This window comes from Abrus precatorius, unplaced genomic scaffold (genome assembly GCF_003935025.1).
Source record: "Abrus precatorius isolate BTA unplaced genomic scaffold, Abrus_2018 Scaffold3, whole genome shotgun sequence".
NCBI classification, from domain to species: Eukaryota; Viridiplantae; Streptophyta; class Magnoliopsida; order Fabales; family Fabaceae; genus Abrus; species Abrus precatorius.
Genome location: NW_020874373.1, coordinates 27,406,515 through 27,469,940, shown reverse-complemented (window position 1 = coordinate 27,469,940; position 63,426 = coordinate 27,406,515). Strand labels below are relative to the sequence as shown.

The 63,426-nt window shown below is 29.3% G+C and overlaps 4 protein-coding genes across 14 annotated transcripts; all 4 read right to left on the bottom strand.

Annotated features, from left to right (window-relative positions):
• Nucleotides 1–15,508: 15,508 nt before the first annotated feature.
• Nucleotides 15,509–17,938, bottom strand: LOC113861608 (tropinone reductase homolog). Its single transcript, XM_027494542.1, has 5 exons — nucleotides 17,455–17,938; nucleotides 17,167–17,374; nucleotides 16,283–16,499; nucleotides 16,075–16,187; nucleotides 15,509–16,002 (listed from the first exon to the last, which is right to left on the bottom strand). Exons 1-5 carry the CDS (start codon nucleotides 17,544–17,546, stop codon nucleotides 15,835–15,837), a joined length of 798 nt encoding a protein of 265 aa, XP_027350343.1. The 5' UTR covers nucleotides 17,547–17,938; the 3' UTR covers nucleotides 15,509–15,834.
• Nucleotides 17,939–27,031: 9,093 nt separating this feature from the next.
• Nucleotides 27,032–32,276, bottom strand: LOC113861606 (tropinone reductase homolog At5g06060-like). 3 transcript variants are annotated; one of them, XM_027494539.1, is made up of 5 exons: nucleotides 31,818–32,276; nucleotides 31,530–31,737; nucleotides 28,113–28,329; nucleotides 27,900–28,015; nucleotides 27,032–27,418 (listed from the first exon to the last, which is right to left on the bottom strand). In XM_027494539.1, exons 1-5 carry the CDS (start codon nucleotides 31,907–31,909, stop codon nucleotides 27,251–27,253), a joined length of 801 nt encoding a protein of 266 aa, XP_027350340.1. In that variant the 5' UTR covers nucleotides 31,910–32,276; the 3' UTR covers nucleotides 27,032–27,250. The 3 variants fall into 3 exon arrangements, with proteins under 3 accessions (XP_027350340.1, XP_027350342.1, XP_027350341.1); XM_027494541.1 differs by having other exon boundaries at nucleotides 27,041–27,306; nucleotides 31,818–32,069; XM_027494540.1 differs by having other exon boundaries at nucleotides 27,041–27,418; nucleotides 31,837–32,069.
• A 5,219-nt stretch (nucleotides 32,277–37,495) lies between these two features.
• Nucleotides 37,496–39,494, bottom strand: LOC113861609 (tropinone reductase homolog). 4 transcript variants are annotated; one of them, XM_027494544.1, is made up of 5 exons: nucleotides 39,297–39,405; nucleotides 38,996–39,189; nucleotides 38,511–38,727; nucleotides 38,284–38,396; nucleotides 37,497–37,757 (listed from the first exon to the last, which is right to left on the bottom strand). In XM_027494544.1, the coding sequence occupies exons 2-5, from the start codon at nucleotides 39,038–39,040 to the stop codon at nucleotides 37,590–37,592; spliced, it is 543 nt and encodes a 180-aa protein (XP_027350345.1). In that variant the 5' UTR covers nucleotides 39,041–39,189; nucleotides 39,297–39,405; the 3' UTR covers nucleotides 37,497–37,589. The 4 variants fall into 4 exon arrangements, with proteins under 4 accessions (XP_027350347.1, XP_027350345.1, XP_027350346.1 ...); XM_027494543.1 differs by having other exon boundaries at nucleotides 37,505–37,757; nucleotides 38,996–39,203; nucleotides 39,297–39,494; XM_027494546.1 differs by lacking the exon at nucleotides 39,297–39,405 and having other exon boundaries at nucleotides 37,496–37,757; nucleotides 38,511–38,576; nucleotides 38,996–39,116.
• An 11,273-nt stretch (nucleotides 39,495–50,767) lies between these two features.
• LOC113861610 (tropinone reductase homolog) lies at nucleotides 50,768–59,244 on the bottom strand. 6 transcript variants are annotated; one of them, XM_027494547.1, is made up of 5 exons: nucleotides 59,156–59,244; nucleotides 58,836–59,043; nucleotides 51,578–51,794; nucleotides 51,366–51,487; nucleotides 50,768–50,935 (listed from the first exon to the last, which is right to left on the bottom strand). In XM_027494547.1, the coding sequence occupies exons 1-5, from the start codon at nucleotides 59,242–59,244 to the stop codon at nucleotides 50,768–50,770; spliced, it is 804 nt and encodes a 267-aa protein (XP_027350348.1). The 6 variants fall into 6 exon arrangements, with proteins under 6 accessions (XP_027350348.1, XP_027350351.1, XP_027350350.1 ...); XM_027494550.1 differs by having other exon boundaries at nucleotides 50,768–50,914; XM_027494549.1 differs by having other exon boundaries at nucleotides 50,768–50,922; nucleotides 51,371–51,487.
• Between the last annotated feature and the right edge of the window lie 4,182 nt (nucleotides 59,245–63,426).

Here is a 63,426-nt window from a genome sequence, read left to right as displayed (position 1 = left end):
AATGATTCCTTCGATTAATGCACATTGCACATTTAGGAATGTTCCAGAAGTTATTTGAAATTTGAAACATGAGAAAAGAAAAATAGGTGCGAGTGCGTGGCACAAGCATATCCTTTCAAATTTAGTTGGACCTAATGCATGGACAAGAAGCTGGCACGACTATATGGCATGTGCATGTGGGGGTTTTTTTTTTTTTTTCTTTAATCTATTTATTTAAAAAAATTCTTAAAATATCACATGTCAGAAACTTTTGTGAAGACTGAAATTTTTTCTTTTACAAATGAACAATTACTTTTGCAAAAAATATTAAGTACCTTGACAGTTACTTTTCATGTTTTAAAATATTAATATAAAATTAATAAATAGGTCAATAAAAATATAGGTCAATTTTTATTAATTTAATCTTAACTCATATATATTAAGAATTAAAAAATTACAAAGCTTAAATTTTAATTTTTTTTATTTAAAAAATAAAATACTAATGTAGATTTGTAACATAAAAATTTAAAGATAAAGTGAAAAGAAAATATTTGAGTGATGTTGTAAATTGTGAGTTACGTCACTGTTTAACTGACGAAAGTTAAGTATGAAATTGAAAAAAAATAGTTAAGTATTAAAATGAAAAGTAATTTAAAATAAACATTATTTAGAAGTAGTTAAAATATATTTAAGCTATAAAAAATAGGTTAACTCTTACTAATTTAATCTTGACTCATGCATTGAGACTTAAAAAGTTACAAAGCTAAATAAGACTTAGTCTAAAAAGTTCATATGATTAAAAGACCTATTATAGAATTTAATGGGTTAAAGCTAGATCATGACTAAATTTATATTTAAAACATATCAAATGTAATATAAGATTTTAAGTTAACTTTTACAACGTGTTTTTGGAAAAGATGTGTGGCATACTATTCAATAAAAATTTGTATCAAATTTAAAACATTTAAAAAGAATAGAAACTTAACTCAAGACGATGATGAAAAATAAAAAAAAAACTCATATCTTAATGATAAAATAGGATTACAAGACATCATTATAAAATTTTAAAATATATAACATATAATAATCCTTTTAACAATATTTATAAGAGTTGCTCAACATGAAACTCAAAAGAATATAAAGTCAAAAACAAATGTTTACCTTCCATAACCAAATTTGTACTAAATAATCTAAACTCAGAGCTAAAACCTATACTAACAAAAGTAACGTTACATATTTCAAAAATGTCAAACTTGAGTCCCTCATTAGATAGGCCCTCCAGTATGGGAAGTAGACACACTACTTGTCACATTCACTCATGTACCACTCTACGGTCATCACAACATACACGCCAATACACAACAAACAGCCATAGTCATGATATTGATATAATTATATTATATATAGCTTAATACATTAAAATGCTTAGCAAAGCAATGGAACAATTCAGCCCATTCCCAGCTAATTTACTACAAATGCAACAGCTTAGTTCCAACTGGTTTCACAGCTCAAATAATCCAGAAGGAACTTACAATTTTTCTCATTTGAGAACGACTCATCCCAGTATCTGGATCTAAACACAGCACAGCACAACTCGACATTTTTTCTATCGTTACACGTCTAATCACCTAACATATAACATGATATAAAACAACTATATATATATATATATAACAAGAAAGAGAGAGAGAGAGTCGAGTCCAGCAATATAACAATTTTCTCATTTTTTACAACTTGTGTAGAATTACAACATTTATCAGCTAGTCTCATCATAATAGATTTACAATATATATTAAGCATTTAAGCATATTATGTCACAATATTTCAAACATTTGTTCCAGATACAACTCAGTTTCATATCATTCACAGAACAACAGAAGATCCCATCACACATACTTTGTGTTCTATCCTAGTCTTCATCCATACATCAGCCCATTCTCAGCTAACACAATATATATATATATATATATATATATATATATATATATATATTTGAGGCAGGATCTTTTTATACTAGTGTAAGTCTAAAAACTCTTACACCTAATCTGAGTCTTTCATTTAACTTAAATCTAACGGGTTATAATTTATTACTTTACTGACTGTTAGATTTAAGTTAAATGAAAGGCTCAGATTAGGTGTAAGATTTTTTAGACTTACACCGGTATAAGAAGATCCTTCCTCTCTCTCTCTCTTTATATATATATATATATATATACACAGTATTTGAGTGAATAATAAAGGCCATCTAGGGTAACCTTCCTTTACCTAGAAATGAGTTTTTCTAGATCGTAGTTCTCGTGAGTCCCAAAGAGAAAGATACAATGTCCAGATATGAAATACGATCCGAAGGACTTATATATCCTTAGAATGACAAAGTAGAGATCTCTAGAGAAGGATAAAACAAAGAATAAAGAGTAAATGTGGAGAACTAAGCTCCAGAGTTCACCCTCAATTGAGAAGAGGTTCGGACTTTGGGAGGTTTTCTCTGAGAGGATAATGTGAAAGAATAGAGAGAAAACAAGCGGAAAAAGCTATTTGGTGAGAAATGAAAGATTTCAGGGTTAAGTTTCCTTAAATGCCCATCTAAACCCGTGCATTCTCACTTGAGCGAGTCCTACTCTCGCCTGGACGAGAAAACTAGATAGTGGTACTACTTAGTTTTTTGCTATTATCGCTTGAGTAAGAAGTATTTTCGCCTGAGCGAGTAGGCATTTTCGCCTGAGTGAGAATAGGTCTAGAGAGTTTTCCATTTTTAATGTGACTTTTCGCTTGAGCGAACTCATCTTGCCTAAGTAAGATCCTTTTTATCTAGGCAAAAGGAAAGTTAGGGTAGTTTTATCCCATCTCTCCCAAAATAAAGGCAATACAAATCCTCTTCTATATTCCTTACACTAATAAACACAAAATACTTAATAACGATCACAAACCCTCATCGCTAACTATATCAAAATAAGCAACCAATTAGGACCGCAAACACACAGTTTTCATCCAGTAACTATATAGCTCACACATTTTATTTTTTAATATATAAAAATTTATATAATTCAAGCAATTACAACACAATTTAAAAGAAATAATACATAATATACATATATAAATATATAGGCTTGACATGAACAACTTAGAAAGAAGATAAAAAGAGCATCTTTTTAGAAAAAATCTGAAAGAGTATTTAGAAAGGAACAATTTTTAGAAACGACAGATTTATTTAGAAGTTTTTCTTTGAGAGATCCAAAAAAGGAAAAGAAAATAGATCTTTAGAATAAAATATAGAAAGAAAGGAGAACACTAAAGGAGAAGAAGAGCTCAAAAGGAAGACATTACCGAAAGGAAGAACAAAGAAAAAGTTTCATCACTCTGTCTCTTGCTTGAATCTTAAACGTTCCATTATCGGCATTTTTCTTCACATGCTCTACTCTCGTAACATAGATAGCATGATGTGTGGCTAAATAATGAAAGATTAGATTATAGGCTTCCTGACATAAAGTTTTGTCCTTTTTTATATATTTTAATATCTTAGTTATATATGGCATTTGATGAAGATAATCAAAACTATTCTTAGAGACTCGTCGAAATAAAGCTCTAATCTTTTTTTTTTAACATTTTAATATTTTAATAATATATTGCATTTGATTTGAAATAAGCCATAATATCCCTGAACGTTTTGCATGGTTACTATGCCAGCACTTTTTCGAATCTTAGTTTCGACACTTTTTTAAATTATTATTATTCTGATTATGCTTTTTTTTTCCTCTTCTTTTTTTCTTTTTTGGGCTTAGGTAGCGCATTGTTTAAACGAAAGGATAGTTTAAGTTTTAAATTTTTTTAGTTTAAAAAAATATAAAATAATAAATATTTACTTATTTATTTCTTTTTTTCAGCTTTTACCCATTTATTTATTTATCCACTTTTAAATTATAAAATCACCTCATTTTTTATTTTCCTCTTTATCTTTAAATTATTTTTTGTATTCTATTTTAAATTATGATGTTAACATCTATTTGTATTATTATGTTATATTTGCTTCTAATTTTTAATTACAGATTTACCCTTTTCACTAAAAGTAATAAGAGATAAACAGAATAAGAAAATTTTTATAATAATTATTTTTTTTTTGCTTATGTCTAATGAATTAATTTATTCTTGGGTTGTTTATTCTTAGTATTTTTTTATTTTTATTTTTTGTAAATTCAGAATATTGAAATAATTTGATTTTATACTCGTATTATGTTTTTATTTATTTTATTTTATGATCAAGTAATAAAAAATATAATTGCATCAATTTATAACATTAACGTGTAGCTTCTCTACCGTCTTATGTTATAAATTGATAAAGTCTACGTGTATCTACGTTACCAAAACTTTAGGCAATATTAATTTATCATATGTTATCTTTAATTAATTAGAAAATTGTCTTAATGATTAATCAAAGTGTATTCCCTATAATTATTATTTTACTAAATCAATCAATTTAACTAGAAATTATTTTATTATAAGGCTAATGTGTAACTACTGTACCTTTATGCGTTATAAATTATTAGAACCTATATGTGCCAACGTTACCTCGGGTTTTATACAACATAAATTTTCCAAATGAAGTTTTCACTTTTTTAAATAAGTATATTTTTAATCAATTCAAATATATTTACTTCTTTTATTAAAACAAAATTAATCTTATATCTTAAATTTTCTTTAGTCATATTTCTATTTTTGATCAATTAAATAACTAAACCTCTATTTACTTATTTATAAAAATTTTACACCATCGATGTGTAATTTACATTGCCTTCGATTATTTAATAATTTATAAGAAATTTATGTATAACTTATGATATCTTAAATTCTCTTTCAACGTTAATTATAATCAAAATTAAAATTAAAATACTTCATTTACGAATAAAATATTTTTAACGATTTACAATATAGTTGTGTGATCTTCCTTCACCTTCTATATTGTTTCTCGTAGGGTACATGTATAATCTCGTAATCTTGTATCTTAAACATTATAATTTTATGAAAATAATTATAATTTCAAAATAAATTTTCTTTTATCAAACTTAATTTTAATCAACCAACTTTGCAATTTTCAAATAGAACTACGTGACTTTGAGTTATTCATTGCACCTGGAGATACGTAGGAGCGGGAACCATACCCATCAAGTCAAAATAATTTTCAAAATAACCCAAATAATATTTCTTCTTCTAAAATAAAAATAATTAATGTTTAGGGATTAAATAAATATTTTTCAGAATTTAAATAAATTTGCATAATTAATTTTAGGTAACTGTTTTAAATGGTTGTTGTGGGGTGCTAACACCTTCCCCACACGTAAATGACTCCCGAACTCATTTTTGGTTTCAAAGATCATATTATTTTAAAAAGTTTTTCCAAGGTTTTCTTAAAATAAACTTTGATGGTGACTCCTCTGCTATTTTGAAAATGTTTTTTGTTGTACCGTTGCAACCGTCCATTGCGACAGGTGAGAATTTTGAAAATTCTCAATAGGGCTGTGTACTTCCATGTGACATCGCTTTTATTCTCAGTTGATTCAGTTTTTATTTAAATAAAGGGTTGTTAAACCAATAAGATAATCTTTCAATTATGATTATTGAAAATATGGTTCGAAGCAAAGTAAATTTTGTGTCTAACATTTGTAACACACAAGATCATAATGATTATGATGAATATATAAGTAATTAAATAAATAGTCAAAAGACTCAACATGAATCATGCATGTAACATAATAATACTTAAAGTTAAAATTGAAAGTAACATAGAAATGAACTAATATTAATTAAAAATATTTTCAATGACATAATAATGAGCTTAATTCTCATATAAGTTCCTATCTTTGGTCCCCTGGGAGTTCCTGGCCATAAGAGTCCTGGGTAATAGCCTGCTTATCAGGATCGAGCTCGTTCCTATATAGGATTTGTCAGGTTTACTTTCCCCAATACTCCTACCGACTTATCCCCCTTAACTTTTTATCCAAGGCTGGCCCAAGTGATATAAGACTTTCTTATAACTTTCAATCATCTTAGACTTTCATAACTTTCATATTATACCTCATATATCTCTTTTGAAATTTTACAATTTATTAATAACTCTTACAAAATTTGTGCAACATAACGAATCATATTTGCTTTCCAATGAATAGTGCTAACTAACAAACAAACATTCACATATCATAGCAAATAAATAAACAAAACCTTTAAATTCATAATTCTTTCTTTAAAGGGATAAATTTTGCCTTGTTTATTTTTACTACATTTATTGCTATATGACTTAAATAGACTTGAATTTTTTATATGTTGAAACTCTATTTGTCTATTTTCTAACCTAATTGGTCCCATTCAGTTTTGGCAACTATAGCTTAAGATTTTTGCTTTCTACTATGACTTGTCCTGTGATTAGGCAGAACAGCACTCAAAAATGTTAAAATCTACCAAAATTTGAATTCCAAGTATATGACTACTAAATCAATGTTATTTTAATATCCAAAAAGTTTCATTTCATTTGGTTAAATAGAACTCAAGTTATAAGGTTCTAAAGTTGGTTGTTATAGGTTGCTCTGTTTCTAACTCAACAGCACTGGAGGTAACTTTGGAAAAATTCTAGGAACTGCTCAAATTGATTTGGACTTTTGAAATTTTTATGGTATAAACTAATAGACCTTAGCTATTTAAAAATTTTTATTTCACCTCAATCAAAGTTATGTGGGATGAGTTATGTCTTACGCAAATCTAAAACTTAGGGCAAACTTCAAAAATTCATAACTAATTCTATACTAATCCAATTGCTTAATAATTTATATGTATGGAAATATCTGGATGTCTAGTTTAAGTTAAAAATATTTTCATAATATTTAAAGAGTAAAATAATTTTGTCGGCATAGTGTATTTATACAAAAATCCTATAGAATTCTATTTTCAAACTTGCTGTTTTCTTTCTTTTCTTTGTTTTCCTACTTGATCTACCTTCAAGTCACCCAACCCACCATTAATATAGCTATACATCATGAAAACACCACATAAATCATGGATTAAGAGATTTAAAACATAAGCTAGACAGGCACACATATCCACATAAGCACAACAACAAAGGTAGAACCCTACGTCCTTTGAGCACCAAATTGATTTTAAAGATGTTCTAATTTACAAGTGTGGGTGAGCTTGAGAGAAAAGTTTATGGAAGTAAGAAAAGGAGAAAGATGGATAAGAGAATGAAGGAGAGAAGTGATGATTTTTATAAAGAGACGAGGGAGAGCAAAATATCTAAGTGGTTATAATGAATGAATTTACTTGGCTAATTTTGATTGGTTCCTAAATCTTGTGGTCTCAAATGAGCCACAAGATTGATTATGAGCCATTGGATCAATGTGTGGTGGATAGCTTCCCCATGTTGGATCTAGGACAAATAATTTATTCTGATAATCTAAATTACTGAAAATATATTGGTTTTTCTCCTAACAGGAAATTTTACTATAAATTTTTAATTCTAATCTACCTAATCAACATATATTTGATTTCTACTAAATATTAAATTAGTCTCTTATTAACCTTATTCATGTAAATTAATTGAGAAAATTAATTAATAGCATAAAACAAACAGTTAAAATTTTGAACGTTACACACTTCCTACGCGATGCTGAAGTGGCTTAACCCGTTATCTAATCACAGGTGAATTTTTTATTTAAAAATAATTAAAAAAATACAACTCTCCCACTTTTCTTTCATCTTCTCGTAGTTTCCCACAATCCTTCTCCCAGCTTTTTCTCTTCTTTCTCATAGCTTTACTACCTTTTCCTTTCCTTTCACATTAGTCTTCAGGTGTTATTTGGTCATTTTACTTGTTTGATCACTATAGACGGTGAGATCTAACTTGCTTTAGGATGGAAATCCCTGCCATTAGTTAAAGAATGTTGTGAGGAAAGATGACATACAATGTTTTTCCATCAATTGTGCCATACGAATACTAGTTTAACATAGGAACTAAGGATAAAAACACTTGAACTTATTTGAAGATGGCAAATCATGCAAGGATTTACACTAGCAATCATCTCTCTTGCAAATTCTTCATCGGTCATCCATGCAAATTTACTAACTACTCCAAATATTGAGAAAAGAAATTATCAAATTGGATTAATTCAACAAATACATAACTTTTGTAATACCTTACTATATTCAGTTTATGCTTAAGTCATAAATGTTAAATCCAGTAGTAGCATTACAATATTAAAAATAGATTCATTTATTTCATTACATTTTTATGTGATTAATTTATTTCACACTGATTTAGTAGTAATCATCAGGTGTGTAAAAGAGCAAGATGTTACAAAAATAAAAATAAAAGCAAATTGAATATGGAATAACCTGGATAAATGTAATAATTAATTTAACTCATACAGTTTACAGAAAGATAACTAGATACATACACACACACACACACACATATATAGTACAACATCTTATTTTCATACAGTCAGGAATGCATTTGAGGACCATTACATACAAAAAAAATCGGTGGCTCATGTTGTCAAAGTGTAGTCCTAACAAGTCCTTACATGACAATTTTGGACTAAGGTTAGTGTCCTACAACTACTATCATGGCCTAGTAAACTATTCTACCAAAAGAGGGTCACTCTGTACAAAGCCATTGGCCATAACAGGCCTAGCAGGAGTATAGTTATCAGGTACAAAGGAGGATGATGATGAGTCTGTAGCTTCTGATGGGTTACTCTTGAATTCGAGCGAATCTCTGGGAATCACCCGCAGAGGTGAAGTGAATATGAGTTCTGCATAATCTGCAAGTGTAGGATGTGTTGCATACAGCGGAAATGTGAAATATAGAGTAGTAGGGTCGAAGGTAGAATGAAAAAGAGGTATAGAAAAGTTCCTATTACTAAAAAAATTAAACTCCAAAATGACACGAGTCAACTATATATAGGGAGTCAAAGGTCGGATCACAGTGTAGTTGCATATCCGAGAACTTAATATAGATCACAGTTGTTGCATCCATCGTGCAAATTTGAGAATAAAACAGAAATTAAGTAGGGTGAGAATTTTGAAAATTCTCAGTAGGACTGTGTACTTCCATGTTGACATCGCTTTCATTCTCAGTTGCTTCGATTTTTACTTAAATAAAAGGTTGTTAAACCAATAAGGTAATCTTTCAATTATGATTATTGAAAACATGGTCCGAAATAAAGTAAATTTTATGTTTAACATTAGTAATATACAAGATCATAATGATTATGATACACATATATAAGTAATTAAATAAATAGTCAAAAGACTCAACATAAATCACATAAATGAACTACTATTAATTAAAATACTTTAAATAACATAACAATGTGCTTAATTCTCATACAAGTTCCTATCCTTGGTCTCCTGGGAGTTCTTAGCCATAAGACTCTTAGGTAATAGCCTACATATCAGGACTGAGCTCGTTCTTATACGCGATTGTCAGGGTTTACTTTTCCCAATGATCCCAAAGACTTATTCTCCTTAACTTTTTATCCGAAGCTGGCCCAAGTGATATATGACTTTCTTATAACTTTCAACTTTCTTAGACTTTCATAACTTTTATATTGTACCTCACATATCTCTTTGAAATTTACAAACTATTCATAGCTCTTGTAAAATTTAGGCAGCATAATAGATCATGTTTGCTTCCCCATGAATAGTTCCAGCAACAACATTATAAATAATTCAACAATTTTCATAGCAAACAAACATTCATATATATATATATATATATATATATATATATATATATATATATATCTTAGCCAATAAAATAAAATAAAATAAAACCCTTAAATTGATGATTCTATCCTCAAAGGGATCAATTTTACCTTGTTTTATTTTTACTATGTTTATTGCTATATGACTTCAGAAGACCTGAATTTTTTTATATGTTGAAGCCCTATTTGTCTAGTTTCTAACCTATTTAGTCCTATTTAATTTTGACAACTACAGCTCAAGATTTTAGTTTTTTACTATGACCTGTCCTGTGATTATTTAGAATAACACTAAAAAATGTTAAAATCCACTAAAATTTGAATTCTATGTGTATGATTACCAAAAATCCATGTCATTTTAAAGTTAAGGGATGAAATTTTAGTATCCAAAAATTTTCATTTCATTTGGTTAAATAAAACTTAAGTTATAAGGTTTTAAAGTTGGTTGTTATAGATTGCTCTATTTCTGACTCAACAACATTAGGAGTAACTTTGGAAAAATTCTGGGAACTGCTCAAATTGAATTGGACTCTGAAATTTTTATGGTATAAACTAATACATATTATATTTTTAACAAATTTTGTTTCACCTTAATCCAAGTTATGTGGGATGAGTTATATCTTACGCAAACTTACCTACCCAAAATCAAAATTTAAAAGTTAGGGCAAACTTAAAAAATTCATAACTAATTCTATACTAATTCAATGGCTTAATAATTTATATTTATGGAAACCTCTGGATGTCTATTTTAAAATAAAAATATTTTCATAATATCTAAATGATGAAATATTCAGTCTACATAGTATATTCATACGGAATCCCTAGAGAATTTTGTTTTCAGACTTGCTATTTTCTCCTTTTTTTTTCTTGGTTTTTCACTTGATCTACCTTCAATTCACCCAACCCACTATTAATCCAATTATACATCATAAAAAAACACCACATATATCATGGATTAAAAGATTTAAAACATAAACTAGACAGCCACAGAAATCTACATAAACATATCAACAAAGATAGAACTTACCTCTTTTTAGTACCAAATTGACTCCAAAAGATGTTTCTAACTTGCAAGTGTGGGTGAGCTTAAGAGAAAATTTAATGGAGGTAAGAAAAGGAGAAAAATGGAGAAGAGAATGAGTGAGAGAAGTGACAAATTTATAAGGGAATAAGCGAGAATAAATATCCAAGTGGCCATGGTGAATGGAGTTACTTGGCTAGTTTTGATTGGTTCATAAATCTTGTGGTCTCAAATGACCCACAAGATTGATTATGGGCTATTGTATTAAGATGTGGTGGATGACTTCCCCACCCTTAGATCTAGGACAAATAATATTATTTTATTCTAGTAATTTAAATTATTGAAACTATACCGGTTTCTCTCCTAACCAGAGATCTTTTATTCACCCAATTTTCTATTGGTATTTACTTAAGTTCTACTTTAAATTTTTAATTCTAATCTACGTAATCAACATAGATTTGAATTCTAATAAATATTCAATTAGTCCCTTATTAACCTTATTCATGTAAACTAATCGAGAAAATCAATTAATAACATAGAATAGATAGTTAAAATTTTGGACGTTACAACTTTAACCAAATCTATGTGCAATATATATTAGTAATATTAGGATTTTGAATGTGGGTTTAATTTATAGTTGGGATAGAGTAGACTTTTAAGCTCAAATAATTTATTTGTCATAAATGCCTTAAACATTTTAGACTCATAACTCTCTTATTTATATACTCTTTGATTGTCTATTAACTTACCATCCAATAGCATAAATATAAAACAAGTACCTTATATCATGTCTTATACCTTTAATTAAATTAAGTACTAGAAACTTGAGGACACTTTCACCATTAGTGCAAAATAAGTCCATAAGTACAGGTAAGATAACTGAGTATAGCTATAGGCAGTTTAATTCCATCTTCATATAGTGCCCAAACTTCATCAAAGCTATCAAACTCATTTGATGTGAAATTTGTATCAAATGCTAATTCAGCTAAACAGCTTCGAGATTTAGATTTTATTGTGAAAGTTAGGAAGTCTGATGACTTTAGGTGACCAAAATTTTTATCTCTTGGAACATAAACCTTGTCCAATTTCTCACTATTAGAATCTCTCAAAAATCAAATTTGATTTGCAGAATATATCCATTATACTCCCTTTCGCTATCTGTGTGTTCAAAGTTTACAACTTTTCACTTTATTACTTATTAGGTTGTTTTAGATTTGCATGAAACTCCAAATTTCATTACTTTTAATGTATAATTCTTTAATATTTTGTGAAATATGAATCTTCTATTATTTTGTGTTTATTTGTGTTGCTAATAGCGCTTCACTTGCAGGAAGGGGAAACAGAGGCTACGGGAGAGGGAATCAAGGCTACTAGATTGGAGGGAAAGGATGGCGGAACTGCGAGAAAGGAGAGGAAAAGTTGCAAGGGCAAATGGAGGCTGCATAAAGGGAGAAACAAGGCTGCTAGGTTAGGGAGAGAAGGTAACGGAGCTACAAGAAAGGAGAGGGAAAGTTGGGAGAAGGGGAAAAAAAGGTTGTGAGAGGGGGAGGTAGGGTTAGTGGGCTTGGGATTGGGGGGAAAAGGTGGGGGAATTGCAAGAAGATGAAAGAGAAGTAGGAGAGTTGTATTTTTTAATTGATTTTTAAATCCACGTATGATTAGATAACGGCATTAAGCCACTTCAGCGCAACGTATGACCTCTCTATTAGGTTATGTAACAGAGCTAACGAAAAAGACTAACATGGAAAAAAAATAATACTTCAAGGACAAAAATGAATCAAAAAAGTTTTAGAGGACAAAAGTGAATTTTACTCTAAAGTTAAGAAATGAAAAGAGTAATTTTGCCAAATGTTTTAAACTTTTCTAATATATAATATATTAATAACTTAAACAACATTATAATAGAAGTATAAATTTAATAAAAAAATGTTGAAAATACATTGAATACTTTTGATCTCTTGTGCCTACTTTCTTCTTCACTTATCCTATCCGACATACTATTAAGATTGAGAAGCACTTAGTGTATTGAAATGATCACTTACATATTCTTCATCCAATTTCTCAAACTTTTTCTTCATATTCTAAACTTGTATTCAGATGTTGACTAATCAAGTTTGGTGTAGCAAAAGAGTGTAAATTTTAATTTCAAATATGAGTTGAGAATAACTCCAAAAGTCAATACTATACTATATTATTTCTAATGTTGAATTCCACCTAATTGAAACATCTAATCATAAATCAAAACTTATGGCACTCAGGCCCACATCCATTCACATTACACAGCACTCAGGCCGATACTCGTTCACAGCACAAGGTACACAAGCCCATATTCAATTCACATTATTAAATCACCACTTGATACCATTCCACAATACGCAATCATCCCCAATGGGTTCAACTAGCTCATCACACATCACATTGCATTCAAACATACAATAATTTTCATCAAAACACACGTTTCCTACCCTCTATCTTAGCCACATTAAAATATTTAGCAAAATAAACGGTAAATCATACACAATGAGATAGGGTAGAGTCCCCCTTACCTTGTATTAAAGACCCATTCACGAATTAACGATGAAAAGGAACTCCCACACGAAATAGCGAGTGGGGATGAGAAATCATAAACCCTAACTATAGAAACTCACCTCCAAGTGTTCCCAACATGAATCCAACCTTCAATCTAGTTCACGAATGACTTTGGAGGCAATTTAATCGGTAGAATAGGGTTTAGGATTGAGAGGATCAAAGAGATTTTGAAGAGGGAAGATGGAAAATGAATTTTCCCAACCCTAACCCTTTCAAATACCCCTCTGCTCGCGACACTTGCTGCAGCAAGGCATCTATCGCTGCAACGACGCCCTCTGTTGCTACAGCAAAAATATCAGAGAAAATTGTACCCTAGTTTCTGCAGATTCTCACTACAGCGAGACTGCACAAAAAAATGTACCCCAAACTGTTGCTTTGTCACTACAACAAGGGACCTTTCGCTACAACGACAAGGCGACAGTTTCATGCCTCACGCCCAGAGCTCTCTCACTACAGCGAGAATGCCCTGCAGCAGTATCCACACTTAATTGTATACACACACACATACACACACAGATATATATATATATATATATATATATATATATATATATTCAATCTATTCCAGTCCAGTCACAATTCACATTACATTCCAACCACACTATACAGACTTCTCATAATTATATTCATACAGGTTCACATCATTACACACATATATACATCATTCTCATGTCAATCAATACACTTCATAGGGCAATCCACACATAAATAAATAAATATATATATATATATATATATACTTTAATAATTAAACAATATTACAAAATTCGGGGCGTTATAATCAATACTTAGGTATTCTCGAAAGCACAATATAACTCTCATTCTATGTCTTGAAGTAGATTGAGTCCGAAATCCTTGTGTCTATCAATAGTGTTGCTTGGTTCAATAACTTTAAGTGCTAGCGAAGTTTGTTATCCTTCTACTTTCTTCCACATCACCCATAAATATAGACTCATCTCCTATATATTATAAAACACATCATATATCTTATCTATGTACAAGAAACCACCATGAAAAATAAATAGAGATTAAGTACTTGAAAACTGTAAATTCAAAACGCATTTTCTATTAATTTGAGAGAAGGTGTTCATATACAAATGTTGAGACTAAGATGTTGATTTAAGGAATGGGAGGCTAAAAATTAAGGAATAGAAATAGGTAGAGATGAATGTAATTATGTGTTATGTTGGGTGGATGGTTGTGACATTATTTGTGATTTTAACGACACATAAAGTTGAAGTGTTTAGAATTTCTTTATCAAATTCATTTAAGCAAAATTGATTTTATTCAAACAAAAATAGAACTAGAAGATTCAGTTATGATTTAAGAATAACAAATTACTTAAAATTAAATATAGCCAATCTTATAAAAGTACAACGCATGATGAGGACTTAAAATGGCCAATGGTATATTTGTAAATATAGATACTATTGGTACCTCTTCATTCATTTCTCTTAACTCCTGAACCTTTTTCTTTTGTTAATTTTGAGAATATGGACGATATTTTCATTGAAATAAGATTTTTATTTTACTTATCATGTTAAATATTAAGAAATAATGCAACTTTTTGTGATAAATCCATATATTTATAAATTATGTTTAATTTATACAAGTTAAAAAATTAATTTTAGAAATCGAAGGGTATTACATGTTCCTTATTATGTCTCCCATCTACTCTTAATTTTAATTTATTGTAGGTACATTTCTCATTGAAAAGTTGTGTCTCGACCTGAAAACAAGAGGTACTTAAGAAAACATAAAATGGCAAGGCAATCTTCAACCTAGCCATGAGTTAGACATTTACACAAATAGTTTAGCATGTTGAAAGTGGTGTCTGTTAAATTCTTACAATTTATTGCTCTCCTAAAACTAAGCTAGGATGGCACATTCGGATTAAATACGAGGCTCTGTGTAATTTTGTAAGGTAAAAGAGCTTTGATGAAAAAATTCTGCTAGACTCCGTGCTAGCTGACGATAAATAAGGTTAGCTTTGAATAAATTATTAATCTTTATATTTTGTAATTTTTTTTATTTTGGTTTTAATTTCTCAAATATTCTTTTTTTTATTTCTTAGTTTTCTAAATTTTATTCTCCAATGATAATGTGATTAATTAAGAGATCATTATATATTTATTTTTTGTGGAGGTCATATTAATAAAAAAGACCAAAACAAAAATAAATTGCAAATATATATAAATAAAAAATATTTAAACCAAAATGTTGTATAATAGCTATGTAATCACATACGGCCAAAGAAATTAAATTTAGCTACAGAGAAACCAAATTGAAGTAACATACTCATTAGAAATTAACTCAAAAGTCAAAACATGATAAAAAAAAAATATTTACCTATTTCATAACCTTAAAATACTGTAACAGTAATACCAAAACAACTACTTATAATAATTAATAGTCTTGGAGCTTATGACAAATCAAATTGATAGCAATTTATTTTTGGGTATTTACTTATTTCAATTTATAATTGCAGCATAAAAATATTTATATTATGAAACCTCCATCTGCTGTTATAATTTGTCCCGTAATATATGAAGCAGCTGGAAGGCAAAGAAAAGCAACCAATGATGATATGTCTTTAGGTTCTCCAATGCGACCAATTGGAGTTTGAGACACCATAGCATCGATAACCTTATCTGCTTCAGTAGATTTCTATGACACGAACATTGATTATTAGCTCAATTTTGATATGTGTAATGAATAAACTTAATGAATTTTACATACCGTGATAGTCTCCAATAATACGGTTGTGACTAGTCCAGGTGCCACAGCATTTGCACGAATGTTATCCTTTGCCCATTCTAATGCTACGTTCTTGGTGAATTGATTCATAGCTCCTGTATTAAATTTTATATATTCTATTTAATTATCTTCTACTACAATTGATCATGCTATGTTCCTAATTAAATTATACAGAGATAAAAAAACATACCTTTAGAGGCTGCATAGACAGAACAAAGAGGCAGTGCTTTCAAACTTGAAATAGAGGATACGAAAACTATGCTTCCATATTTAGATGCTTTTAAAAGTGGGTATGCTAGTTGACACAAATGGTAACTAGATTCAAAATTAGTTCCCATTGTTGTTGTAAAATCTTCTTCAGTGTAATCTACAATATTCTTAGGTATAGTTGTTGCAGCATTGTTTACCTACCAAAAATCATGCATTTACTAAGTCAACTATAATCTATTTTAGGATAAAAATTGCTACAAGTAGAAATAGAGACTCATTAAATATCATTAAGAAGATTAAGAGTGGCGACTTAAATTTTTAATACAAAAAATCATGCATTTATCAAGTGAACTATAATCTATTTAAGGATAAAAATTACTACAAGTAAAAAAAAAAGAAAAAGAAAAAGACTCAATTGGATATCATTAAGAAAATTAATAGTGGTGCTTAAATTTTTAATTTGAATTAAATTGATTCAATTCCTTAAATTAGTTAGGCGTAAAAAATGCCTGTTTTTCTTTTGTCAAAAGTTATAGCTATGAAATGTTTCTAAATTCAAAGAGCATATACATGATAACTTTAATGGTTAAAGATGAAAACGTAAGTTTAAGAAAATAAGATTTTAGAGGAAAAGGTAAATTTGTTGTAGAAAATAATTTAAAATATAAATAATTGAGATTTGGAAACAAGGAAAAACCTAACATAAAAAGAATTTTAAAAATAAATAACAATTAAAAACTCCAAAAACACATAATTTCTTTTTTTAAGAATAAAAATTAATGTTAAGAGCTGATATTAATAAAACCATTAAATTAATATAAAATTGTTTTAAAAAAGTAATCTAAAAACATAGAAGGATGATACCAGAATGTTTAACTTTCCATGGAAGGTTGAGGCAACAGTTTTGATTAAATTTTGACGTTGGTCACGAGACAGCACATCGCACGCAGATCCCGTCATGCGAAATCCTTTGCTCTTCCATTCGTCTAAACATTTGTCGATGTCTTGTTGATTACGGGAACATATATGCACACAAGCCCCAAATTCTGCCAACTCTTCTGCTATTGCGTGCCTAACAACAACAACAATAATAATCATAGTAATGAGAAATTAACCTAACATTAGAGATGAGAGTGACATTAGAGAACGAACCCTATGCCTCGGGTGCCACCTGTGACGAGTGCCGTCATGCCATGGAGTGACCATCTCTGGTCTTTCAAGCAGCTCAACTTTGTTTCTGCCATTTTTCTGCTTTCTAACTTGCTCGATCCTCTAAAAACGGAAAGGCACCATTTATACAAAATAGTTTTTTTCTTTTCTTAGAAGAAAAACGCTAGCTGACAGGTTTGGCGGTCCTCGATTGGGGAAGAGTATGTGTTTCTAAATGCAAATAACGAAGGTCCTCAGCTATGAAGATATAATCTGACAAACTTAAGAGAAAGATTGTGTGGTGGTAGCATGAGAATCGTGGACAGTTATCGTCTTGCACCCAATCATCACTTCTCACTGTGTTTTGTTAAAAAATTTGAAACTTTACTTTTACAACTTTGAGGTATAGAAACAGTGATTTTATACAGCAAAAAGCTTTTGCTTCAGTGCAATGGAGGTCTCGAACGTGTAAAAATAAACCGGCCATAAATAGTTCTGACTTTGATTATTGGATTTTATTGGTGAGTGGCGATATCAATAATTTATTTAATTTTTATATTAATTAAATTAGTAAATAAAATTAGTTTATAAAGCATTTTCTTCTAAAAGAAATGTTTACTTATTGTGACTTTAAATTGCAATTTGATAATTTGTTTTGTAGAGTATCTTTAGATCCCACTGTATCAAGCAATTCTTTCGTTTAACTCTCTCCAGTCCCCACCCAATTCTTATACTCTCTCTTTCAACGATTTAATCATTAATTTAATTATTATTGAATATATATATATATATATATATAATAATAATAATAATAATTTTGATTATTATAAAAATATATAAATATATATTTAATTTTTAAAAACATATCTTTAACTAAAATGTTATAAATTTAATTAATATTTAGATTTAATTATATGTTTTGTTCTTATACTTTAACGTATTTATAATTTTAATTTCTTTATTTTTAATTGTTCATATTTAATTTCTTAAATGTTTAAATTAAGTCTTCAACTTCAAAATTAAAACTTTTATTATACTTCATACATTACATTTTTATTTTTATTTAAATGTTTTGTATATTTTTCTTTAGTTAATTTTATAAATCAATAAAATTTTATACTTTTATTATATTTTTATTATTTATAAAATAAAATTTTAGAATAAAAGACTTATTTTAAATATTCAAAAATTAGAAAAAATAAATGTGAGCAATTAAAAGTACATGCACCAAAATTATACATATATGGACCAAAAAGTACAATTAAACTTAAAATTTATTGATCAAATACTCTTTTTATATTGTAATTGAATCAAATTATTATATCAGGAAAAATATTAATTTGTATAATAATTATTTTAAAAGTTATATATTCTATTTAGTTGATAATGTTAAAATTAAATTCATAAATTATTTGATGTTTAATTTTTAAAAAGTTTAAATAAGTAAATAGTCTCTATAAATATACTCTATTTTAGAATTAATCATTATAATTTTTTTATTGGATTTAGTCTTATAATTTTTTTTTAATAATTCTTCCTATTAACTAAAAACAAGGTTCCATGTCGTATCTATCACATAGAATGTTGTTCCAGATATAACAAAGTTTAAATAAATAATCAGTCTCTAAAAAATACATATTTTTAGAATTAGTCTATGTTAAATTTTTGTTTTGATATTAATTCTTTAAAATTTTTATTTTATAAAAATAAATTTTATCTTTTGAATCATTATTTTTTATTTAGATAGCATCTAAGCACCTTATCTTTCTTTTAAGAATACTTGATGAGTGAATGTTATCTAAGGTAAAAATATTATTTTCTTGAAATTTTTTTTAAAATAGTTAGAAGACGTTATATTATGTGAGATAGAAATATTTATCTTATTATATTATTTTGAACCTACATTTTTATTATTACACAATGTAGACGTTCTCCATCATATATGAAGTGAAAAACCTTACACTAATCATATCTAGTTTTATCTTGAACAACATGAATATATATTCATTTTCCATATCAATAAGAATAGAAAAATTAGGAAACTTTGAAATATTAAATGTTGAATGTAATGATAGAAAATTATCTTATTTAAAGTTTACAAGCTTAAAAAAATAAAAATAAAAACCAAGAAAAACTAATCTAAAAAAAAAAATATATTTTATAAATACTAATTATTTATTTAAACTTTATTACGTCTAAAACTAACAATTTACGTAACAAATATAATATAAAATACCGTTTATTTAGTTATTGTTTGAAGACTTTTAATGTTTAGTAAAAAATGTTTAAAAAAATAAAATTTACAAAACTAAATTCAACAAAAAAAAATTAGAAGAATTAATTCTAAAAGAAAGTATATTTATATAAACTATTTACTTATTTAATTTTTTTTAAATAGTCATAAAATTAACTTTATAACACAAAAATACACAAGTTTAATCTAAAAATACTGAAAATATACAATTTCTATTACCAAAATAAACAGTATACAATTTCTTAATACTATCATTTAATCATATATTATTATATTAACCAGAATCATTAATTTTTATAATAATTAATATAAAAATTATATTTACGATGAATTCTAATTACTTGATAATATAAAAAAATTTACACTATTAATGTACCAAAATTAAATTTAAAATATATTGATTATATATACAAAATAAATTTAAAATATTTAAAGAATTATTATATATATATAATAATGAAGTTAAAATTATGAATTAATCATATAGTTTAAAATTTAAAAATATATTTAATAATACTAACAATTAATTTACGCTACCTTTTATGGATTCATAATGATGTGTAATTATTAATTGATTATAAAAAAATATATCAAAGTATAAAATATAATTTTTATGATCTGTAATATAATAATTATAATTAATTAACATATATTATAAAATATTATTTTGATTATTGACTATTGTAGTGATTCTAGATCATACCAAGGGATAGGGATACGAGTGGCAGAACATTTCCTACCACCCAAAACTTTTCCTTATTCGGAATTCCATGTGTCATATTTACGGATTCAATTTTCATGTCACTGTCACTTCACTCTTATGCTGTCACGTCACTTTTCTGGACCGACATACAGTAATTGTAACATTAACAAAATATTATTAAATTATTTTTAAAATTCTCTCAAAATTAAAATAAATAGACTTTTCTTGATTATTTAAATAATTAAAAAGTGATATTATATATAATTATTTATATCTTTAGCATACCTATTTTTAATAAATATATTTAAAATGTGAAAACTTTTTAGTGGTACGAGAAACAAATTTTTTTCTTTAAAATTCATCCAACAATATCTTAAGCTCTCTTGTGAAAACTTTCTTTGGTTCATACAATTTATTTTTCAGTTTTAATATCTAATTTTTTAAAATTTAATTTTTTTATGCTCAATAATGACATTAGTTAATAAAGAAATTATTACATATCAATTTTTTGCAAGCCATCTTCAGAAAAAAAAATTAAATTTTAAAAATTATTAAGAAATAAATAAAAAGATTAAAAAACTAAAATATATAAAAAAATTGTAGAAATAAAAAACATATTAAAAGTTTATTTTATTTATATATTGTTTGATTTTTCATGCATATATACTTTAATTTTTTATAGTTTGAAAATATTCAATGACTCGTTCCTTTCTTTATTTCAAATTAATTCATTTTTCTTACATGCATCCTACAATTTCGTTCCAATTTAAGATTTTTCCACAAATGTTTTTTGTCACTTTTTTTTTTTATATATAAAAACAACATGCGGAGATAATGGCAGCTGCCAGGTGTTATCGAGTCCAGCAGTTTCATGTTGAACGAAAAACATAATTAAATATATTAAATTTTAATCAAATTATATATTTAATTTCTATAATTAACATTTAATTTTTATATTCAAAAAAATATGTTTTAATTTTTATATAAGTGTTAAATATAAAGACTAAAATATAATTTTTTAAAATATAAAAACTAATTTGTAAACATGTCAAATATAAAAATTAATTATGTATTTTAACCTATTATAATTTAAATTTTTTTTGTAGATTATATCACTGTAAAAGTGTTTTTAAAATAAACTTTGACAATAATTTCTCTTATTTTAAAAATATTTATTTTAATTGTTGTTTTCTTAACATGAAGTAATTTGAATGTAAACTGCACTTAATTTCTTTATTAGAAGATATTAATGTACACAGGGAGAACAAATATGTATAAGATTACATAGGTCTTTGTAAGGAAATAAGAAAAAACTAACAAGTAAGTGAAATAACTGATTTAACGAATTTTGAGCTTGTTTTGTATCTGATGGAAGGTATTGAGGACTCCCAGCTTGGAAAGGATGCAAGAAAAAGGAGAAGGATGAAGGAGCTTAGTTAAAATATTATCAGCATGTTTGATTGTGAGAACTGATAAGAAGTAAACGAAAGAGATTAGATTGTAGTTTTTTGCGAACTAAGTGGCAACAATGTCAATGTGCTTCGTTCTTTCCTGAAAAACAACATTGGAAGCTATGTGCTGAGCACATTGACTATCGCAGTAGAGAAGAGAGGGGCAGATAATGGAGGCTCAGAAATCATCAAAAAGATAGTTTAACCATTAGAGTTCACAAACAGTCGATGTCAGAGCACCATGGTAGTTTGTTTCTTTGACTTCCGAGAAATGAAGGAGTCACCTAAGTAAATGCAATATTCTGTGATTGACCTGTGTGTCTGCTAGCTTGTTTTAGTCCATAAAGAGATTTTTGGAGCTTGCAAATAGAGTTTGGACTTGGAGAAGTTACTCCCTTAGGAATTTCCACATAAACCTCATCATCAAGATCACCACGAAAGAATGCATTATTGATATATATATAGATGTTGTAAAAGCCAATTATAGGAAGAGGCAATAGCAAGTAAAAGACTAAGAGTGGTTAGCTTAGCAACCAAGGCAAATGTGTTAAAATAATACAAGCCCTCAGTTATATTGAAACTGGCCTTCTACCTTTCTATGGTACCATTAGATTTATGTTTAACCCAAAACACCCATTTGGATCAAATGGGAATTTTGCCAGACGGTAACTCAGAGACATTCCAAGTGTTATTTTGTTCCATGGTAGTGAGTTCCTCCTACATGGCTTGGTTCCAATGATCAAATTTAGCAACTTGCTTATATGTTTTGGGTTCAGTTACAGTAGAAATAGTTGGAATAAATTTAAGATACGAAGAAGATAAAAAACGATAAGATAAAACAGTATGAAGAGGATATTTAATAGCTGTGCAAGGTGCGAAAGCAGAGTCAAGCATGTAAAATGATAATCAGTAAGAAACTTAGGAGGTGATTCCTGTCTAGTAGATTTATGCAATAAAGGTTCATTATGTTAGAGAGGAGGAGAATCGAGTAAATGTTGTTATTGACATCTAAATTGTTAATTAGCAAGCCATTTAGAGAATGAAAATCATGTGTTACGAATTGAAGAGGGTCATGAGTATTCATTTCAGAGGTGGTAGCAGGATTAGTATCTTTGTTACTAAACGGAATTAAGTGTTCATAAAAAACATTTCTAGATATAAAAATTTCCCAGAGTTGAAATGTTCAAAAAAAGAACATAGCCTTTCATACCAAATTGGAAACCCAAAAATACACATTTAATTGGTCGAGGATCTAATTTTGTTCTGTTATGCGAAAGGCTGCTAGGAAAACAAAGACTGCTAAACAATTTTAAATTCAAAAAAGATGGAGAGATCATATATAATTTTTCAAATGGAATTTACCATCTAAAACTTAGATAACCTATGAATTAGATGAACAACATGACATGCAACATGGATTGTTTAGATAAATGGGAATGAAAAAGCAAGGATCATGCAACATTTAATATATTTATGTTTGCGCTCAATCATAAAATTTAATTGTTGAGGTGTTTCAAAACAAAATAATTAGAGCTATCAAAAGGTCCAATTGGATCAACTCTATTCCTAGTTCACGTGAGTTAGGGGCAGAAAGTTCAATAAAATTGATGCCGTAAAAATAGAAATTCAACACAATTTTCATTCCTAATAGTTTGATGCTATTGTGAATTTGTGTAATAAAATTTTGAATCAAAGGTCTAGTTTCAGTATTAGATTGTAAAAGAAAAATCCAAATGTCATGAGAAAAATCATATAATAGTTAGAAAATATTGACGTCCATGAATAGAGGGGATACTAAGGAGTTTCCAAAAAAATCATAAATTTTTTTTTAGTTTTCTCTTTTCTTGGAAAACAAACGCTAGCTGACAGGTTTGGTGGTCCTCAATTGCGAAAGAGAATTTGTGTTTCGAAACGGAAATAATACAGCTATGAAGATATAATCTGACAAGGTGGGTTAATAGAATTTAAGAGAAAGCGTACAAACTTAAACCAAAGATTGTGTGGTCGTGACATGTGAAACTTGGACAGTTCTCGTCTTGCACCTAGTGATCATTTCTTATTTTGGAAAGTGTCTAATTGTGTGTTTGTTTGAACGTAGAAACTTGATTTTTACGATTTTCAAGATATAGAAACGGAGTTTTTATTCTGCATAAAAAGTTTGGTTCAGTCCAACGGAGGTCTCAATCGTCACCGGCCATAAATAACTTTGATCAGGGGTGTTCAAAAGTTGGGATGGATCGATTTTGCTATAAAAACTGATCCAAATTGGTGAAAATTTAATGGATTGGGTAGGTTGTGTATTTTTATTTCTTTACTTCACCTAAACTAACCCGACCATATATGGGTTGGATTGTTGAATTGGCAACTATAATAAGAGCATTGTATATATTAAAATGAAAAATTTGTAAATGTTTGATGGTTAACCTTAACAATTCAACTTCGCATTGGTGAATAGAAGCGAACGAATGGAGTTAGCGCCACTAAAGGTACGAGACTTACCCATAAGTGAAGGAACAAATGTAGACTAAACGCATCTTCAAGGTTGAAGAGCCAACATCAGTGAGGGTGAGAGAGCCGGCTCCCTCGAGAAGGACGAGGAAATGAACACAAGGTTGTTGAATGAACGCAGTTAAAGAATAATATATTTGATAATCTCAACATTCTAACATTTAGCAGCATAATTTGGTTTATTATTCCAACGGATTTGTTGTATTATTATAACAAATTTTATATGATTAATTGCTATGTAATTATAGTATTTTAATAGCATAATAATAAAAGATTAGCAACACAATTACATGAACTTAAATGTATATTTAAGTCTTATATACAATTAATGAAAAATAATTTCTCTCACATTTTGTTAGTTTTTTCTAACTTGGCATTTGTCTACTAAGCTCTAAAAGCAATCCAATTCTTACAAGTCAAATATTCTCACTTGCTTATGTTCTCTTAAATTGCAGAGAAATGGCAATCCCTTGTGTTGAAGAGAACACAGGAAGAACAAGCACCGTAAGAGCCAACACATAACATGCAACAACAGACATCAATCCAATAGCATTTCTAAACACTCACAAAATGTGCACTAGAAGCAAAGTAGAAATATGCAACCCCAAACTTCCCTACATTGGAACAACTGAGAAGCAAGAAGATGAGAAAGAATCAGAAATAACAAAAGAAGCTATAGACAGGTCCAAGTGGAAAAAGGTAATAAATTTAGAGTTTTAAGGCAATAATTTCTAATGACACTCAGACCTTGACGCCTTATCAAGGACAAGAAACTGTCATTAACTCAAAGTAAGTCTTCAAAACTAAATATACATAAAATGGAGCCATGGAAAGAAGACAAGATTGGTTGCTAAAGGATACTAAAAAACTATTAGTTTAGATTTTGAAAAAATCTTTATTTCATGTGGTCAAGTATAGCATTCTAAGAACCATTCTAACAATTGTTATCCATTTTAATTAGGATGTACAACAGCTAGACATTAATAGTGTCTTTCTTAAATTCACTTGAAGGAAACCATGTATATGCACCAACTAGAGAGATTTGTTAATTTTAATAGGTCTTATTGGAAGCTTGCTAAAATAATATATAGACTCAAACAAGTACCAAGAATATGATATGATAGAATTAAAGAAAGCTCTCTTAGATTAACAATTTCTTAACATAAAGAGTGACTCATTTCTTAACTACTGGTATCGCATACTCGGTTAATAAATTGAGCCAGTTTATGAGTACTCCCACCATAGATCATTAGATTGACGATTATCTTCACATAGTTGTAAGAGAGAGATAAGTTAGGTATTGAACTCCTATCGTATGTAGAAAAAAGCTCAAAATGAGTAACTCACTTTATCTCACTTATAAAAATAGATATGAGTCTTTAGTGTTGAAATAGAGAGGTCATTAGAATGATAGAGCAACCACCATTGTAGAGAAGAGAGAAATTCATTCTCGTATAAACTTAGAGTAGTCTCAAAAAATTTGTATTTAAGAAGTTGTTCACTATTGGATTAGACTGAAAAATTAACATCAATTTTACGATATGATGTTTTTTGTTTTGAATGGTTAGATCGTTAAAACGAGGTATGTGATGCAAATATTAGAGCTCATATAGTAGCTCTTTTTTTTTTTTTGTATTTTTATCTTCTTAATTCTTATTTTGTAAGTTTTATTGTTAGAGTTGATTAGCTGGTTGTAAACATAGTTTGTGCATTAATTTGTGACTTTTTTGTACTCTTATCTGGTCCAAAAGACTCATTTTTACCTCTCATATTAAGGAAATTTTTCACGTTAGATAACTTAATGCTTATTTTTTATTTTATTTTTTTAGTTACTATAATATTTGTTGTTACACTTCATAGATTTTTACAAGTTGGAAGAATTGATTCCACTACATTGTTTGTTATTGCATTTGTATTGTTGCGTTGGTGTTCCTCGTCAAAACTCAGCTAGGGTATAAACCTGTTCGAGATTGATATGGGGCCTTGTGAATTTGTAAGGAAGAAAAGGTTTAGGGAAAAAAATTCTTCATCTTAAAAGAATAGTTAACTACCAATATAAAATTGTTGTCCAAGACAATGCTCTAGTTGTAGAAGAATAATGTTAGATTTAACTGTGTTTTAATTTTTATTATTTTTTGATTTTTTTTTCCCTTTAAAGTTTATTTTATTTTTTTAAAATTGTACTATTTTAGTCTTTGCTGACTCTTTAAATGATAACGTGAGTATTTTCTTTACACCACAAGTGTTTTTCACTAAAGGTAATCATGTTCGAGCCGAATAAGACCACTGTGGACGACAATACTTTTCCTTTGAGTATTTAACGTAGTTGCATTCACTAAGACTCAAGACCAAAAGTTAAGCTGTTGGAACATTTCACTACTAATTGATGCGCATACTCAGTAGTGTAATGTGAGTATTTTAAAGATTATTTTTCTTTCTTTCTTTTTTTTTAAATGTACTTAAAAGATAATGTGTCAATTATTTTTAATAGAAACGACGTTAATGAAAATGATCAAAATAAAAAAGTCATTACAATATATGAATTAAAAGTTATTTAAGCTAAAATATTACATATTAATCATGTAAATTAGATAAATGTGGTACAGAAATTGTTAGCGCAAAGCAAGAGTTAGAGTAGGTGGCAGCCAAAGCAGTGAATTTTAGCCACATATGAACCAAATTGAACCAATATATTCATTTGAAATTAGAGAAAAATAATAATAAAAAGAAGTTATAGCAGAAAATCATAACACTTGAAATACCATAAGCATAATACAAGAAACAACTAATAATAATTAGTAGTTTTGGAGCTTATGACAAACCAAATCAATCCAGCAATTATTTTTTGAGCATTTACTTAATTTATTTTTCCAGCATAACAATTTACAGTGTGAAACCTCCATCGACTGTTATAATTTGTCCAGTGATATATGAAGCAGCTGAAAGACAAAGAAAAGCAACCAATGTTGATATGTCCCTTGGTTCTCCTATACGACCAATTGGTATTTGAGATATCATACCATCCAAGACATTATTAGGATCAGGAGATTTCTATAATAAGAACAAAGGTTAGTAGCACAATTAATAGCATCACATACATGAGAAAGGAAGAGATTGATGAATATAAGAAAAAAGAAATATATATATATATATATATATATATATATATATATATATATATACGTAACCCAATATGAAATTCAAGTCGATCTAAAATGAAAGTTATATAATTAATGTTTTCATTCTCTGAATTGTATGACATTTTTTGAAACTAGTCCCTGCTAATATTTTATTTGTTTTCAGTCTTTAAAATAGCAAAAATCATGCGTGTTAATTCTTAGAAAAGGACAAAATATAGTATTTTTGTTAAGTGTAGGAATTAGAAATTTAAAAGGAAATAAAATTTAAATAGTAACTAAAATTGGAAAAGTCACATTTTGAGTACTAAAAGTATATTTAAACTTAACAAAATAATTATAGATCAATTATGATATGCTTTGCAATGAATAAACTTTTAATGAACATTACATACCGACATGTATGTCTCCAAACTTCGGGTCATAATAGTTCCAGGTGCCACAACATTTGCACGAATATTATCTTTTGCCCATTCCAATGCTATATTTTTGGTGAATTGATTCATAGCTCCTGAATTAAATTTTATATATTCTTATTCATTATCTTACACTACTCCAATTGAACATGCTAGGTTTCTAGTAAAGTATACAAAGATAAGAAAACATACCCCTGGAAGCTCCATAGATGGAACAAAGAGGGAGAGCTTTCAATCCTGAAATAGAGGATATGAAAACTATGCTTCCGTATCCAGATGTTTTCAGAAGTGGGTGTGCTAGTTGACACAAGTGGTAACCAGACTCAAAATTAGTTCCCATGATTGTTGTCAAATCTTCTTCAGTATAATCTACAATTTTCTTATGTGTACTTGTTCCAGCATTGTTTACCTACAAAAAATAATTTACCAAGTCAATTATAGTCAATTTAGAGGCAAAACTTGCAATTGATTAAAAGAAGGTTCATCCTTATTTAGGTTAATAGCAGAAACTTGAATTTTCAATCCACATTAATTGAATTTAATTTCTTAAATGTAAAATATTTGAAAGATGTGTTTTATATTTGTTTTTTTTCGTTTAGATGTTAGAGAAGGGCAAAAGAATAATTTTCGCTTGTGATTGATTTGAAAGAGCAACACAAGAATAATATTCAGCTTGAGATCGATTTGAAAGGCATGTTTAACACAGCATATCAAAGTTTTTTTTAATAGAGACCTGATTTTCTCACATTATCATTATGGTCGGTTGCCTTCATGCAAGTTAAAGTCTTAATTTTGAATATAATTTAACAGAAGAGCTACAATATTTGGTTACTTCTCAACTGGAAAATGAAAATTATCATGTTACAATGTATATTATGCAAAAAAAAATAAAAATATAACAATTTATTCTAAGCATACAAAATAATTCCTATTTTTCATTTACATTTTTTTCAACAATATCAAAACTAATACATAAATTACTTAGTGTCAAAGTCTGAAGTCTCTGATGAGAATAGAAACAAAAGGTATATGAACATTATAAATAAAGTAAGAACTTCAAAATAATGGATAACACCAATCAAGCACCTAACTCTTTTATAGCTAACTCTATCTTTTTCTAAATTCTCTCATGTAATTATCCCAAATCCTAAAAATTGCCTATGAAAAAATAGAAAACCTTATAGATTACACTTACATCGCAGATGATGATAAACTCTTTGAAACCATTACATCTTTATTAAGCCATATAAAGTCTTCACAAAGAAATATATCTAAATAATATGGTTAATATGCTCATTCTTAAGAAGCAATCTTTTATTAAGGAATATGTCCAATCTTCAAGAATGGACCAGTGTGATCTTATAGCAACTTTTCAAGAACAATACATAGATTTTGAGATTTCAAAAATGTTCACCGAGTCTTCAAAGCATGAAGGATATACAACCTTGCATTTTGAAGTTGTAAGATTAGTTTTGTTTCTTCATGGTAAAAAGAATATACCAACCACTATAATAGCTCTTTTAAATATCATTTATCTCCATTATGAGTATGTAGTAATTGTTACTTTATTAACCACCTTTTATACTGGAAGTGTTCTAATAATCTTTTTAAATTACAATGTTCCACTTAAAGATTATACTCTACCAGCAAAATCATACCTATGATCTTCTAATACCTAGAAGTGTTCATGACTATTTATTTGTTATTGCTAATTGGGATGGACAAGAAGTCCCTTTCATAGTTAAGGTTCAAGGACAAATACCTAGGGAAGAATTAATCAAAATGATACCTTTTGAATGGTGATAACTAATTATGAAAAGATCCATCTAAACAATAAAGTTATCCAGATTTCGTGTGTAGCTTCCAAACAATAAAGTTATTCCTTAATAGAAAATTGCTTTTTAAGAAGGGGCATATTAACCTTATTAACTAAGGATTTTTGGTTTTCTCTGCTGAAGATATAGTATGAATTTAATAAAGGTGTGATGGTTTCAAAAAGTTTAGCATCATCTGGAATACAAGTGCACTTTATAAATTTTTTTATTTTTTATGCATGATTAAGGTAATGACATGGGAGAATTTAAAAGCTAAGTGTTTAATTGATGTTATGCATCGTTACGAAGTTTTTATTCACTTCAGTTATAATGTTTATACTCTTTAGAGTTTTTTACCTAAATATGGTAAATTAAAAAAAAAATATCAAAATAAGCTTTTTTGCAAAACTTTTTTTCGATTTAGGATGATTTTTGCCATGTCGCTGTTAGTGTCGTCATTTATTAAGCTGACATTTATTTTTTTTATGATTATATAAAAGGCTGATACTTATTTTTTAATAATAAAAAATTAACGTTGATGAGTCGGCTATGGACAACTACTCATTGTTACCGCTGCTGAGATAAGATGAGAGAATGGCACATTAGTCACACTGTTTCGCAACAGTACCTTTGATAAGTTAAGTTCCGAAATGGTTCCTAAAGTTCCCGTTTCAATGCCAGAATCATTAATAGCACAGAATATAACAATTTTTTAAACCTGCATAATATTATGTATAAATATTTTAACATGTAATATTTCACATCATAGAAAATTATATATATAATAAAATTGTAATATTTAATATTATTAGTATATATTTAATTTTATAATTTTTAATAAAAATTTATTATATGTACAATATTATAAAGATTAAAAAAAGTGTATTATATAATAACACTTTATCACAAAAACAGCTCTCTAAATCCGTATTATTTTTATAGACAATATTTTAGAGAACCTCTTCATTTTAACATATCAAAGGGACTGTTCTAAAATAGTGTGGCTAATGTGCTATTATGTCAGATGAATATGATGAATGTGAGAGGAAAGATGTGTCGTTGAAGATACTCAATTCATCAATATTATTTTTTTAATAATAAAAAAAATAAGTGTTAGCCTTTATATATTGGCATTTATATAATCAATATTTATTTTTTTATTATTAAAAAATAAAGTGTCGGTCCAATAAAGAACGATACTCATAGGAACGTAGTAAAAATTATTTCAGACACAAAATATTTTGTAAAAACTCTATTTTAATAATATTTTTAAAATTTTATCATATTTAAGGGAAAAAATCCTACTCTTTATCTCTTTTCTCAGCACAGACTTCACACTCTAATATTAAGTAATTTATGTATTAGTTTAGATAATGCCAAATCAAATTAAAAATTGCCATCTAATAGTGAATAATACGCAGACACACTAACAATTTAAACTAGGCACAAAAGATAATTGCTCTATTTCCATTTACACTTGTAAAAATATATATTTTTCAGCACTGTCCAAATCATATACATAAATCACTTGACAGCAAAGTTGAATTTGTAAATTTAAATTAAAAAACATTAATATTAATTCTCAAGCCTAATTGTAAGCATTTGAAAGTTATAATTATTTTAAAAAAAGTTATTATTACATAAAGATAAAAAAAAAATAAACACTTACATTTTTAATGAACACTTATCACTCTTATATGCATAAAATTAATGTTAAGAGCTGATATTAATAAAACCATTAAATTAATATAAAATTGTTTTAAAAAAGTAATCTAAAAACATAGAAGGATGATACCAGAATGTTTAACTTTCCATGGAAGGTTGAGGCAACAGTTTTGATTAAATTTTGACGTTGGTCACGAGACAGCACATCGCACGCAGATCCCGTCATGCGAAATCCTTTGCTCTTCCATTCGTCTAAACATTTGTCGATGTCTTGTTGATTACGGGAACATATATGCACACAAGCCCCAAATTCTGCCAACTCTTCTGCTATTGCGTGCCTAACAACAACAACAATAATAATCATAGTAATGAGAAATTAACCTAACATTAGAGATGAGAGTGACATTAGAGAACGAACCCTATGCCTCGGGTGCCACCTGTGACGAGTGCCGTCATGCCATGGAGTGACCATCTCTGGTCTTTCAAGCAGCTCAACTTTGTTTCTGCCATTTTTCTGCTTTCTAACTTGCTCGATCCTCTAAAAACGGAAAGGCACCATTTATACAAAATAGTTTTTTTCTTTTCTTAGAAGAAAAACGCTAGCTGACAGGTTTGGCGGTCCTCGATTGGGGAAGAGTATGTGTTTCTAAATGCAAATAACGAAGGTCCTCAGCTATGAAGATATAATCTGACAAACTTAAGAGAAAGATTGTGTGGTGGTAGCATGAGAATCGTGGACAGTTATCGTCTTGCACCCAATCATCACTTCTCACTGTGTTTTGTTAAAAAATTTGAAACTTTACTTTTACAACTTTGAGGTATAGAAACAGTGATTTTATACAGCAAAAAGCTTTTGCTTCAGTGCAATGGAGGTCTCGAACGTGTAAAAATAAACCGGCCATAAATAGTTCTGACTTTGATTATTGGATTTTATTGGTGAGTGGCGATATCAATAATTTATTTAATTTTTATATTAATTAAATTAGTAAATAAAATTAGTTTATAAAGCATTTTCTTCTAAAAGAAATGTTTACTTATTGTGACTTTAAATTGCAATTTGATAATTTGTTTTGTAGAGTATCTTTAGATCCCACTGTATCAAGCAATTCTTTCGTTTAACTCTCTCCAGTCCCCACCCAATTCTTATACTCTCTCTTTCAACGATTTAATCATTAATTTAATTATTATTGAATATATATATATATATATATATATATATATAATAATAATAATAATTTTGATTATTATAAAAATATATAAATATATATTTAATTTTTAAAAACATATCTTTAACTAAAATGTTATAAATTTAATTAATATTTAGATTTAATTATATGTTTTGTTCTTATACTTTAACGTATTTATAATTTTAATTTCTTTATTTTTAATTGTTCATATTTAATTTCTTTAATTTTTTAAATGTTTAAATTAAGTCTTCAACTTCAAAATTAAAACTTTTATTATACTTCATACATTACATTTTTATTTTTGGACCAGATAAAAATGTAATGTATGAAGTATAAACGTTTATTTTTCTGGTCTTCAACTTCAAAATTTAATTTTTTAAATGTTTATTTTTGTTTTAAAATGTGACCATCTCTGGTCTTTCAAGCAGCTCAACTTTGTTTCTGCCATTTTTCTGCTTTCTAACTTGCTCGATCCTCCAAAAACAGAAAAGCACCATTTATACAAAATACAAAACATTTTTTACCAACGGATTTGAAATTAACTTTAGGGGAAAATTGATCCAAAACTTTTTTTTTTCACTTGTAGTATTTAAAAATAATACATATGAAATAGTTTTAAAAAATTATAAAATTACGAGAATTTGTTTAAATTAATAAATTATCTTGATAATTTTTGTGTTTTATATTTGTTTGGAGAAAGGAAATTTTTTTAAATTATATAGTATCTCTACTGAACTTTTGTGGTAGGAAATAGACTATATTTTTTTAAGGAGAAAAACACATTAAAATTCAGTGGCATGAACATAGCTTTCGACTAAAAAAATCAAAAAGAATCATATGTCCTTTCACCATGATGAGTTAAGATACTGTAAAAATATAAGTCCAAAACTTGTCGAAGGAACTACCTTTCGACTCATTTCTATGATGACTGACAGAAGAACTTTATTCTTTGTTGAAGGCTGCATTTTGAGACGTTTTGGAGGGTTATAAGAGTCTCATTCTTTGTTGAATAAAAGGCTATATTTTGAAGAGATTTGGAGAATCGCATTGAGTCTCATCAAAAAGATCATATTTTGAGTAGTTTTGATAGAATATTAAGAGAGACTCATTTTTTTTTTTATCAAAAAAAGGATGGCCTTTCAAGGAGTTTCTAAGAATTTTCAAGTCCCTAAACTGAAAATAACCAAAACTGGTCAAAAAATAGAGATTAACAGGAAAAATATTCTAAATTCACAAAACTAAATGAGCTCACAAATTTTTCCAAAACTGATCGAAAAATAGGGACTGATAGAGAAATCATTATACATCCACGAAACTAAATGAGTTCCTAGATTTCTCTTAAAACTGGTCAAAAACACAAAATAACAAGAAAAATTATTTTAAATCCACGATAATTTTTTGACAGGTTTTCTTTGAAATTGCCAAAACATAAGAAATCCATCCTAAGGTCAAGACACAAGGAGTCCAAAAAGAAAAAAATACACAACGAAAATCATAAGGTTTGAAGTCACTATTTGCATCCAGATTGTGCACCTAAAACTCTCTGCATGCTTAAATTCTTCACTAGACCAATCATTAATTACCCAGAGACACACGATTGTTGTTGTTTAGTGTTGAAGTCGTATGTTTACTTTTCTGTAATTTGTTTTCAGTTTTTAGTTTCATTTTATGTTTTCTGTTCCTATAATTATGTTTTTGTTTAGTATTTTTCCTGTTTATACTTAGTTTGATATTGTTTCCATTTTATTGTTCTACTATTCCAATTTAAATTTGTGCTTTATGACGTTTTAACAACACAATTAAAAGAATTCAAGAAAATTTAAAATTTAATCTTTAAATAATTTTTAGATTTATTTGTTTACAACGTATAATTTTTACTGTAAATAATAATTTTATAATTTTTTTAAAATCTCAAATTTTTAATATATGATATTTTTAAATTCTATACTTAAAATAATTTTCTCGAAAACATACATAATGCAATTAGTTGGTGCAAATTTCTATGCCAAAATATCCGCAACTTTGTTAGTCTCATACAAAAATCCTATGTCTCAATATCTGGTTTAGAACAATCGAGATTCTCTCACTTTTTTTTTTTTGTTGCAAATTACAGCCTATAATTAATATTTTTTTTTACATTTTCATTAAAACAAAAATAAACACCATCTATAAGTCCTATTTAAAGTTCTAGCACACTCCCGAAAGGAACAAAGATCAAAAGTACATCCAGATCCTTCACACACAGCCCCTTTTCTTTTTGAAAAGCTATAAACGTCGGTAAACAGATAATGCTTTTTTTGGGTGACACATGACAGCACAAAAGTATATCAGCTTACGATATACGATACTAATTTTTATAATATTTGTTGACAGTATTGTTCATATTAAGGACAATACTTACTTATTGCAGAGTAAAACTTACTTTAAATTAAAATTATTTTTATATTAAAAAAACACTGTAAAAATTCGTTTGATTTTTTCAACGTAAAAAAGCCTCAAAATAGCTATATCAACTAACTGTTACTTTTAACTCTTTCCAACGAATTCATATTTCCTTAGGTCAATCACTTATTGTACCAATCGGCAGATTCAGCGCATGGACATAGATTAGACAAGCCAACAACTTAATTATATGCTTTTCTTTGTCTGGAACTTCATTTTTTTATTTAAATATTATGTGTATGATGAAAATACTATTTAAATTAAAAACATATTATAAATTATTAATATTTTCATAAAAATCTATTTGTAATTGATGGCTAATAATTAAAGGCATATTTTCTTAAAGAATATAAACTTTTACTAACCGGTATCTGCAAGGTATTGTTCAAAAATTTCATAAATACATTTTTATTAAAATTTATGGTAAAAGAACATTGAATGTTATACATAGAGAACATTAACAATATTTGTAACTTTTTTAGCTTCTTAATTAGTGCTTAAGAACTTTGATTAGTGTTTCCTCAATTTCTTATATTTTTTTCTTTTACCAAATATGCTTTTTATTTTTCAAAATATAGGCTTTTAATCTTTTTAAAATGTAATATTTATATAATGTTGAGAAGTAGCTTATAATTATCTTACACCTTTATTTGGTCTGCTATAAAATATAAAAATTAAAATATTTCAAGATAATTAAAATCTAAATTTGGGATTTAATTTTATAATAGTAAAATATATTTTATATAAGAATTAATTAAAATAAACTGATAATATAATCATTTTTCACAAAACAATTTAATTATAAATTATTATTGATTTTTGTGATAATTAACACAAAAGTCATACTTATTAAGCATTTTATTTAAAAAAAAAAAGATTTTTCATCTTTTAAGTTTTTATGCCTTTAAACTATTTGTCTTATAAGCTATTTTGTAAAGAGGAAAAGAAAAGAAAAGTATAGACTATATTTAAATCCCGCTTTATCAAACCATTGTTTCAATTAAATTTATCAACTTAATTATTATTTCTTTATATGAGGGAAGACAATTGAATTTAAATTCAGTGAATATCCAAAAAAAAAACTTGTAATTGATAGGATTTTTGAATTGTGTTTTGAATAACCCAAAATATTTTATAGGTATACGTATTATAAAATCTAACTCTATCCATACTCAAATAGTATATTTGATATATTTTATAACTAGAATTTAAAAGATTTTATATAAACATGATTTAGATTCTAATTCTAATTTAGTTTTTAAAAGGAATTGAAATTGTCAAATTGGTACAACTCAAGTCTCCAAATTTAAAAGCGTAATAATGACAAATTAATTATTCTAAATTAATTTCTTTAATATAAAATAATATATGATAAGAGAAATAATAAAAGAATTGTTTAACTTTTAAAAGAAGTCAGAATTATTAAGTTGTTGCAACTCCATTTAATGGCGTGGAATTAGCAAAGTTTCTTACCTAAATTAAACTCTTTTACATAATAAATGAAAAATAAATAATAAATAAATATTTAATTTTTAAAAAGAATTGAAATTGTCAAGTTATCACACTTAGACATCCGAATTTTTTAATTAAAAATTAACAAAACGTCTTATTTAAATTAATTTTTTTAAAGTAAAATATCTTATGATAAGATAAATAATGAAAAATATTTAACTTAAAAAACATTGTTATCATAACTCATATATTCTATTTTTAAAAATATAAAATCAATAAAGTATCTTATCTAAATTAATTTCTTTAATATAAAGTAAATGATGAAAATAATATTTATTTTAAAAGAAATAAATTGCTAAATCATTATGATGCATCTATCTAGACTGACTAACATATTAATAATTCTTGCTCCTAGTTACGTGTATACGCTCAAAATTTAAGAACTTAAACATCTTCAGTTAATTAAAAAAATTATTTTTTTTATTTTTGGTGATTCTAATTATTTTTTAATTCTTTTATATTTAATTTTTTTATTAAAATTGATTTTTTTCTATTTATCATATTTATTTTATTCATTTCTATCACTAACTTTTTATGTATATATTTTTTTAACATAACATCTACGTTACTAATTAATATTATATATAACTAAATATTTAAATCTTAATAATCATAAATTTTATTATAGATATATATTATAATAAGTAAGTATAGTTAATTTTACATATAAACATAAATGTGTTTCCGTAATAATTTATAATATTATTTTATTTTTTAAAAACTAGTTAGTCTTAAAATATCATCAATATTGATTTTTAATGAGTAAAAAAAATGACTTTCAGCAATCAAAGTATATATTTACTTTACAAAAATGAAAAGTGAAAAGATGTTGACTTTCACAAGAGTTAATCACAACTTGATTCATAAGGAAACTAGCGTTTCATTTAAAAGAAAAGATAAAACAGTTGAGAAGATAATTAAGAATCGTTTGATTAGGGGAAAGTTTGGCAAAAAGACACGAGACTAAACCGTAGAAAAATACTAGACAAAGTAGAGGAGTTTATACAGTAGAGTTGCTCATTCTTGATCTCTGAATCACTAATAGCAATTTAGGAAGTGTAACCACCATCAACGGCTATAACCTGTCCAGTGATGAACGATGCTGCCGGAAGGCAAAGAAAAGCTACTAATGCTGATATCTCTTTCGGCTCTCCCAAGCGATTCACGGGTGCTTGAGACACTGCAATATCCACAGTCTCATTCCCTTCACAAGAATCCTAAATATAAGAGACCAGTTATCATTAATATTAAAAATTATTAACTTTATTCTTATATTGAATTGAAATAATTATAAAAGAAACATCATCATACTTTTATATCTTTAATATAATAAATATATTTTTAATAGAAACTTAATTTCATTCTTTAAATTTAAGAATAAACAATTAAAAATAATAATTTTATTAAAAAATTATTTATTGTCTTGAAAATAAAAAATGTAATAAATATTAGTTTTAATAGAAAATTACTATTTTTAAATACTTAAGACTAAAGTTAATAAAATCACATTTTTAAATGTTTATGCTCGATATTAAATAAAGTTAGAGTTAACAAAATTCTTAATATTAATATTACGAGCAAATGCTAACTTAACAGTAACGATCAAGCTAGATGACTAAACATGATTATGAAATAATAGATAGTTAGGATTTTGATGCATATCCTTCCACCTCCAATACAATGAAGAATTAATATATATATTTTGTCAACAATAGGGAATTAACTCGGAATCCGAAGACATACCACGTATGACTCCAAAAGTGTGGTCATAACAGGTCCAGGTGCTACAGCATTTGCTCGCATGTTATCCCTTGCCCATTCCAATGCTATGTTCTTAGTGAATTGATTTATGGCTCCTGTGCAGAATTATATATTCATTTCAGATAGTAAAATTTATTTATGGCTCCAGACTCAAATTCATCAAGTTAGATAGGTACACAATGCTGCGATAGGAAGAAAAGTAAACATACCTTTAGAGGCTGCATATGAAGATATAACAGGAAAAGCTTTTAAACCTGCAATGGATGAAAGGAACACTATGCTCCCATATCCAGAGTTTTTCAGAAGTGGGTGTGCTAGTTGACACAAATGATATGAAGACTCGAAATTAGTTCCCATTATAGCTGTTATATCTTCAAGTGTGTGATCTATTATTTTCTTCGATTTAATTGTAGCAGCATTGTTAACCTAAAAGAGAAACACTTATAAATCAACTCAGTTATAATAATATAAAAAATAATTACAAAATGTATGAAGGGTTCTTGTTATAATTAATGATATAGTTAGGTTATCTTATGGAAGATTTCACTAAACAACCCAGTCGATAAGGAGGGGTTGAAAGTCTTAAACCCTGCTTAAATCGCGAGTCCACAATATTAGTCGACATGAGTAAATTAAACAGATACCAATCATGTAAAGAAACAACAACTAAAAGGCTTATGCAGTTGAGTCTTACTAGAATGTTGAGCTTTCCGTGAAAAATGGAGGAAACAGTTTCCATTAATCTTTTACGTTGGTCGCAGTATAGTATATCACATACTGAACCTGTCACATTAAGTCCCTTGCTTTTCCACTCTTCCAAACATTTATTAACATCATCTTGAGTACGTGCACATACATGAACAGCTGCCCCAAATTCTTCTAATTCTTCTACAATGGCATACCTTATTCATTAAGAAAAATAAAAATGAGGAAATGTTGAAGAAAGTAAAAGCAAAGCCACGCATCAATTAATTGGATATTATGAAACAACAAACCCTATGCCTCGGGTGCCTCCGGTCACTAGAGCAGTCATTCCATGGAGTGACCATCTTTGGTCCTTTATACTCAACTTCGTTTCGGCCATTATTTTGTTGGTATTCAATATGCTCCTTAAAATTGAAAAGAAAAACACTAGTTTCCTGGAATCCTCTTCTACTTGTTCGCAATGACTGTGATTCTAAATTCTTTCAATCTTATCGCCAAATGCAGTGCTGACCTTTTTTTAACATTTTAAACCCCTCTATTGTTATTTTTTTTTCTAAAATATCTCTTCTTTATATTTGAAGAAATTTTGTTTGCCGAAGGATGGAGGCTGAAAATTTGAAAAAAAGAAGTCCAATAAGTTATTTTGAGAAGGAAAAGTACAATCATTGAAGAATAAAATGAAAGGGAGAATAAAGTTAAAACCTTTGTTAATGTGAAAAGTATAGCAATTAGTTAATAATCATGTCAAATAAAAAATTAGTTGATTATATAAGTCATGTTATTACTTTTGTAAATAATTTCTTTGTTTTCATTGAAATTAATATATTTTTCATATTCTGTTCAAACTTTTATTTCTTTTTTTCTTACAAACTATATTTTTTAATATGGTTTTAGAGAAATGACATCTCTCCATGAGACTAAAATTTATCAACTTTGCACAGGAGTCTTTTGATCTCAAGTTTTTTACTGCATTCACTCTGAACTCCAAGAGCACTCCTTTTCCCATACCGCCCTCCTTCGTCAGTTCTTGTTACGAAGCCAATCAATAAATAAAATCCCCATATCATAAGCTGCATCCTCCAATCCTCAATCATTGGTTCACACTGCAAAGGTACCAATTTTGATCTTCTTCCTTCCTCCCTCGTTCAAAGCTTTCTCTCTCAGCTTTGCAAGGGTGTTACTCACTACTATAGGTGTTCTCCACTGCGACCTTAAACCTTTAATTGTCTTCTTGACTAGTAGAAGGGCCATATAGACAACGTAAATTGTCTTTCATTTTGGCTGAGAAAAATAAAGTTAATTAAACAGTTTCAAAATTTAAATTTTAAATTTAACAAAATCTTGTAAGTTTTTTTTTAAAAGTATTTTGAGAATAAAAATAAATAAATAAATAGGCGTAATTAATGGACGCAGAAAGTAATTCCTTAAATGTATGCTAGAAACAAAGGTACATTTATGTGTTTTAGTATCCAAAAGCAGCAGCACCCGTGAGCCTATAGCGACACCCGAGAAAAAAGAGCAGTACAGACTACAGAATGTATCTATCTGGGTTTGGGCGAGAACGGAAATCTGATTTTGCTAAATGGATTGCATTTCAAACCAAATCTAATAATAATAATAATAATAAGGTTGGCCTACATATTTGTTTTATTAATAATCTGGACTTTAAAAGTAGTTTTACTCTAGTTACAGAAGAAGCTTATGTATTCCATTTTTATAATATATTAAATTCTTTAATACTTATATAAATTTTTATTAAATATCATTCCACACATATTAAAAACATTATTTTATAAAATGCTTGTGATAAATATTATAGAGTATGAATATTGGATATGATACGTAAATATGATAATTTTTTTAAAAGAGTACAATAAAATATATTTAAATAAATATTTTTAGTAAATAAATTTTAACCTCCATTGTGAATTATTATAATTTTTTATTATTAAACAATAATATTATATCAAACTTTAAATTAAGACAGTAATATATATATAGGAGCAGGATCTTTTACACCGGTATAAGTTTAAAAACTCTTACACTCGATTTAAGCCTTTAATTTAACTTACATCTATTTAACAGGTTATAATTTATTACTTCACTGGCCATTTGATATTAGTTAAATGAAAGACTCAAATCGAGTATAAAAGTTTTTAGACTTACACTTGTGTAAGATCTATATACTCACACTAGTGATGTATGAGATGGATACGAATATACAAAAATTACTGATGAATGAGAGTGGCTGGATTATATGAGAATGTTGAGAAAATATAAGTAAAAAAAGGAGAAACTAATATATGTGCACAAAAATATCTATTGATGCGATTATGAGATATATATGTATTAATATATCGACAAGTAATATTATAACACATATGTTATAGTATATCGATTAGTGTGATTGTAATATATGTATTAGAATAATATGATTTGATGTGCCACTCTTAAGATTTTGTATAGATAGTTCAGGGATACATTGGAGGTATAAAGTCTGGAGTTGATTGTGGAAATTTGCAAAAAATGATAGTTCACTGATGTGTATACGATGTAAAAATGAAACGCATTTACAGGACTTACACTCATTTCTTAACTGAACTCCTAACTATACATTTGTTTGTAAGGTTATGAACGCACACGTTGTACTTGTATTCGTGTATGTTCTAGCTAACTATTGACTATCCATATTGCGTAAGTCTTTCGTAACTAAGGAGAGTGCGTTGACAGTAATTTAGGAGCCTAAGAGTACCTAGAGTACTGTTAATTGATGAGATGTTCAGACATGAGATAGATAAAGTGGCACAAAAATATGGATTGGATAATGATATTTGGTTAAATGTGGAGTAATATTCATGGATAACTTTTGTTTGATTAAAATTGTATGAATAAGTAAAGTGGTATGAGTTTAGGTAAGGTAAATCTCTTATCGTTAGCATTTCAAAGCTTTTCCATCTTCTAAGGGTTGATTGTCACCAAGGTTTAGTGGACTTCATTCACTCATGTTTTATTCCAACCATGAGAATGGTGGCAAGGGAGGGAAGTCAAAACAGGTGGTGATGAAGCCCACGCGTTAGGCGAAAAGGATCTTAGGTAGCGTTTGGAAACTGTCTTTGGATACTGGGGACAGAGACACAGAGACAATGATGGACAGAGACACAGTGGGTAGTGTCTGTGTTTTATGTTTGGATGTTATACAGAATATTGTGTATTGTGTCCTGTATTATGTTTGGTTGTGTAAGTAAAGACACACATTTTATTGGAAAAGACTAAAATACCCTCTAAACACCAATACCCATTTTCTTCTTCAGAACCCTAAAATTTTTATTCACCCCCACCATCTTCTGTTTGACCCTCTCTGCCTCCACACAAACGATTCATTCTTCTCTTCCCCATCTCAATCATTATGTGTCGGTGATTAGGCCTCTACTCCGTCAAGCATCCCTCCGCCCTGAAACCCTGCTTCTTCTTCTAGATTCTCGCAGGCTATTGGTCTGAGCTAAACTGAGAAGGTATAAATAACGCGATTGTGTGTTATTTATGTTGTTCTTCCCCGTAGTGTGCTGTCGTGGTCAACAGTCACCCATATAGAAACATCATCTTATTCGTGGAGTTATCTGCTTTTGTTTCAAAACTTGATGGTGACAAGGTAAACCGTAATCCCTAGTTTTCTATTTTGTGGGTTTGTCCTAAATTTGATTTTGGTAGACATTTCAATTGCTTCATTGTTTCCTCCAAAGCCAAAAAGTTGATGCCTGTATGTAGGACAACATAGGGTTTTTTTTGCCTTTCCTATTGATAGCAAGTTTGTATTTTTTTTGGTGCCAATACTGTATGTTTCATATTTTTCCAAATAATGGTGGTGAAAAATTGGAAGCAAGATAATGAACACAAAATACTACTACAAACAATCCAATGATTGTCCTAAGAATGGTATTGTTTGAAGTTAATTGATATTGTCTAAATCACAATAAAATAATTCTATAATCTGAACAAGTATGGCAAAATAAAGTTCTCCTGCTTGCACATAGCAGTTTGTATTGTAGTAGTTTATTTGTGTTTGTTGGTGTTCCCTTTTCAAACTAGTTGTCAACAATGCTTCATCTGATAAAGCAAACTCATGTACTAATTTTTTATTCATTCCTTTGTTGATGCTCTCTCAATGATGAATATTTACAAATATTTGGTTTGCTATATGGCACTGCTTGTTCACAAGTTTTTGGAACGTGGAAGATCATCATTATATTGAATGTGAAAAGCTTGATCTGACTACACGAGTGATATTTCAAAAAGACAAGTTCTTTAAAAATAGGAATGTAGAGGTGAACCTTACTTTTTCCCCTCTCTAAAATTATATTGCTTTGTCATTGGAGTTGCGTTAATAGCAAAATTCATTTCATACCTCTCAGAAATTTTATTTAAAATTTGTAGGTCTCGATGCTCTACCGTACGATAGAGTTTGGCTAATCCTTTTTGTGGGTGTGGAGATAGGAAGATTTTAGTGGTCTCAAAGAAGCAAGCCAGTTGTGGAAGAGAATTTTGGAGGTGTCCCAATTGGATGGTAAGCTTGATAATGCTAATTTGTTTTGTTTGTTTTATTTTGATTTCATTGTCTTATATTTTCTTGTTGCATATTCAATTCAGAACAAAGACATGACATGTGGTTATTTTAAATGGGTTGACGATGAAAATATATATGATGTTCCAAGTACTGCGGATGAGGTAACATCACAACCGTCTTTTAGGAGCGCTATGTTGCCTGAAGAATCACAAAGGAAAATTGAGAAGTTAAAAAGGAAGCTGCGTATAGAGAGGATTAAGTCTAACATACTTGTATTGGCTCTAGTAATTTCCTTGATTATGCACTATGTTAAATGAGGTGTCTTCAGTTTTAATGAACCTTGGGTTTTTCATGCCCTATAGAGGGTATAACATTTGTAATATATAATAGAGAATGATACTTTCATTTGTAAGGAAGTACTACATTTTGTACTATTTTTTTGTTGAAGAAGGAAGAATGCATTTGGTATGGTAGGTGTGTATGTATGGAAGCAGACAATACATATTAGACATGGGTTTGAATTTACTGGCATGTTGATTAGTAATTAAATTACCTTGATCCATAGTGAATGAAAGCCATATTGATTAGGTAGAAAGGCTTGTTAAAAGGAAATTCATACACTGGCACTAACAATTTCGTGACATTGCATTGTAACTGTTAAAGAAAATTTTAGCAATAATAAGGCATGGAAGATCAACTTGGATTCACAGGAAATTTTTAAATTTGCTGCAGATGTGGAGTGCCTTCCTGTTGATTTGTATGAACTGAGCCAAGGTCTTAGATACAAACCTATCGTTACAAAGACCATCCATAACCAATTTTTTTGACCATATAAGTTAGTAATGAATCAAGAAATGAGATTCAAACAATGATCTGCATAAAGCCGTGGAAAGCATATGTAAAAGTACAATTCCTATAATTTGCTTCATATTTATTCTGTGTTAAAGCACAATTATACTAACTTATATGGTCAAAATTGAGGCACAACAACTAATCAAATTTAGATTCATACATAACACCATATCAGTAGCAGAATTAGATAGTATAGAACATAATGTCATGAAACAAAGTCACAATATAGCAAAATAACGTGGATCTATAATACCACTCAACACCATATCAGTATTAGAGACATACACAACAACATCTAATTATACTTAGGTATCTAATATATTTCTTGCAAATCCCTCCTTGTGCGCACCCATGCTCCAAAAGGTAGTATTCAAATTTGGGTTCTGTGCAAACTTCACTCCAAGGCGTACGACCTCATCTGAAGTGAAACCTAGGCTGTCTAACATTGTCCCAATATCGGACTGTGGATTCAAGCTAGTAATTGCATCAGCCAGAATTTTGATGTCCTCTCATTGAGCTGCATTGAATCGGTCAGCTAACCTCTCCATGCTGGCATCATTAGTTGATCGGCGATGCTTCCAGGTTGCGGTAGCAGCTGTTGATGCTGGTAGAGTTGTAGATTCAACCTCAATTGGAGCTGGGTGGTAACCAAATGGGTCCTCTATGTAATCTTCAACTGCCAACTCATTATGTAGCTCTTTCTCTGCATCATTACAACTTATAGCATCTACTCCATTTGCCCTATCTTTGTCAAAGATGCCCCTCAATCGCTCGTACAAGGGAAATGGTTTGCTAGGTGTGTATAAGCTCTTAGAGTGGCTCTACAATGTTAACAAAAACAAAAGCATGGGTATGATTGCAAGAACTGAAATATGACATATGGCTATTGGAATTATGACAAAAGTAATGGTTGAAGTCCCTAGCTATGATTACAAGAGCTGAAATATGACATATGACTATTGAAATTATCACAAAAAATAACAACTCGATAATCAACATGGTACAAAGGATGAATGTATTTTTTTTTAATTTTCACAAAGAAACAGAGTACTATTGTTATCAGTTGTACAGAGAAATAACTACAGCTTAGTTGTGAACATGAACAAAAAAAAATCATTCTTTTTACAACAATCTTTCATTATATTTTCTTGCTACTCACAATAACAACCACATAAACTAAAAACCAAAGTGTTGAACCATACCTTTCCCCACTCCACCAACACATCTCTACTATACATGTCTACATAGTGGTTTTCCAAATTCCACGCAAACCCATTGCAGTTAAGCATTTCAGCAACATAATGGTATTTTTCCTTTAAGCGCTTGTGTTTATTTTTACAGTGACTTGTCGTTATCCCACATCCAGGCAGCTTCTCGTTCATTTTATCGGCAAACTTTTGGAAAGCGCCAGACTTAAACTGACCTGCATCAACCTTATGTCCATCTATGACTAATTCTTCTATAAAGCATACCAAATGCTCAGTCTCACTATCTGTCCATTGACGTGGAAGTGGTTTTGCCATCTACCCTTAACAAATGTTAATAAACCAAAGCATCATAGAGAAGTCCAAGCCAAATGCAATGAACAAAAAAAGAAGCAAAAGTATAATCAAAATGGTGCAACATAAACACATGAACCATATTCAAAGTTTAACCAACTGACTTATTGCAAATTGTTCTAGAGTACAATGCATAGAAGACTCAACAATTGTTCATAACCAATCAGAATCATCCGAGTACATGAAATAACATAAATGTTAAGGGTTGTATTACAAATAACTCTAGGTGGTACGCTCGCTTCTCCACTCTTCGAACATTTCACGGGCAAGAGTATCTCGCCACAGAGTCCACTCTGGGTTACTGTCGGTCGATCGTCTCCACATCATTTATGGTACCTTCAACTGTCGGCATTTGATCACCGTCGTCAATTGACTCCTCCAGAGGATCAACGTCCATATTTCTTCGAATGAAGTTTTGCAACAAACAACATGCAAGTATAATACGATTTTTTGTTTTAATTGGATAGAATGATGAACTCCTTAGAATTGTCCATCTCTTCTTAAGCAGCCCAAAACAACGCTCAATGACATTCCTAGCTGAGGAGTACTTCTTGTTAAAGTACTCTTTGTAGTTACGAGGCGCACGATTTCCTTGTGTCCACTCCTGCACATGATAGCGTGAACCTCTATACGGTACTAGAAAACCTCTACCGTTTGTATAACCAGCATCAACTAAATAATAACTACCTATTAGATGAACATAGAAGGACAAAAATTAGTCAATTAAGTCAAAAGTGGATGAATTACTCTAATTGTTATTTTTTTACGAACTTTTGATTTCAACATACCAACCACTAAGGACGTAGACAAAGTTCATATCCTGATTGCATACTCCTAAGACATTGGTGGAGATCTGGCCTTTTCTTGTCCGATATCTACTTTTATTCATCTCCGGCACAGTAACATCTATGTACGTGCCATCTAATGCTCCTAGACAACCCTATATCGTAAACCAAACAATTATTGTTAATTGTGTAAACATTATGTTCACATACACATTTCACAAGTAGGTGTCGAGCAACATTACCTTAAATCATTTCCATCTAGGATCCATACAATCTTCTAGGATAGGTTCGGCATTAGCAAGAAAAAAACTTTGGACACGCAAGACTGAACACAACACCTTGTTAAAATCTCTACTAATGGTTTCACCCGACCTACAGAAACGAACTTGGATGCTACGATTTTTTCTATGGTGGGCCAATATCATTAGAAAAGTTGCTACTTGCTTAGTTATGCTAACATGACCATCAACATTTAACCCACCCTGAATTTGAAGTAATTCACATAGGGAAAAGAATGCACTCAAATTCATCTGTAACTTCCAAATACAATTCCTATCACCCCCACCCCCAATGATGCTTTCTAGTGCATCTTGCCTAACTACATTAGTGTTCACTCTTCGACTATGAAAACCATCATCAATACTTCTATTCCTTTTATTCATATACATCCTCAACATGACCATGACCATGAAGTTGCGTAATCTTTACCTCTTCATCCAATAATATGCAACAACCATCAAAATTTTGTCCAAATGCTTCATCCCTTCCTATTAAGCAACCCAAATTTTGTCCAAAGTGCAGAATGTCAAATGACTAGTCTTTTTTTTGGTATAACATACCAAATTTAGAAGTTTGGCTTGGATGGTATGCTGTTGAACAATGAAGAATGATTTGTTTACTCGATTTTGCACTTATAACAAGAACCATTTATACACACTCCAAGTTTAACTGGATAAACAAAAATTCCAATAGCAAAAATGTACTTCACAAGTACTTTGAATTTTTGTGTAATTGTCCAAATACAAATTAGCATTACAATTATATACCAAAACAAGATAACCAAAATAGAGGCTGCAAATGACTAATTGTTTTGGGCTATGTATTTGTTTTACAGGCTACTGAATCACAACTATAACTGCTATGGAAAGTTTGTGATTAATTGCAGGTCAACAAAAATGTATGCAGCTGCTCTCTTCAAGGAAAAGAATGGAATTATTACACAAGCGTTAAAAATGGAAAGCAAAATTTACAACTCGATAACCAGCTACATATACGCCCAACCAATATTATGTAAGGAAGAAGCAGCAACAAAACAACATTTGAAACAATGTTCAAGAACTGAAAATAGTGATACTGACACGTCCATTTCAAGCTACAACTGTTAAACATGGAAAGGAAAATTTACAGATGAATTATACGCTACATAAACACCTAACTAATATTATACAGGAAGAAACGACAACAATAAAACATTTGAAACAATGTTCAAAAACTAAAATAGTAAAAGTTATCCATGAAAAGTAGATTGCAATGAGCAGTTGTTACCTTTTCCAGAGGATCCTCACAAATGGTCACCACAAAGAGCCTAAATGGAGAACAAAAACAAAAAAGAGATGTCACAAGAGATGAGAGCAGTTAGAAATTGAAAGAACTCATCGTGAAGATTGATGAACGAAGACAAACATTACCTCAGCTGCAGGTGCAATGGTGGCGCGGTTTGGGTCCTCTCGGTTGAAGTAGATGGCTGCAGACACAACTAGGGTTGAAGATGATGGAGAAGAGAAGTGTAGCACCAAGGGTAGGAATGTAATATTTTAAAGCTAGTAGGGGCATTTTTATCTTCAAAAATCACTTCTCCGTGTCCCTACAACCGGGACACCAGTGTCCCTATTTTCACGAGATATACTGGTGTCCATCGAATTTGTGTCCCGCGTGTTCTTTGTGTTTCTGTCTCTCAAGTGGGACACTCGTCAAACATGATACACGTGTCTCCGTGTCTCTGTCCTAATGTCCCTCTCTGGCAACCAAATGCAGCCTTAGGGTTGAAGATGCTTGAGAGATTTTTGTTAAGGACAATGGGGAATAATGGAAGCTCTTCAATCTTCATTGGTGGGTGAATCTATTAACCATTGACACGCATTGTCCCAACGTTTAGGCCTAGTGTCCGATGGCAATAGCAAAGATTATGAGGTAACATATGCGAGTGATAGAGTTTGTTTGCTTTCCTTTTCTACAAATTCCACAAAACTGGCAAAACCTCCCATAATCGATCAATGAGCCTATCTCTAGAGGACTATGGAAGTACACGCCATAAAATAAAGTTAAAATTTTATAAAATTAATATTCAACTTTCAATTTACTAAATAGTTCTTATATTATTTAAATATTAGTTAAACATCGTAATGCTTCTAGAAAGCAAGTTTATGTTAAATCAGAGTCAAGTTTAATTTTTCAAAAACTTTGTTTCTATCAAATCACCCTTAATTTGTGAAAAGTGGTCAAGCTCAATTTTAAGCAGGAAATTTTGAATCAATATGCAAAAGACTTAAACACGTCCATAAAATTATTAGGTGGTCCTGACCACTAATATCTTGGCATGTGTCAACATTTCTTTTTTAAATGTATACATGTCATTGTATAATTGGTTAGGACCACGGTAGTTTAAGACCATACAAAATTTGTTCCTATTGAACTTAGTGTTTTGAGTATTGAATAATCTAACTTTCCATCTTACCCTTGCAATAACTTACACTTGTATTTTAAGTTTAGACTTTTATAGTTTGTTTAGATGGCGGGTAATAAAGTAAGAAAGAAAAATGAGAAAAAATTATGTATTTTACGAAGAAGGAAAGAGTAAGCAAAATTTTTTTAACTCAATTTTAAAGCAAAATCATCATAAATTTTGTTTTAGGATTGTGTCTTAGTCCTTGAAATTTGGAAAAAGATGAGTAGTAGACTGCAACGGTAGTGTTAGTCAACCTTAGATTGATGCTCAAATGGAGGCTACCAATAAATATCTAGGACATTCATTGCAAAGCTACGGTGGGAGAATCTTAGCTAGTGAGACTTTATTCTTGTCCAAGTCAAATTTACCTACCATAATTCCATCAATCAAGCTACTATAGAAATGTCCCTTCAACGCAATGTATGATTCTCAACCTCTCAATTCTTTGGACTTGACTCCTATCTCTCCACTTGCAATCAATTCATTATAAATGTGGAATTAAGAGCAAAGGAGATGAAATAACTCTACGAACATATTCTATTGCATATTGAGAAGCAAAACTCAAAGGGTAAGACTTAGCGAGAGAAGCGTTGGAGGCAAGCTATGTGATATAGGTATTGAAGGCAAGCTACTTTAAAGGAGACAGCATGAAGTCAATTGGGGGAAAAGAAAAGTTTTTGTGGAGCTTATGGGCTTAAATGTAAAAGATTAATAGTAATGCTTATAAGATTAAGTTCATGTACTCTTATAGAATTTATATTTCTTTTTATCACCTATGAAGACATTATGCTCATGGGTAAGAGTATTTCAACCAGAAGAAAATGATTTAAACATAGGAATGAAGATACAAAAGAAGTAAATCTTTGAAAAAAGTAAATATCCATTAAATGCAAACCACCAACCGCGAATTAGCAGCAAATTTTAGATCACAATCAAATTTAGTTTGTAATTTATAATTCTGTTGTAACCTTTGCCCAATAAGTGTTTTGATAATCTAGTTTGAATCATTTCCAGCCACGACACAAAGTGCCATGGTGAAGACATCCCCCCATAATCATTCTTAATAAGAAATTTAGCATACACAAACTATAACCCATATATAGAAATAAGCTAGTTAACTATACAAATGGGATATCCAAGACAGTGAAGGCAATAGATCATAACATACATTGGAACAACTATGTTAACAAAATTATTTTTTGGAGCTTGAGTCAAAACAAGTTGATCTAGAGATCTTGTTTTTCGGTCTTATTGTAGTTTTAAAATTTAGCAAAACATTTTAAATTGTGAAACCTCCATCTGCTTTTATAATTTGTCCAGTGATGTATGAAGAAGCTGGAAGGCAAAGAAAAGCAACAATTGCTGATATCTCTTTGGGTTTTCCCATGCGACCAAGAGGTGATTGAGACACCACATCATCTACGACCTTATCCCCTTCAGCAGAATTCTATAACGAGCAATTACATAAAGGCTTTCAGCATGCTCACTAAATTAATTATTAACATAATATGCAACAGAACTTATGTCATTGTTACAACTATACAATATAGGTAGCAAAGACATGTGATGCCAATCAATTTTGACGTGCCTCGAAACAGCTAAACTTTAAAAACAACTCAATACCGATTTTGATTCTTGAAATTAAAAACGTTGATACTTTAGTTTCAAACTTTATAAAAATCTCAATTTAATTTTAAAATTTTTAAAGATCACTAATTTTTTAGTCTTTTGTACTTTATTTTCTATTATTATTTTATATTAAAATAGACTAAAATAAATCTTATTTTATCGAAAAAAAATAAAACTGAATTTTTTATAAAATAAAAAACTTGCTTATAATTGGAGAACTAAAATTGAATACATACTCACTTAATAACTCTACATACCATGAAAGACTCCAAAAGTGAGGTCTTAACAGGTCCGGGTGCTACAGCATTTGCCCGGATATTATCCTTTGCCCATTCCATTGCTATGTTCTTAGTGAGTTGATTTATAGCTCCTGAATTAAATTTGTGCACACATTGATTATTGACTCAAATTTCATGTTGCTTTCACATTTGAAGAATATGAATAAGAAAAAAGGAAAAACCTTTAGAAGCTGCATAGAGAGAACCAAGAGGCATAGCTACCATGCCTGCAACAGAGGATATGAATATGATGCTCCCGTTTCCAGAAGCTTTTAAAAGGGGGTATGCAAGTTGACACAGGTTGTAACTAGCCTCAAAATTGGTACCCATTATAGTTGTTATATCTTCAGCAGTATGATCTATGATTTTCTTAGGCCCACTTATTCCAGCATTGTTCACCTATTATAATCGTTTACTAACTAATCTCAAATACAACTAATTTAGGGAAAATCAAGTAACTGTAACAGAGATACAAGAATAACCATACATCATGTATGAAGTTTAACGACAGAAAAATTCTTGTACCTTTTGATATACATTAACAGATTTTAGTACCTGAAAACTTAAAAGCAAAATATTTGAAACATGAGAGTTTCATTGTACATAGACCAAAGGTTTTGCATTAGAAGCATTCCAGCTACTATGTTTGGTTGTCTTCTTGCAAGTTACAATACGTACTTTGATCATTTATATTCAGAGTGTGCATTTTTCAGATACACTCTTTTTAAACAACTTGTATCAAACACACAAACTAACCATTTCTCTAAATTAATTCATTAATTAATTAGATTAATCTAAAATAAAGTTTTTAAATTATTTGACATATTTAGATAAATTTTAAATTAAGTGCTATTATATTATATAACCTATTTTAGAACTTGTTTTAGAAATGGCCCTTTACAGTTATTAGGAAAAACATTATTTTTTTAGACCTATTACTTTTGTACAAAATAAATCTAATTATTAATGAAAATTTTTAATGTATTTTTAAATAGAAAGATTTTAAATTGGTTTTCTCTTTGTTGTTAAAAATTTATATACTACTTCGTAAAAAGGAAGAGAATAGGGTTTTCTCGGGCTTCAAGAAAGCTTTTCTTTCTTTTTAAGAAGAGGAGTAAAAGAGACGTTGCTAGGGTTTTCGCCCTAGCCAGCCTGTGACCTACCGAGGGACAAAATGCAAGGCAGGGGATAGAAAGCTAAAGGTTCTGGTTTTAGATCTCTGGCCAAGAGGATCGAGAAAGGATGAAGCGTTATGAAGCGAAAAAACGATCTAAAGAAGAGTTAGATTTGATAAATTGAAGTACGAAAAAGGCCAAGATGGGATCTGAGGCGGTCTCTGAAGAGTAAGAGGAACTCATGCAAGAAGAACTGCGCTCACTAAACCCGATTCAATCTCAAGTGTTTTCTACCCTTAATGTTTCTGTACCTTTATCATATAAAGATAAAGTTCTGGAGTCAAAAGATCTTGATTTAGTTCTAAATGATGAGGAAATCATTAAATCAGTGCTAGAAGATTTTAATATCCATCCTGAAAATGATGAATCTAATGTGATAGGAAGTGAGGATCAAAATCTTTGCCCTAGTCTTAAAATTCCCCTTAAAGATTATGAGGGTTGATGCTTTCTTTGGAAGTTCTCCCTTATTGTTAAGCTTTTAGAAAAGTCAGTGAGCTTTAACTATCTAAACCGGAGATTTAGTTCTATTTAGGAGTATGGAAGATTACAAATATGCTCTTTTTTAAGGACCTTAGTTAATCTTGGACCATTATCTTCTAGTTCAGAGGTGGAGGCCTCTATTCTAGACTAAGGACTATATTATAAAGAAAATAGCTGTGTGAGTTCGTATTCCTGACTTACCCCTTGAATTGTATAACAATAAATTTCTGTGGCAAGTTGGAGCTTGCTTAGGATCAATGTTGAAAGTGGATCCCTATAAATCCCTGCTATCTAGGGGTAAATTTGTTAGAATTTGTACTGAAATTAACCTTAGGAAGCAATTAGTCCCTGCTTTCAAAGTTTTAGGTCAAGAATTCAAAGTAGAGTATGAGGGTTTACACTTAATATGCTTCAAATGTGAGAAATATGGACATAGGCAAGAGCAGTGTGGAACCACCATTCAAGTTTTAGGTACCCCTTAAGAGGAATGTAACTAGTAGGATGGGAGAAGGTCTTGATGACTCTAGCATAGCTAAGGATATGGTTATAGACTCTCAGAATTCTGATGTTGGATAGATAGTTGAACAATTTGGACCTTGGATGTTAGCCAAGAAATAGTTTAGGAAAAAAACTAACTACCTTTTAACTTTTGAAAATTCCCTTAAAAATGGGAAATTTAGGGATTCAACTGTTGGATCTAGATTTGACATACTTGGGGATGCAATTCAGGAGGAAACCCAAGAAATAGAAACTGTTGATAATAAAATTTCAGAATCTAATAGGAGTAATTGTGTGCAAATTAAGGATTCTGTTTCTAATAAACAGGTTAATAAAAGTCCTAATCCTAAACTTGGTGAGAACTTAAAAAAAATTACAAAGCTAAATCTTTATCAAAACATACTAAAGGGGGAAAAGAGAAAGTTAGCCCTTTTCAAACTGAAAATCCTAATAACATTAGGACTGATCAAGTTATCCCTAATAATAGATCTGAACTAGAGAGTAAATAGACTCTTAGTTTAATGTCCAGACTTCATAATAGCCTCCTAAATAACAATACAATGGGTAATAATATCTTGGATCTTATAGGTATGAATTCTGAGACCTTAGGTCATCTTCCCACTGATAAGCCACCTGATATACCCTTAGTAATGATGACAAATAAGATTATCAATGAAAACCAAATCCTTGATAAGGATGATTAGTGGTAGAACATTGGAGTTGACCCAGCATCCTGAGGATGCTTCTAAACCGTTATCTTAACTTTTTGAATTATTTCTTCTAGAATTGTAGGGGGCAAGGGGTAGGACATTTTCCAGACTCATAAATGACCTTGTGAAAATATACATTCTAGATTTTATTTCCTTGTTTGAACCTAGGATAAGTGCTGATAAAGCTGATTTAGTTCTTAATAAAATTCATCTAGATGGCCATGTTAAGATGGATGCTATTGGATTCTCTGGGAGAATCTGGTGTTGTTGTAATTCTAAGAAAGTTCAAGTGAGTATTATAGGAAAAAATAAATACTTTATTCATCTCAGAATTAGTAATGGTCCGAGAGATTGGGTGCTTTTCTCTGTCTATGCTAGCCCTCTAAAAGGGCTGAGAGCTGAAGTTTGGAAGTTGTTGACTGATTTTAGTTTATCAATAAATGATCCTTGGGTTGTTACTGGAGACTTTAACTCTATTTTGTTTGAAAATGAGAAATCGGGGGGTAGACCTGTGAATCTAGTCCTAATGAACCAATTTGCTGACTGCCTTAATACCTGTGGATTATAGGATTTAGGGTTTAAAGGTAACTCCTTCACTTAGAAAAGAGGGCAGATTAAAGAAAGAATTGATAGAGTTACTGCTAATGACCAATGGAGAGCCCTATTCCATAATAGTTTAATTATCCATATTCCTATATTAAAATCTGATCATGTTGGACTGTGGTTCAAAGTTAGAGGAGCCTAAGAACTTTAAATTTCTAGCCCCTTGGTTGTGTCATGATGATTTTAGTAATCAAGTTCAAAACTCCTGGTTGGAGTCCAGCTCTTGGATTGACAATGTGACTAGATTTAAAAATAATATAACTGACTGGAATATCAATGTTTTTGGCAATATTTTTAAACAGAAAAAGAGGCTTCTTAATAGGATTAGAGGAATATCCTGCAAATTAGGAAAGGAAGATAATCCGTACCTCTGCAATCTCATGAAATCTCTGTGGATGGATTATCAGAAAATTCTGTATTATGAGAAAACCTTTTGGTTTCACCATTACAAATCTAGCTGGATTAAACTAGGTGACAAAAATAATAGTTTTCTTATAAAGCTGTAATTATCCGTAGGCAACAAAACAGAATTGAGGCCCTTAGGAATGCATATAATAGTTCAGAATATGACCCTTTGAAACTCTAGCACTTGGCTGTGAGTTACTTTAGGGATATTTACACTGATCCTAATACTTCTCATACCATTCTGACCACTGTATCTAAATTTCCCTCCCTTAGGAATTCTGATAGAACCATTATTGAGGCTAAGTTAACTTTAGAAGAAGTAAAATCTGCCTTGTTTAGCATAGGAAATTTCAAGTCTCCTAGTCCTGATGGGCTTCATGCTTTGTTTTATAAAAATCAATATGTTACAACATATTTTTAGGTTTGTTTCTGATATGTTCATAAATCCTCAAAATATTGTTGCTGTTAATGATACTGTTATTACTTTGATTCCTAAAACTGATAGCCTTGAAAGCTTGAAACATTTTAGGCCTATTGCTTTATGCAATGTCAGTTATAAAATTATAACTAAACTTTTGGCTAATAGAATTAGGGGATCTCTGCCTTTCCTTATCTCTGCTAACCAAACTAGTTTTATTCCTGGAAAGCAGGGTATTGACAATACCCTAATTTTGCAAGAGCTTGTTCATTCTTTTGACAAAATGAAAAATAGAAATAGATTCATGATTATTAAGATTGATCTTAAAAAGGATTATGATAAAATTAAATGGAGTTTCATTGCTGATATTCTTCAGGAAATTGGCTTTAATAATAGGATTTCTGATCTTATTAATAAGTGTATTTCCACTTCTTCCATGTCTATTAATTGGAATAATCGCAAAACTACTAGTTTTAAGCCTAATAGGGGTATTAGGCAGGGTGATCCTATTTCTCCTTATATCTTTGTTATGTGCATTGAGAAACTAACCCATTTAATTCAGGATAGGGTAAATAATTGTGTCTGGACTCCTTTTTCTTTCAGTACTACTGGCCCTAAAATATCTCATATTTTCTTTGCAAATGATATCATTCTACTTGCTAAAGCTGATAACCATCATGCTGAGATTATTAATTCTGTTTTAAATTTATTTTGTTCAACCTTTGGTTTGTCTATTAATAAAGATAAGTCTTCTATTTATTTTTCTAGAAATTGTCCTTCTCCTTTAATTTAAGATATTAGTCTTACTTTACGTTTCAGAAAGTCCATACATTTTGGTAAATATTTAGGTATTCCCATTAGTCATCTCAACTGTTCTAGGCATGAGTTTGCTTTTCTTATTGACAAAATTAGGAAGAAACTCTTAAGCTGGAAAATGAAGTCTCTTTCCTTTGCTGGCAGAGTGACACTGGCTCAATCTTGCATAATGAATATCCCTAATTATTTTATGCAATCCATGATTATTCCAAAAGCCATTTGTAAAGAAATTAATATTATCTACAAAAAGTTTATTTAGGGGTCTCTAAATGGTAAAAAATGTCATTTGATAAGTTAGGAGAAAATTTGTAAGCCTAAGAATGAAGAAGGTTTAGGCTTTAGAGATATTAACCTTGTGAATCAGGCCTTTATTATGAAACTTTGTTGGAGGTTTATTAATACTCCTGGTGAGATGTGGGCTAGAGTCCTTAGTAGTAAGTACAAATTCTCCCTAGGAAAAGATCCTTCCTTATGTATTAACCAAAAATCCTCGCCTTTGTGGAAGAGCATGGTTTCGGTTTGGGATTGTTTCTATAATGGGTTAGAATGGGTTTTAGGTGATGGTTTGTCTATCAGGTTTTAGAAGGATAATTGGATTCTTCCAAATCAAAATCTCTTAAGTTCTACTATTAAAGAAATCCCTAATAGTGAATTAAATGATCCAGTGGCCCTCTTTGCCATCCATGGGGGATGAGATTGGTCAAAAATTAGGAATTTCCTTCCTGCTCAATCTTGTGAATTGATAGCTAAGACCAATCCGCATGTAATTTCTAGTGGTCAAGATAGGGTGTTTTGGAAGCTTTCTAATGATGAGAACTTCTCTGTAAAATTTGCTTACAATTTAATCTCCAATGCTAAGTCTTTCTGTTCTGGAAATAATAATTTATTTAAACTTGTTTAGGATTGAGAGGGCCCTCCTAGGATTTCTACTTTTTTATGAAAAACTGCTCATGGCAGGCTGTTAACTAATATTTAAAGAGCTAATCGTAATTTGACTGATTCTTCTATTTGTTTTAGATATCAGGAAGCTCCTGAATTTGTTATTCATGTTCTTCGTGATTGTTGGACAGCTACAGCTATTTGGAAGCAAATCTTTCCCCCTGATAATTGGTCCTATTTCTTTAGTCTTGGCCTTTCTAACTGGCTGACTTATAATTTGTCTAAGTTGAATTTTCCTTTGTACACTGTTTGGAACAAACTTTTTGGTGTTGTTTGGAACTTGTGAAAGAATAGAAATTGTGTTCTATTTCAAACAACCTTTGGACTAATGCGGCTCTGCTCCATAAAATTCTGCTTGATTTTGACTATTTCCTCTTCTATGACAGGGATAAACAGAGGAAAAATTATGGCATTTGGGATAGCTATAGTCTTATAAAGTGGCAGCCTCCTCTTGAAAAGCAGCTCAAACTTAATATAGACAGTGCATCTTCTCAATCTCTGGGGTTAGCTAGCTGTGGTGGTCTAGTTCGTGATGACAAAGGCAGATTCATAACTGGATTTCACAAATCTCTATATTCTTGTACTCCTATTATGGCTGAGTTCTGGGGTATTTTTTGGGGTCTCCAGCTTGTCCAAAAATATCCAACTTATATGGATCGAATGTGACTCCAAAGAAGCCATCTCTCTTATTTTAAATGTTCAAGATTGTAAACATCCTTATTTCTTTGTAATTAGTAAAATAAGAAATTTGATTAGTGGAATTAAGTTTGTTAGATTCCAGCATGTCCAGAGAGAAGCAAACCAGTGTGCTGATTGGCTTGCTAAGAGTGGTCCAGAGATTGGGTTGGATTGTTCTATTTTTGGTGAGACTCCTGACTATTTAGAGCCTTTCTTACATCTTGACTCTCTTGGAGTGTTGCAGCCAAGGCTATTTTCCTAGGTTGTTGTTTGCTTTGGGCTTTTAAGCCTCGTTTAATAGTAGAAAAAAAAATTATCCTTAAAATAATCAAAACAAATAAAAAAAATTCAAGTATTATGCTTTTTTATTATATTCTTTAACATATTTTACATAATTAATCTATTTCTTTAAAAGTCAAATTATTGATCTCGTAAATTGATTACTACTAAGTATAATTCCTTACATATTGTTGGGGTTTTTGTTAATAAAAAATAGAGTTTTATCTTAATAAGATGATAATATTAAATATAATTGTTTTATTAAAATAAAATCCAATTTTAATCAATAAATAACATTAACCAACAAATTCTGTCTTTTTTAAAGTTTCAAACAAATCACAGAAAACACATTAAAAAAAAAGACATTCTCAAAAGATATTATTATTATTAGCCTTTCTTCGACACATCAGAATCAAATGAAGAGATACAAGTAGCTTACTAGAATGTTGAGCTTTCCATCAAAGATTGAGGCAACCCTTTCCATTAAATTTTGACGTTGTTCCCGTGATATTATGTCACATGCCGACCCTCTCACGCTAAATCCTTTGCTTTTCCACTCTTCCAAACATTTGTTAATATCTTCTTGATTACGTGCACATATATGAATCACTGCCCCAAATTCTGCCAACTCTTCAACAATTGCACGGCTAAATTACAAAGAAAAAAAGCAAAAAATAAAAAACTATGGAATTACCAGAAGAAAGAAAGTAGTAACATGTACTAATTAGAGATGATTGAGATTTATATTAGAGAACCAACCCTATGCCTTTGGTTCCTCCTGTCACCAGTGCTTTCATCCCTTTCAATGACCATCTTTCGTCTTTGAAACTCAACTTTATTTCAGCCATTTCTCTAGTTAATTCTTAGACATTAAAATTGAAAAACAGCACACAAAATAATTAACATTATCTATATATTATATAAGTATAATTGATTTCAGATTAGCATTTAATGTCATATTTATTAAATATAATATATAATTAATGTAAGGAATATACGGTACATTAAATGTTTACAATGCAATTATTTATTACTATTATTATTTAAAATAAATTTAGCTTATCAACATATTTTAAAATAATAAAATTTAAATACACATTAAAATAATTATTATACATTAATGTTGTATTTATTAATTCTAATATAGTTATTAAATGAATGAGTTTTTATAGTAGAAAAAATTTCAAAACCTACTATTAAAAATCTTAATTAATAGAAATGTAATACCTAAAGGAATTTACTAAAATAGTTACTAAAAGCTTTTATTATTATATTATTATAATCTAGAATAAATTGAAATTCTTATATTTTATCCTAAGGAAATTTAAATGTACGTTAATAATATGTATATATAAAACATTTTTAAATATTCATGTTCAATTAATATTTTTAAAATAAATTAAACAAAATGAATATTTTAATTTTTAAATTTATTTATTACATTTTAATTATATAATTTTCACGGATTCCTTAAGAAATATTTATTTTTGTGAAAAGAATGTTATCATATTATATGTTAGCACAACTTTAATGCCACATCTTGTGCATTGATCACCCCATCACCTCACTTTAACATCTAGGACTGTCCAAAAATGCTAAGTCTGTCTGAAACCGAGTTCTGAATGTTTAAAACATGGATAGGATTGGTCGGCTTATTTAGAAGAAATTCGGATCAATAAAAATGGACTTATATGTTTAAAAATGGTCAGATTCGGATCTTAATTCGAAAAAAAGAATTGAGATCCGAATCTGCCCGACTACCTATTAAATTAATATTAAAAATAATGAAACCCTAGTTACGCATAGAAAATGGCAGCGCGTTTCGTAGGTAGGATTAGAAAGTTCGAACTCAATGGACCTTCCATATTCAAGATGATATTCAAAAGGAAGAGATGGTGAAGGAGAAGAGTGGAAAGATAAAGACATGAACGTTCGTGGATAGTTGTTTGTTGGATAATAGGATTCATATGTTCCCTTTAGTATTTTTGTTATTTTTATACAGTATAATGTCGGCGTCGTTTCCTCAGTATGTGGCGGAAGCAATAATGGGGCCGTTGTTGGATCCTCCCGGCGTGAAATTGAGGAAGGAAGGATTGACAGTGAAACACCCAGTAGCTTTTGTGTCCGGAATCATCACCGGTGGGTTGGAACTCTGGGAGGATCGTCAGTGTGCTGATGGATTGTCCAAGAAGAGGTTGTGGGGTGGCACTTTTGGAGAATAGTACAAAAAGTATTTTTTTATTTATTTTTGGGATGGTTTGATTTGATATTGGGTTTTTTAGGTGGGGTATGTGTGGATTTGAATGTGTTTTGAGTGGCATGTTTGTAAGATTTTTTATAGTTTTTGATAAATAGATCATTTTGGCTCAAACTGCTTATCCGACCCGTTTAACCTAAAATCTGTCTAATCCAAAATCTATTCAATTCGACCCATTAAGCGGACAGTTACGACTCTAATAATATAGAGGTCGATTTGAGCTTTTTGTGATTTAATTACACCCAAAATCGTCCAACCTGATCCAACGAAAAGCCCTATTAACCTCTATCTAAACCTTATGTTCTCAACTCTTTGCCCTTAAAATGACACCACCAAAACTAGCAAACTCCCACTATTTGCCATTGGATTTTTCCTTATTTCCACAATATCAAAAGTACTTAATATTATTGAAGCAATCCTAAACTAAGCAGTATTGTTATAGAGACTAAAGGCAAGATAGAAGACCATTTGAAAGCTAGATTAGACATAGAAAATTTTGTAGAAGAAGAGATTAGAGGTAGAAACCAAATAATCTAAAAGCAAAATATAGATTTAATAAATAACAAAGAGTATATGTGTTTGAATAGGTAAAAAAAACTAAAGTTACTCGATGAGATTTGTCAACAACTTATCTAAGTACGTTGACATTAGAGACACAAATTTGTTCGGTATGAAAAATAAAAAATCATGATTATTATCTATTCATACAACCTTTGCTTCCAATAACATTTAAACCATTATCAAAGCCCTTCTGTAACACACTTATAAAGATTAGTCAATTCTTTTATAAATTAATTTCACCACTTTTGAGAGAGAAGATAAATTATAAATAATGGAGTAAAATATTGCAATAATGTTGTTTAAGTTAGAACAAATATTTTCTCTAAGTTTCATTGGCTATACGAAGCACATTTTAATTCATTTACCTTATAAAGTTAGGATTGATGGTCTTGTACAATACCAATGGATTTTGTGCAAGTCAAAGAAACTTATAATTTCTTTGATTCATTCATTTTGTACAAGTTAGAACAATTTTTTCTCCCAAGTTTTTTTTTACCTTGTGAAGCATTGTCTAGTTCATTTGTTTTATGAAGTTAGGATTAATAATCATGTACAATATCGATGAATGTATTATTTTGAAAGGCTGTGTTATTTCTTTATATATATATATATATATATAATTTAGAGAGAACTCTTATAATACTTTGCAAATGATTTCTACTAATTTTATTGGATTCATTTTTTAGAAGGTTACAAACACAGTTGTTAAAATTCCATTTGTGAATCTTGTTAAGCGGAAAAAGCCTCTACATTTGCATCATACTATTATCAACCTAATAAGGTCAAGCTAGTTCAATTAGACCAACATTATATATCTTCATTTATACATCCTTCTAAAAAATTGTATAATTTATATCTTCAAAGAAAGAGGAATTAAACCAACATGCCTAAACATTCATGAATAGTCAAATTCATCAACTCTTTTTCTTAGTTTTCTAATTCTATATTTTTATTTATATACATACATATGACTATCGGTATTTATTCTTTTTTGGTAAGATGCCCGTTATTATGTTACATTCCAAACAATTGTATCTGGCAAAAAAGGAATGACAAAAATTTTAAAAATAATAATAATAAGATAGCCTTAATAGAACAAGAACAATAAAATAAAGTCAAATTTTCTTTCTAGAAAATAAAAAATTAGAATAAAATAAAGTCGAATTTTCCTTCTAGAAAATGAGAAATTAGACGTTAATACAAGTAAAATTTGATATCATCACTATAAGAAAATCATAATTTAGTGACCATTTTTAGTGATTGAATATTTTTTATAAACATATCATATGTATGTTAGCAAACCTATCGTTCACATACACTTATACATTTAATTCAAACAATTCACACAAATTCCTATTTGGGAATATCAAATAAATTATACTAGTAAACAATCAGCTTATTCTTACAAAATAAGAATATAAATACACACCACACAAGCAAACTAGTCTCATACCCAAGCTTGTTAGGACAAACTACTTTGATACCAATTTATAACACCTTTACTTTAATTTACAGAATTTTCCTTAATTATATATGTAATTTTGGACAAAATTTAATGAAAATCGTAAGAGATTCGAATAGTTTTCAAAAGTTGTACAAATATATGAATATAAACTAATAAAAGTCATCAAATTTTTAAAACTTTATTTATATAAAAAAATTTCATTAATAATATAAATAAAATACGTTTTCATAACTTAAATTTATAATTAGAATAAAAACTAAAATTTCATAATATATATATATATATATATATATATATATATATATAATTCAAGTTCATAATATAAACAAAATTGTTTATCATTAAATTAAAATTTTAACTAAAGCTAGATATAATTTATAGTTTAAAACAATTAACTAATAAATATTACACCTACACCTTAAATAACTATTTACAATTGAATTTATCAAAGTATTATAAATTCTAAATAAAAATTCAAGTAATTTTATTATGTTCCTCAAAATAATTAATTCTAACAGAGCAATTTTCTTCCTTACAATCCATTCTATGTATGATCCTATGATAGATTTATCTTCTTTTATCTCTTTATTACCTGAAAATGTTTGTAAGGGTGAATATACTCTGTAACGCCTTATATTTCTTTTCTCAATATATGATGAATTTTCATAAAAATTTAAATGATAAAGTAATTTTCTTTCAAAAATTCTTTAATGAGAAAGAAACAATGAAATGATATAAGGTTCATAG

Excerpts from the sequence above, each read along its gene's own strand:
- LOC113861608 (XM_027494542.1), bottom strand. The coding sequence starts at position 17,546 with ATGGCAGAAACAAAGTTGAGCTGCTTGAAAGACCAGAGATGGTCACTC. Across the intron at positions 16,500-17,166 it reads ATGGAAAGTTAAACATTCTG|GTAAACAATGCTGCAACAAC; the intron begins GTATCATCCTTC and ends GATTTTTGGTAG. Across the intron at positions 16,003-16,074 it reads TATTATTGGAGACTATCACG|AAATCTACTGAAGCAGATAA; the intron begins GTATGTAAAATT and ends TTCGTGTCATAG.
- LOC113861606 (XM_027494539.1), bottom strand. The coding sequence starts at position 31,909 with ATGGCAGAAACAAAGTTGAGCTGCTTGAAAGACCAGAGATGGTCACTC. Across the intron at positions 31,738-31,817 it reads GGTGGCACCCGAGGCATAGG|GCACGCAATAGCAGAAGAGT; the intron begins GTTCGTTCTCTA and ends TGTTGTTGTTAG. Across the intron at positions 27,419-27,899 it reads GTTTGGAGACATACATGTCG|AAATCTCCTGATCCTAATAA; the intron begins GTATGTAATGTT and ends TTCTTATTATAG.
- LOC113861609 (XM_027494543.1), bottom strand. The coding sequence starts at position 39,385 with ATGGCCGAAACGAAGTTGAGTATAAAGGACCAAAGATGGTCACTCCAT. Across the intron at positions 38,728-38,995 it reads ACGGAAAGCTCAACATTCTA|GTTAACAATGCTGCTACAAT; the intron begins GTAAGACTCAAC and ends TTTCTCTTTTAG. Across the intron at positions 38,397-38,510 it reads TTCATATGCAGCCTCTAAAG|GAGCCATAAATCAATTCACT; the intron begins GTATGTTTACTT and ends AATTCTGCACAG.
- LOC113861610 (XM_027494547.1), bottom strand. The coding sequence starts at position 59,244 with ATGGCTGAAATAAAGTTGAGTTTCAAAGACGAAAGATGGTCATTGAAA. Across the intron at positions 59,044-59,155 it reads GGAGGAACCAAAGGCATAGG|CCGTGCAATTGTTGAAGAGT; the intron begins GTTGGTTCTCTA and ends TTTGTAATTTAG. Across the intron at positions 50,936-51,365 it reads AGTCTTTCATGGTATGTAGA|AATTCTGCTGAAGGGGATAA; the intron begins GTTATTAAGTGA and ends TGCTCGTTATAG.